A 72,089-nucleotide genomic window follows, 5' to 3' on the forward strand; every position below is an offset into this window, starting at 1 on the left:
GGTTTAGGTGAAGAAGGGACTGAAGGAATCTTCCATGGGGTTGAGGATGATGCTGGTTCAACGGATACCGAGATGGAAGAGTGGGAGGAGCAACAGTTTTTGAGTATGGAAAGTGATGGTTTGGATGAAGTTGAAGATCACTCAAATGCTGTAACTGGGGGTTTATCAGAAGAGACTTGTTTGCTGAATGGAGAACTTGCTGGATCTGATGATGTTGTCAATAAAAAGAGTGGAGACTTTGAAGAACAGTTCTATATTGGGGATTCTGACTTGAATCGCCATCAAGATTGGGAGGTGGAAGAGGCTAGCCAAGTGTCTGAGAGCTTAAGTTTTGATCAACTTTCTTATTTAGAGGATGAATTTGATGAGAAGGATGCTACTCAAGCTGTTTCTGAAAGAGCTGAAATTGAATATCTGGAGATGATTCTGAATTATGAACTGGAAGCTGAGATTGTAGAAACTCCCTTCGTAACAAAAGAAGCTTCAAATAAAGAGCAGGAAAGCCAAGATCTTCAAGTTGATGGAGTTTCTGATGAACAGTTTGTTGATTACCAGCTCCCCAACAATGATTATGTCTTGCAAGAGGAATTACTAGATGCCAATATCGATAATCAAATGGAAAGAGAAAAACAACTTGATGATCCAAACCATGGAGATGAGGTTGCTATTGAGGCTGAACATTCTGATGGAAAATGCCAAGATATCTCTGCTACTGGAAACAGTAATTCTGTTGCGGAAGAAGACGAAACTGAATCTTCAACAGTCCTAGAAATGACAGGTAATGAGGAACCTAGTGATTTGAAGATGGAAGAAACTTCTTTGAATGATAATAGCACTGTGCCGGTCAACATTGTGGAAGGAAAAGATAGAGCAGATTCATTACTAAAAGCATCAAAGTTATCCCGTACCACAATTGATTCCAGCGAAGAACTTGATCTCTTGAGCAAGAATTGGGAAGTGAATGCGAAATGCAAGAGGCTTGGTGAAGAATCAGAAGATCCAAGGGACTTCGATCCACGAGAACCGAATTACTTGCCATTGGTGCCAGATCCCGAGGCCGAAAAGGTAGATCTCAAGCATCAACTGATGGATGACAGGAAAAATGCAGAAGAATGGATGCTTGATTATGCACTCCAACGAACTGTCACGAAACTTGCACCAGCTAAAAAGAAGAAGGTGGCACTTCTCGTCGAGGCTTTTGAATCAGTCATGCCGACATCTCGATACGAAATCCATCTTCGGAATAAGGCTTCTGGAGCTTTTGCACCAGCCAAACGCATTCAAGCTTGTTTCTGATGGTAGTAATAGAGGTAAACCTCCATACACCATCTTACCAAGTTCATTAAGTTTTAACTTGTTTGACTAATGAAACTAAATCTTCAAAAGGACCAAAAAAAGAAAAAAAAAATGTCATTCTAGAATAATGTTTGTAGCAGATGATCAACAGCAACAATTTGCTTGTACGTTTAGGATGTTAGAGAAGCAAGATGAACTAATTTTGAGGTTCTAATAGGAGTGTGAAAAATACTAAATTGTGTTAGAAAATTCTCAGTTTCTCGACACCAAAGTATTCGTCGACGATGTTTTTAAGATGAAGAATGAGTGGCAGGGAGATTGTCTATGCTTCCATACATCCTTGTTGGTGAACTGCAAGGTTTGAGAGTTTGTCATCCTGTGTGTTCAATTCAAAGGGCATTAGAGAAAGGAAAAAAGAGTTTGAGTAATGTCTGTAATTACAGTGTAAGCTATATGGTGTCATTTTCCTCTTAGGATTGTAATTTATGTGTGCTTGTGATGAAGGTGTATTAGTAAAACCTTCATAAAAACCTCTGCTAATTTCATGAACTCCTTTTCTTTTCCTTCATTTTCTCGTTTTTCAATTCAATTCTCTTCTGATATAATATATATATATATTGTAATAGTGGTATTGAGAAATTTGAAGGGTTAAAGATATTGAAGTCTCTTATCTTAGGTGCAACAAATGTTCATGTGAATTGAAGAAGGAAAGTAGAAGAAAGGAAAATTTGCACTAAAGATACATATTAGTTCACTCTACTAACGAAAAATTTCTTCTCTATTGGTCTCTCAAACATGAATGAGTCAAATTTATTTATCAAAGTGTTCTTTTTGTTGAACTTTTCACCATGAATTTATGAGGAATATATTTAGGATAGGTTTGGGACTGATTATGAAATGATTAAAATAATTTTAAAATATGTTTTTTCATTCAAAATTCATTTCGATAATGTGAAAATTACATTCAAAAGTGTAAAACTAAATATTAAATGAATTTTGAATGATTAAAGATATGTTTAAGAATGATTTTAGAATATGTTTTTTCATTCAAAATTGATTTGATAATATGAAAGTTACATTCAAAAGTGTAAAACTAAATATTAAATAATTTTGAATGATTGAAGACATATTTAAGAATGATTTTAAACATGAGAAAGTGATTTTAAAATTTTAAAATCACTTCTAAACATGTACAAATGGTAGATTTGAAGTGAATTTTACATGACCAAAATCACTTTTGTCATTATCAAAATTATTTTGAAAATGACTTCTTTTCAAAATTTTCAAAATTGAAATTGATTTTAGAAAAATTGAAAATCACTTGGGAATAATTTTTTTTCTATGCAAAATAAGATTGTTCCTATAATCCAATGGGAGAGTGGGTGTCAAAGTGAGTGTATAGCTTTAACATAATTGATATTTATTTAGATCCTGTTTGGTAATCATTTTGTTTTTAAAAATTAAGCTTGTGAACATTACTTTCACCATCAAATATCTTTCTTGTTATCTACTTTTTCATTTAAAAAACCAATGCAAATTTTGATAACTAAATAAAGTTGTTCTAAAAAAGTAGTTTCTGTTTTTGGAATTTGGCTAAGAATTCAACTATTGATCTTAAAAAAAATGCAAATTATTGTAAGAAATGTGGATGATATAGCCTTAATTTTCAAAATAAAAAATAAAAAACCAAATAGTTATTAGTCGGGTTTCATTTTTTTTTTTTTAGGTTGGAGATTCAAATTTGATGAGAGAGAGATTAAAAGTGTTTTTCACTAATAAATAGAATAATTAGAGTGAACATTGTTGAAGGATTTATTATTCAAGAGAAGCAATGAGCGAAAGTAAGATCTTTCCAAGCCTATTGTGAAAGAATAAAACATTTACAAACATACGATTACTGTTATGCATCTTAGAGTAAATTACAGCATGCCACTAAAGAAAGATACTAAGGATCAAGAGAACTTACCCTTGAAGAACTATTCTTCTCGTTCCCTTGATGCAACAACACGATCGTTCACCAACATGAATGTCACGCCTCAGCAATTTCCTCAATTAAGAACAAACAACACTTGTCCCTCGAACAGTACGTTGACACCACCAGATGACTACTTTGTATTCTTAGAGTGAGAATCCAAGAGGTGTAGGCTCTGTGTGAATTTGGTAGAGGGAAGGAGGATGTATGCGATCGAGTTACACGATCGAGTAAGTGGGAGAAATAGAAAGTTTATCATATAGACAAAGAGTACTCGATCGTTTAGTAAACAAGGCAGTTGTGTAGCTAACTTGCTCGTCGTTCATTCTCTCAAAGGACTATCGTATAGCTCTCTCTTTTCACTCAATCGATTAATATGCAATAATGTGATCTACAAAAAATGAAAACTCTTTTCATTTTATTCTTTAGTTATTAAAACTGAAAATAACCTCCCACTTGCACGGTTAATGGAGAAAAGAAAATAACCAACTAACAATTACCTCATAATTGTTTTTATTATAAATATATATAATAACTAATTTATCATATTATATTTATAACCTATAGTTTTAATATCACATCATATGTAATATTTAAGCCATAGTTCTTTTCTCCTTTATTTAATATAAATCATATTTATATTAATTCCTCCAATTAATATATCTAATATATCAAATCAATTATATCACATATAATTGAACCAATTTAATTATATCATATATAATCAAATTCCCTCTTATTAATTTGAACACTTCAAACTAACCCAAAAACCGATTCTCAACTTGAATTCATTGAGCTACCAAGGGGACCTTATGGACCTATAGCTTGAAGCTCCAACGGTACGTGAATAATTGACTAAACTCTTTAATCACGATATCCACCATCCGTTAACTGCCGGGTGCTCCACTAAAGACCGACAACTGCACTCTTCTCACTACAGATATATTTATATGTCCATTGGATATAACCAATCAACAGTACAATAACCCTTCACAAATGCTCGTAAGTACAATTGGGCCAATTTACCGTTTTGCCCCCGTAATTATATCTAACTCCTTAAGTACCACTGATTTCTCTAATGAACAATACATCATAGTTCTACTATGAGTGAACACTTCTCGGGCCATGAGAAAGTGTGTGGCGCCACATTGTTCAAGCCTCAAAATCAGCCCTTAAGGGAGCAATCGATCTACTTACCCCTGCTTCGGGGAAGGAGTGAATTTCGTCTTGTGTAGTTGAGTTCCCAGCTCCCCAATCAAACGAATCCCCAAAGTGGTAGGTTTGAGTTGGTAATCTGGCTACTCAGACCCATGCAAATCAAAGGACCGCCCTCATAGGCAGAAGTTCCCAACTCACTCAGGATTAGGATCCTGTTACCTATGGTCATCCTAGTGAAATAAAAGTCTCTGTCATAAACGATGTTATATAACGAGACTAAACATTTCGTGGTCTGGTCTTATATAAACTCCTTTGTATAGGATACCCTCGCTCGCATGTCTCCACAAGAATGATCAGGATCAGACCATCTATAGTACTTTACAACACTTGTAACAACTACAAGGCAGGCCGTATCCGTAGTGTTACGGATAGTGTTACTAGGATAAGGTTTTTCTCATTTATCCATATACTACAGACCATTTAGGTTACCACTTAAGGCAATTGTAAGTCTCCACATACATGCTTAAGTTACAACGATAACCAGGGATCTTAGTTTATTGGTTTGTAGTTAATGCAACTAAAATATCTCATATTTCATAGACAATAGTGAAGAAAATATCTCATATTATTACATCACAAATATTTGTTCATACATATGTTTACAAACTACAAGACCCTACGAGATTTATGAAATCAACCCCAACAATTCTAGCAACAATTTCAAATAACTTCTCTATTTGTTGAGTATTTGAATACTAAAGTAAAATATTGTCATAACTTTATATTCCCTTTTAAATGAATTTCTAAATTTATGGATGAGATAACTAGTTAGTCTTGCAAATTCTTAATTTGATAAACATAATCTACAATTAGTTTTATAATGGTTAGATGTACGAGAGAGAGAAAAAAAGGTTAAAAATAACCATATATAACAATGAAGTAGCTTAATAAAGAAATATTTTAGAATTTTTTTCCGTAAATGACTGATTAGATCACAAACCAAGTAAAAGATGGTTTTATGATTTTAATTCTCCTAGTTAAAAAAGTTTCAATTACATTTTGAACTTTTAAATTTGTTTCTAATCTTCGAGTTAATATCACAATTTAAATATTAATGTAATGTGCAGTGAATTTTTACATTGCGTAACACATGTAACTAATAAGTTAGTTGGTAAAAACTAACATGAACATAGTTAAAAAATAATAACTATATACATATTTTTTTTTGAGATCGAAGATTCAAATTGCTATTCTTTTACCTTTATCGTAAGCAGTTAAATCAATTTCAAATGACCTAAATTTGTAACTTAACCCAAACAAATAATGAAAACATGTTTTGGTGAGTGAAGAAGTTTTAGATTTTATTACTTTCTAACAAAAAAATTTGTTTAGTCACCACTTATACACACACAATCAAGTAAATACAAAGTTCAAGTACCTGATAAAATTATTATTTGAAAAAGAATAATTTTCTTTCTTAAAGTAAATGAATTAAATAAATATAATTTTGAAAATTTTAAACCATAGTTATAATTTAGAAGTTTTAACTAACAAAAAACCCTTTTTGTAACTATTTGTAATGTTATTTATTTATTTAATTAATTTTATTTTTGATAATTGACCTTGTTTTTCTAGGGTTTCTTACACTATTTTTCATATCTATGTTAGCATAGTAAATTTATACTATTAATCTCGTAGTTATACTTCCAATCACAATACCCACATGTTGTAACAAAAAAAAAACATTTTTCATATTTTCTAACAAAAGATTTGATTGAATACTAGCTAAATTTCAAATAAAAAACGAGTTCTTAAAAACTATGTATATATATATTTCTAGTTTTCAAAATTTAACATAGATTTTGAAAACATTGCTAAAATAATAGATACCAAAATAAATAAATCGAGAAATAGAACACTGCTTATAAACTTTAAAAAACAAAAAACAAAAACCAAATAGTTAGACACCATTTGATAACCATTTGGTTTTTTGTTTTTGTTTTTTAAAATTAAGCTTATAGACACTATTTACACCTCTAAATTTCTTCATTTATTATCTACTTTTTACCAATTGTTTAAGAAACCAAGCAAAATTTTGAAAAAAAAAAGTAGCTTTTAAAAACTTGTAAATCATTATGAAAAATTGTAAAAAATGACCCAAAAAGTAAAAACTTTTCTATGACTTACCTCTTTCTAAACTTTTGTTTGCTATTAACATTTTTGACATGTGAAATATCACTTTTACCCTCAATATTAAATACTTCACTTTCTCCCCTATTTCCTACATCTCTTTTGTTCTTCCCTTTCAACAACCAAAAAACGAAAATTCAATGTAATTTAAAAGTAAAGATACTTCAACATTTTGGTCAATTTATAAGCATAGTTGGAAAGAATATACGAGTAGTCATTTATCTAAAATGAAATTGTATCGATGAAGATATGACAAAAACAAAATTGTCGTACGTGTAGAAAATGTGCGTGATTGTTGACATCATGGTGCACGATTACTAACATCATGGTATGCAACCGTTGATGTCATTGTGTGCGACCGCTTACATAATGGTGTCCGTTCGCTAACATTATGATACACGATCCCTTTGCAATTTCGTTTTGCCATATCTCCGTCGATACAATTTCAATTTAGCTAAATAACTCCATTGATACAACTTCAATTTAGCTAAATAACTCCATCGATACAACTTCGATTTAGCTAAATAACACCATTGATATAACTTCAATTTAGCTAAATAACTCCATCAATAAAACTTCAATTTAGCTAAATGACCACTCGCTTTCGTACGTTTTTTCATGCTGTTTCCAATAATAGAGGAGAAATGGAAAGGAAATAAGCTTAATTTTAAAAAACAAAAAACTAAAAAGGAAAAGGCCCATTTGGTAACAATTTGGTCTTTTATTTTTGTTTTTGAAAATTAAGTCTATAGATACTATTTTCATCTCTAAATTTATTCCTTTGTTGTTTACTTCTTATCAATGGTTTAAAATACCAAGCCAAAATTTGAAAACTAAGGTCTCGTTTGGTAACCATTTTGTTTTTAAAAATTAAGCATATTTCATCCATATTTCTTACAATAATTTGCATCTTTCTTAAATACAATAGTTGAATTCTTAGCCAAATTTTAAAAAACAAATACAACTTTTAGAAAACTATTTTTTCCCTCAAATTTGGCTTGATTTTTTTAAACCATTGGTACAAAGTATATAACAAAGGCAGAAAATTGGAGGTGAAAGTAGTGTCTATAGGCTTAATTTAAAAAAATAAAAAATAAAAAACAAAATGATTGTCAAACGGACTATAAAAAGTAGCTTTTAAAAACTTGTTTTTATTTTTGGAATTTGACTAAAAATTCAATTCATAAAACTTAATAAATATACGAATTATTATAAAAAAAATGGAGGAAATATACGTGATTTTTAAAAACAAAAACACAAAATTATTACCAAATAAAACCAAAACAACTAGCAAACGGGTCCTTAGTTTTTTCTTCAATTAGAACAAGGGTGGGTGAAATTCTAAACAAATTTGATTGATGAAAATAAAAGAAATTGATAAAGATCGGGGGTTTGAATTTTTGTTGTTTTTGGCTTAAAGTAAGAGGGCAAAATTTAAAATTTGCCAAATATAAGGAAAGGAAAAACAGTCTCACAAAGCTTGAATGCTACACAATGCTAACAAATGTAGTTAGAAACAAAAACCCATTAATTGTTAGTTCAATTTTGTTGCCTCATTCAAACCCCAACCTCTGCAAATTTTTCTTTCTTCTCCATTTCTCATTCTTCTCATATTTTTATCTTCTTCTTTATAAATCCACAGATTTCTTTATCCACAGCCATAGCTTTCAGCTTCCCACATACAAAAAATGGCTTTCAATATCACCATTTACAACGATGTTTTTGGTGCGGATAATGGGGATTTCCTCACCCTCTGTTTGAGTACTCCTCCAAAGATTAATTCCAATGGCATTTGGGATTTTGTTTTTGGGTCTTCTTCTAAACTCAGAACTTCTCCTCTTCCATTGTTGGAGCTTCAAATGCTGGTTATTTTCTCTGTCATTATCCTCCTCCATTTCTTCCTCCAGCTTTTTGGCCTCCCTGTTTTTGTCTCTCAAATGATTGTAAGTCTCTTCTTCTTTGAATCATTAATATGTGTATTGCTTTTGGGATTTGAGAAATATACTTTATTATAAGTACTAATTGATCTCTTATACAAAAATCCTAGCTAATTGGAATGATTGAGTTAGATACGGATTGTCTTAAGATCAAAACTTTCGAGACAAAGAACGAATTTCACTACACCAAGTGGCTAAACTCGAAAGAAAAAGCTGATTGGCCAAAATTCAATATTCAATTCATCATTCTTTGTCAAACAACCTAATGCAAGACTATTTAATAGGCTCTCAATGAAAATCCTAATGTTACATCTTATTTTATAGTAAAATGACAAAAATATCCCTACTTAATGTATCATAAAAAAGGTTAAAATTGGAAAATACTAAGATTTCATCAAAATTATTGACTCTAAGATAAATAATAACTTGATGCTTTGGAAGGTTCATATCACTACCTGTCTTGTATAGTGAAGCTATGTAAATAAGATTAATATTTGAGTCTACCTGTGAAACATGAATAGATAGGAAGAGATCTTTGAATGTATTGTGAGGTAATAGTTTAAGCTAAGGTTTTGAATGTGATGATGGTGATGATTTAGCTTTTCTTTTCTTTGCTTCTTTTGTTGGTGCTTTGTTACAGGCTGGGTTGATACTTGGATCATCATGGAGGGGAAGTTTTAGGTCATTTGATAAATTCAAAGATAGTATATTTTCCATTGCATCTCAAGATATAGTGGGTTTGCTGGCAGGGTTTGGTTACACACTTTTTGTGTTTCTCATTGGAGTTAGGATGGATTTAAGTGTGGTTAAGAGATCAGGAAGACAACCTTTGATAGGTGGTGTTTTATCAATAGTTATTCCTGTAATACTTGGGTCATTGGCAGCATTTGGTTTCTCAAGAATTGGGAAAAAACATGAAATAGCTAACATGGAGTTTGTGGCAGCAAACCAATCATACACTTCATTTGCTGTTGTGGTTTGCCTGCTTGACCATCTCAAAATTCTGAATTCTGATGTTGGTCGTTTGGTACTTTCCACTACAATAGTAGCTGATTTGGTTGGTCTGAGTTTCTCCTTCATAGTTACTGTTGTTGAAAATTTTCAAAGCCAGGCTGCTTTGAATGCTTTGATGACTCTTGCTTTGGCAATTGCGTCGATGGTTATTGTCGTGTTCATCTTTCGCCCTGCGATGCTCTGGATCGTTAGGTCCACGCCAAATGGAAGGCCTGTTCCAGATGGATACATATGCATCATCATTCTATTGGTACTTGTATCTAGTGTGACTTCAAACATTATGGGACGAACCGTTTACACCGGGCCATTTATCTTGGGTTTGGCTGTGCCTGAAGGACCACCATTAGGAACCAGTCTAGTGAATAAACTTGACGGCATTATTACTTCACTTTTTGTTCCACTCTTTGTCACTATTTCTATGATGAAGGTTGATCTTTCATTCCTTCCCTACGATGGAGCATTTTTGACTCATTCTACTATTGTGATCTTAATAACCTCTATTGGAAAAATGGCCGTCTCTATTGGTACTTCTCTATATTTCAAGATGTCTTCTCATGATGCCTTGGCGTTTGGCCTCATAATGTGCAGCAAAGGCATTGTAGAGCTTGCTGCTTGCTCTTACTTTTATGACAGCAATGTAAGGCTTTATATAATATTAGACTTCTTTTTTTTCTTATGTACTTGACAGTAAAATAAAAAGTAACTTTTGGTCTGTTTGGTGTGAAATTTGCAGTTCCTAAGTGAGCAGACTTTTGCAGTGTTGACTGTTGATATTTTGATTTTCTCGATACTGATGCCGATGCTCGTGAAATGTTATTATGATCCTTCAAGAAAATATACTAACTATCAGAAAAAGAACATTCTCAATTTGAAGCCTGATGCTGAGTTGAGCATATTAGGATGCATTCATACACAGGATGATGTTCCTGTCTTGCTTAACCTTCTCAATGTGTCATGTCCGACCGAGGAGTCTCCTGTCTCTCTATATGCTCTTCACCTCGTAGAATTGGTTGGTCGAGCCACCCCGGTTTTCATTACACATGAGCTTCATGACCAAAAAAGTTCATCCGAAGTGATGGTCTCTGATAGTATAGTTCAAATGCTTCGCAAGTACGAAAGGAGCAACGAAGGTGTTGTATCGGTTGAGGTATTCACCGCAATCGCTCCAATGAAACTAATGCATGACGACATATGCACCGTAGCGGTTAACAAACTCACTTCCCTTATAATCCTTCCATTTCATCGAAGATGGACAAGGGAAGGATTCGTGGAATCAGAGGATAACACGATAAGGGCGTTAAATTGCCAAGTCCTTGAGCGAGCACCGTGCTCGGTGGGAATCCTCATTGACCGTGGCCATCTTTCAAGCTATCGTCTGTTTGGTGGTTCATGTACATCGTTATTACAGGTTGCAATGATTTTCCTTGGTGGTAAAGACGATAGGGAAGCATTTTCATTAGCTAGACGCATGGTTAAAGAGCTGAGCACTTCTCAACTCACAGTGATACGCCTACTCGCAGAAGATGAGAGCATTAGCCATTGGGAGACAGTTCTTGACACGGAGCTGCTGAACGACGTGAAGCATAGTTTTGTGGGGGGCGAACCGTTTAGGTACGTGGAAAAGAGAGCGGATGAGGGGTCAGAGACAGCAGCAATAGTAAGATCCATTGGTGATGAATATGATCTCATAGTAGTTGGAAGAAGAGATGGAGTTGATTCTCCACAGACTTCAGGTTTGATGGAATGGAATGAGTTTCCTGAACTTGGAATCATTGGGGACATGCTTGCTTCTGCTGATTCACATTTTAAAGCCTCCACCTTGGTGGTTCAACAACAGCAACAATGGTCATTTTACAGGCAATGATCAATCTTTTTATCCATTTTTAGTTTTCTTTGGTATGTTTTATAACCGATTCTGGGCTGCACCCACCTTTTTGCAGCACACTCCAATCACAAAGTAGGAAAATTTAAAAGTATTTTAGAAAAAAAGAAAGAAAGAATTTGTCACGTGACAAACTGTAGTTGGACAACTGGAGTTGTAAAAAGATGGGTGTAGTCAAGAATGTACTCAAGATTTTTTTTTTTTTTTTTTTTTTTTTTTTTTTCATATTTTAATGTATCATAGTTTTAGGCCATATTGTTGATTGGAATACACCTTTTTGAAGTTGTTATTTTCAAGACGGGTCTTCAATATTGTGCTCGCTATTGGTTACTATTTGCCTCTAGCTATTTCTTGAAAAGGGTGAAACAAGTATATGTATGTGGATATAAATTCATTTTCATTTTTTTGACCCATGTAATCAATATTTTCATAGACGAGTTATTTTTTTTATAGAACCTTTTGTGTTAATATATTTCTATGAAAAGATTTAACATGTTTGCTAATTAATTTTTAATATCTTACTGATCTTCAAAGATTTTTTTCATGCATTATGTTATATCGAGAAAAAATCTATTCCAATTTTAAATGATATGCCCCAAAAAACATTACTTTGTCAATCTATGGCTTCATGACAAAATCAAGATTTATTTTTTTTCTTAAATTATAAGGAAAGAAATTGAAGGGATTTTAAGTGTGAATAGAAAAAATAAAAGAACAAAAAAAAAAAAACTCATAAAGGACCCTGAATTATCTCATCTCATTAAGCCTCCAATGGAAGATTTTGAAGCTTTCATGGTGAAAATGCTCATCTTTACAATAGTTATTTACTATATAAATCCATACTCTTATATTATGTATTAAATATATATGTCTTTTCTTGAATCAATAGGAAAAATTTGTTAAGAAGGCCCCTCAAGAATTCTAAATTTGAAATTTAGTCCAAAATTTTGTTCATTAACTAATCCATATGATAATATGGATCTCTCCTCTCAAGGAATCCAAGTGTCCCCAGAGTTCCTTCCTCTTTTTCCTTTTGTTTTTGTTTTTTTGTTTTGCTAATGTTTTTGTTGACAATGTGATCCGTTGGAGTTCCTGTTTCTCTCAGCTAGTTTATTTTTCATTTCTTCAATTTTGTTGCATGCACAATAGGTAGTTTATTTACTTTGAAATAATTTGTCATGATGCTAACATTTGTCTTAGGTGCAAGGAAGAAACAAGATTAGCATCAGGGTGGTAAGGACCATGTCCACTTTGATGCTTATTTAATGTCGAAATTTTAAGAACTACAAGGTCGGTCTTAACCTTCTCTATTTAAAATTTAACTAGACATTAATTCAAAAAAATTTAGTATAATTAAAAATTAAGGACTCCGTGAGTATCCAGTCGACCTTTTCTTTGATCAATTCATCCCTTTCAATATTGTAAAGTAATACTCCCTTGAAGTTTTTTTTTTGCTCTCCTTCAATTATTCCTATTTTTGTGGGGGTTGGAAACTTCACAACTTGATAGTAAGTTGATGCTATCGCTTCTAGTTTGTGTTAAGTAGACCTTCCTAGTATGACGTTGTAAGTGGTTGAACAATTTACTATTAGGAAGCTTATTACTTTATTAACAATATTTTCTCCCTCTTCAAATGTGAATAGGAGATCCACGAGTCCTTCAAGGATTACCTTTTCTCCTCTAAACCCAATCAGTGGTGTTGAAATACTCCTTAGTTGCTCCCTTTCCAATCCCATTTAGTCGAATGTTGCTAGAGTTAAGACATCGGTCGAGCTTCCTGTTGGGGTTGATGTCCTAAAGTCTCATGTCCTGTAGTTTGTAAAGTTTGTACGAATGCTTGTGATGTATAATATATGATATTTACTTCACTTCTTGATTTTGCTCATCTGAATGTTTTATTTGCTTTACCACAAACCAATAAACTAAAATCCCTGGTTGTCTTTATGTAACTTAAGCATGTATGTGGTGACATACAAGTGGATCATGTCTTAAGTGATAACCGAAATGGTCTATAGTATATGGATATAAGAGGGAAACCTTATCCTGGTAACGCTACGGATGCAACCCACTTTGTGGAATAGATACAAGTGTTGTGACTTGTCATAAATAGTCTGATCCTGATCATTCGCGTAGGGGACATGTGAGTGGGGGTGTCCTATACAAAGAGTTTGTATAAGACCTGACCACAAAGTGTTAATGTCTCGTTATATAACACCGTTCATGACAGAGATTTCACTTCACTAGAATGACCATAGGTAACATGACCTCAATCCTGAGTGGGTTAGGAACTCCTGCCATTGAGGGCGGTCCTTTGATTTGCATGGGTGCAAGTGGCCAGGTCGTCGACTCAAACCTACCACTTTGGGGATTCGTCTGATTTAGGAGTTGGGAACTCAGCTATACAAGATGGAATTCACTTCTTTCTCGAAGTAGGGGCAAGTAGATAAATAGCTCCCTTAAGGGCTGATTCTAGGGCTTGAACAATATGACACCACACACCTTCTCATGGCCCGAGAGGTGTTCACACATAGTTGGACTATGTTGTATTGTTCATTAGAGGGATCAGTGGTACTTAAGAAGTGAGATGTAACTACAGGGGCAAAACGGTAAATTGGCCTAGCTGTACTTACGAGCATCTGTGAAGGGTTATCGTACTAATGATTGGTTATATCCGATGGACACAGAAATATATCTGTGGTAAGAAGAGTTCAGCTGTCGATCTTTAGTGGAATGCCTGGCAGTTAACGGATGATGGATCTCATGGCTAAAGAGTTTAGTCAGCTATTCACGTACTGTTGGAGCTTCGAGCTATAGGTTCATAAGGTCCCCTTGGTAGCTTGGATAAAGGTTGAGAACCAGTTTTTGGGTCAGTTTGAAATGTTCAAATTGACAAGAGGGAGTTCGATTATATATGATATAATAGAACTAGTTAATTATATATGATATGATTGACTAAATATATGAGATACATTATTTTGGAGAAAATTAGATACAAAAATGATTTATATCAAGTAGAGGAGAAAACACTATAGTTGATATATGTGATGGAACACGAGACATACGCAGCGAAATTAGGACCTAATTACACTCTAATTGCTTTTAATTTAAAGGAAAAGATGCATGCAATTGAAGGAAAAACAGTAATTAAACTTACCTTTGTAGCTCCCGAAAACCGCTCTTCCTCGCTGAATCTCGACCCGAACATGAACAAACCACCACTAGAGTTGACCTACTATCCTCTGGACTCAGAATCGGATTGTGGAACCCGGTGGATGAAGAAAACCGAGAGAGAGAAAGAGATGGGAAAAAGAAGATGAAATTTTGGTTTTGGGTTTTCCTTTTTACAGCCCAATTTTGAAAAACTAAATTTGACAAAATTGACAAAAGTCTTTAAACCAAATTGAAAAGCCATTTTATAGAAAAACCATGCAACATTTGCTTGAAACAAATCCATAAAAATCCAACATCTATAATCTACTATCTTAGTGGGCTTAATGTCTCCACTATAAACCAACACCTAGTCCACTATTTTGTTAGTAAAATTATCCAACAAAAGTTTGGATTTTCCCACTAACTTTAGTCAAAGGGCAAAATAGTCATTTGGTCAAAGTCAAACTTTGACTAGAAAGTCAACATTTTGACTTTTTATGATTTTTTTCGTGTTGACTAATTTTGACCTCTCGAGCATGAATCCGCATTCATTTTCTCAAAATTCAATCACATTTGAATATAAGGTCGGTCAAAGTTTGACTTTTCAAAGTCAAAAGTCAACTATTTGACTTTTTACATCTTTGACCATTTCTATTATTTCCGAGCTTCCGAATATGAACGTATTCATATTATTGATATTTAAATGACATTTAAATATTAAAGTTATATCTCTAAACTGAAAAATCCGACCATTATATCACATATACTTGTCGGTTTCTCTCTCTTCACCTAATTCGAACAATTCAAATTATTCTATCATACTGTTATAAGTTTATTCCATATGAGCTAGTAGAGGAACCTAATGGACCTATAGATCATGGGCTCCAACAATACGAGATTAGCTAGCTGAACTCTTTAGATGGAGCTAATCAACATTCGTTAACTAATGGGTCATTCCACTATAGTCCCATAGTTGCACTCCCTTCACTATAGATATATTTGTGTCCATTTGATATAACCATGATTAGTATGCTAATCCTTCACAGGTTGTTCGTAATCTCGGCTGGGTCATAAATACCGTTTTACTCCCAAGACTACATCTTGTTTCTTAAGTTCCATTGATCCTCTAATGAACAATTGGTTTAAGGTCCAACCTATAAACCGAACCCCTCTAGGGCCAAGGAGAGGGTGGGGCCCCTTGTTCAAGACCTGGATTCAGTACTAAAGGGAACAACCTATCTACTATCCCTATAATGGATAGGAATGAATTCCATCTTGCACCCTATATTCTCAGCTATCCACCTGATCTTATCCCTGAAATTGGAGGCTTATTGGGCCAGCGATGATGAGCTGCCCTCATATATGCAGATCTAAGGATAATTCCGAGTGAACAGGAGTTTATAGTTAGCTCAGGATTAAGATTAAGTTACCTAGGTCATCAATTAACGAAATAGTCAGTTTTATACAATAAACGACATTTAGAAACGTAAAAAGTGACTATTTCATGGTTCAGTCTTATGAAAACTCATTGCATAGGATGCCCCCACTCACATATCTCTATATGAATGATTTAGGATCACATCGTTTGTACTAACTACAAAGTGGGCCGTATCCATAGTGTCCCCAGAATAAGGCGCCCAACCTTATTCATATACTATAGACCATTTTGGCTATATATTTGAACTTGATCCACATTTATGTCACTACATAAAGTTTAAACTACATTAAATAGCCTCAGGACCTTAGTTTATTGGATTCAAGATTACAATTTCAATAACAACTTTATCGAAAAACAAAACATAATATATTTATTAATTTACAAACTACGAGTTTTAGGACATAAAATCCAACAATATGATATTAAACTATAAGTTAAGAATATAATATGATTATATTCATTATTTTATTAATTGGGCGGTTGTGAGATAATTAGCAGAAGTTTTCTCCAAATTCGTGCAAAAGTGGGAAGTTGAATTCAGTTTTAGTGACTTAAGAATAAAATGAAAATAGTTTTCATTTTTGCAAGAGACACGAAAAAGACACGCTAGATCGCTCACGATGTGAAAGCCTTGTATCGCTTAGTTGTTGAGAGCTTATACAATAGCCCCATCTACTAAACGATTGAACACCCGCGCTTTCTAAACGATCACTCGTGATTTCTTAAACGATCGCTTACCTTTGCTAGACGATCACTTAGCGCCTGAGTGTATCTAAATAATTGCTTACCTTTTGATAGACGATCACTTAGCAATTACTACACGATCGTGTACCCCGACCTAAATGATTAAGCACCCGACTATACGATTATCTTCCCCTTTCTCCCATTTTCTTGATCGTAGTACACAATTTCTTTTCCTCCTCCCCTTTACCAATTCCATCAAAGTCCACCCTTTGGATTCTCACTCCGAGAATACCGAGGGCTTCGAGTGGTGGTGTCGTCCACGTTGCCTTTTGTTCGTGCGCTGCTGTTCGTGTAGACAACCGTGGTGGTGCTAGGCGATTGCTTGCTGGATGAGAAAGAGCGAGAGGAGTTTGTTCACGGTTGGATCGAGTTCTTGTGAAGAAAGTCTTCAACTGGTATGTTCTCTCGGTCTTTTGTATTTATCTTTTAAAGCATGCCAGCAATTAGTGTTTTCAATGCATATCTGTATGTTAGAATGTATGTGTGAAAATTCGGTCACAATGAAATTGGAAAGATCCACTTCTGCTCATAGGTACTATTGTATAAGAATTCCTTCACTTCCACCATCCACTGAGTGAACTTTTAAATTTGTGATTTTTAACACTATCACCAAGGCATCATTATGTGGTTGGTGAAGATTCTTTGCCTCGACCTCGGCGAAAGTGATTTATGGGTTCGAGACCAATACGTGCATGGAAAACATCTCGTATCTTTTTGGCTCTTGCCTAGCTTCTCAACCCCTCCCCCTCCCCTGTTTATCGTTCTTATTTCTCGTGTCGGTACTGTTGGGAATGAGACCAAAGTCTCATATTGGTTAGATAAGGGGAGGATCATGGGTATATAAGTGAGGATAATTATCTCCATTGTTATGAGGCCTTTTAGGGTGAAACCAAAAGCAAAACTATGATGATTTATGCTCAAAGTGGACAATATCATACCACTGTGGAGATAGTTGGAGGGTCATTGTCCCTATCAGGTACCATATCTCGTCTCCCTTTTGGTAGATCTTCTCTACCCTGCCTTGGCTCCTCCTCGTTCTTTCTTCTCCTTTGGCCTTTTCCGATGTATTCCTTTAAGAATCCATTCCTGATCAAATGCCTCTATTTCATCTTTTAACTAAATGCAATCTCGAGTTGAATGTTTGTAGTCACCATAGAATAAATAATATTTCTCATTGTCTCTTCAGTGCGGGCTAGTTCTCATCTTTTCTGGCTCCCTCATTAGATTCATGTTCTTGATTTCTAAGAGGATTTCTACTGATGGCATTGTTGTCAGAGTATATTGTTCAAATTTGTTTGTAGGTTTAGCCCTGTACGTCTCTTGAAATTTTGACCTTGATCTCTTAGAACATTGAGGTGATCTTTCTGAAGGAATCGAATTTCCGATGCGGAAGTGATTAATCGCCTTTGTGTCATGAATTTATTTTTGGAATGAATTAAATCAGAGAAACCACAGAATACAGAGAGGGTAAACATGAATCTAAGCATGCTTTATAATTAACATAGAGGAAAGGGAAGATTAACAAATACCATTGAAGAAAAACTTTTCACGTAATCCTCTTTCGGTGATCATGAACAAAGAACTTTTGCTCCCCACGAACAGTTCTCCCACGAACACAACAAGAACACAGAAACTCTTGGACACCACCACAAGTGACTTCCTCACTATTCTCAAGGTGAGAATCAAGAAGGAGTTGTGGGCTATTCTTGTTAATTTTGATGAGGGAGGAGAAATTTTGAGAGAATTTTCACAGAGAGGAAGAAGACCTTACAGAGAGAATTCCAAATCCTTTGAATTTCACGTATTGAATCAATCTACCTACTCCTCTATGATGTTCTTGTATATGAAAGATATGAGGGGATTTATTTTCATAGCTCTATCACATAAATGGAGTTATTTTACATTTAATTATATTAAGTAATATAATTAAATAAAACTTTATATTATATCCCATATAATATAACCTAACTTTATATTTTCTCATATAATTTATAGTTTTAATATAAATCATATTCATATTAATTTTAACCTATAGTTTTATATGAATCTCATTCATATAATTAATTAATAATTGAATCATATTCAAATATTTATCTCTCTCATTAAACTTTATATTATAATGTATCCATATACATTATATTAATTGCATCTCATACAATTAATTTCTTTTAACTAATTTGAATAATTAAAATTAATCCAAAATCAATTGATTCTCATTAAACCCTTATGGAGCTAGTAATGAGACCTTATAGACCTACATATTAGATTAATTAATTAAACTCTTTAATTAAATTAATCAACATTCATTAACTATTAGACACTTCATTAAAGACCGACAACTCCATTCTTTGTATTATAGATATATTTTAGTGTCCATTGGATATAACTAATCAATAATAAGTTGACCCTTCACAAATTATTTGTAACTACAGTTGGGTCAAAATTTTGGTTTATCCCTGTAGTTCTATCTAACTTCTTAAATATCACCGATTCCTCAAATGAACAATTAGTCATAGTTCAATTATAACTAGACCCATCTCTAACTAGTGAAAGGGTGAGATGCCTCATTGTTCAAGACCTGGAATCAGCCCTTTAGGGAATAATTCATCTACTTACCCTAACAACGGGAAGGAGTGAATTCTATCTTGTGTAGATGTGTTCCCAACTCCTCACTTAGACGAATCCCCAAAATGGTAGACATATTGAGTCGACAAATTTAGCCACTTTGACCCATAAAGATCAAAGGACTGCCCTTATAGGTAGGAGTTCTTAACTTATTCAGGATTATGGTCAAGTCATCTATGGTCATCCTAGTGAAATATAGGTCTCTTCAAGTAACGGTGTTATAAAGAAAAACTAATAATTTCATGGTTTGATCTTATACAAACTCTTTGTACAGGATATCCCCACTTACATTTCTCCACATGAACGACCAGGATCAGATCATTTGTAACACTTTACAACAATTGTAACAATTACAAAATGAATCGTATTCGTAGTGTTACCAGGTTAAGATACCCAACCTTATTCATATACTACAGACCATTCAGGTTATTACTTGAACATGATTCACTTGTATGTCTACCACATACTGTTCAAGTTACATAAAATAATCTTGGATCTTAGTTTATTGAATTGAATTAATGCACAAAATAAAATAACTTTTTATTTTATTAATAACAATTTGTTTATACAAGTTTACGAACTATGAGTATAAAGAGATTTAAGACACCAATCCCAACACTTTTAACCTCTTTTTCTCTCGGCCGGAACCTTGGCGATTTTCTTCATGGTTCGTCGCTTACTCCCTGTGATGTAAGGAGTTCTTCACTCATATATTTTTGTGCTCTAATGATGAGTTCCACATATGGTATTGCTTATCTTTTCCCTAAAGATCTTAAGAATTTCACATCTATGAGTCTGTTCAAGATTGCCATTAGGGTTATTCCATTTGTATAGCCTTCCACTTGCAATGCTTCATTGTTAAATTGAGCGATGTACTCTTGGAACGTCTCCCCAACTTTTTTTTTAATTGTCAATAGATGAGTTGTAGGTTTTCATTGATCTCTTCCTCCCAAAAATTGTGTATAATGTCTGTGCCAATTCTTTGAAAGAATCGATTGGCTTTCTATTGAGTTTTTTGAACCATTCCTTTGTAGACCCTATTAGCGTGAAAGAAAAGGCTTGACTTCTTATGTCATCCTACAACTTATGGAGCTTCATCTAGGATCAGTAGGTGTTAAGATGTTCTACATGGTATTTCTTCCTATTATATAATTTAATTGTCGTAGTTTGAATTTGGCGAGTAATTCAACACTCATGACTACATCAGTAAATGGTGGATCTATCTGTTCGATCAAAGCATCTAATCCAAGCTGTCATTATGCCTTCTGTGCATGTTGCCTCGGATAGTCCCAACTCATTCTGGATTCTAAGCAAATCTGCTACTCAAAGTGCTTGTTTAGCCTCGACACTATGACTTTTTTTCATCACTCTTTTTTTGATTTCCCTTCGTAACTCAGTTTCCTGTTGAGTTCTTATCTTCATTATCCCTTGGGCATTGCTTCAACCTTTGCCTTGGCCTCGACTCGATAAGATTTTCAGAACTATCGATCTTATCCTTCTATTTTAGCTTTCGCTTGTATCCTTGTTGCTTGAGAATTCTGCTTCATTATCTTCTTTTTGTTTTGCTTCCTTTTGTAGCTTAGTATTTAGTGGATCTCCAAGCCCTTTAACTTGACCTGTCTCCAAATTTAGTATTCCATTTGATTTTGAAGTAAGGGGATTTGATTTTCTCGTCTATTCAACCATTGGGGCTTTTCCTTTTGCAGGGGATCGAAGATCTTTCGCTTGTTTCTTCTACTCTCCGATTGTAAGTTGATCCTTTGGTTTTAAGAATTTCAGTAATCACAACACGTTATGGTCTATCCCTTTCATCCTTTGCTCCAATGCATCAACCTTTTCCTGGGTCTGAGGCCGAGGGGATTGCATTTCCCTTGTCCTCTTTGGATGGTGGTCCTAATTAGAATTTTCCTTGCTGCAACTTCTTTGTGGCCTTTGACTCATTCTTCTAACTTTCGTAGGGTTTCTTTCACAAGTTTTTTTCGCTCCATACAGACGACATCAACTGTTGATGTCAAAATTTGTCCTAGGCAAGGACAATAAATTTATTTGTTTTAAGGAAAGCGAAAGACTTGTAAGGAAGAAACAATATCAACACCAGGATGGCAAGGGCCACGTCCCCTCCGATGCTTAAGTCAGAAACGAATAAAAAGAAGAAGTATGTAACCCAATTACTCAGAACTTATTTGCTCTAGGTTCTTCTGGCCTATTTATAGTTTAGTTTGATCTAATCCTTTTATGATTATGTTTCTGAGTCTATCTAAGGTTGTTTTTAAGGCTTGTTGGACCGATGGGCATGAAAGGAATCTCCCTTAGCCGAATTGCTAGGGCTCCGAGGCCATGCTTGGAATGAGTTTCGGCCCATTCTAACTCTTTTATTTGGTTCTCCCATTGGGTCTTTTACCATGCACTGAGCTTTATTTCCTTTCTTTGGTCATTTTGCTATCAACCTTGCTTTTTTTGGATGATTTTGTCCTTTGGTCCAAAATTACCTATAATAATTTGCAACTTGTAGAGATGTATATGGGGTGGGACGGGGGCGGGGATAACTTCCCAGTCCTTATGCCTGCTCCAACTACATTTTTCATCTCCACAAAATTCTTTATTTTATTTTGCCCAAATCAAATTGAAGAATTCGAGGGAATTGAGTTTCTCATGGAAAAAATTCTATTTTATTTTTTAAACAAATCAATTAATTTAAATAACTATTATTGAAAAATTTTAGTTAAATAGTTAAGTTTCTCACTATTTCTTTTATAAGATTAATTCTACATGGACAATTTAAATATAAAGACAAATTACTTAAATTTTCTAATAGAAGAAAATAATTACCTATCAAATTATTCATATATATAATCTAAATTTAAATGTTCAATTCAAACATATTTATTATCTTGACCATTAATCAATAAAACATGAAATTTAACTATAATATTTATATGATAATAACAATAATAATAATAATTGTAATAAATTTAAAAAGAGGCAAATGAGGCAGGCAAGGAACATTTCCCATCCCCTTTTAGCTTGTGAGAATTTCTTCCCACTCTCTCTCCCATTTAATTTCTTCCTAAATGGAAAATTCCCATCCTAATAGGGGCGAGTCTCGTGAGAGAAATAAACATTTCTAATAAATTCTTAAATTGTACCAAGTTTGGTAGTGTTACATAGTTTATATAGAAAACATAATTTTTCGTGAGTATTATTATCTAATCATGAGATAATACACACAATGTGATGTATGTATTAAATGAATAGAGTCGATGATATTTACTATTAAACATAAAATTGAAAATTTAAGAGTTCATTAAAAAAGTTTTTTAAGTATGGAAACTACATGCGATACAATTCAGAAAATTTAGGTTTGATAAGATAATTATTCAGTTTCTTAGTTTTTGAAAAGTAAGCTTATAAACACTATTTTTATCTATAAATTTTTGCATAGTTATCATATAAGCTATAAAAATATTTTCAAATTTCAAATCAAAATTTAAAAATTATATATTTATTTTTTAAAAACATGCTATTGTTTTTTGAAATTAAATTTGATTAAGAACTCAAATATTTCTTCTAAATTAGGATATTTCCAGAAACGTGAAAGACATAATAAGTAAATTAAATTGTGAGTAAAGAAGTATAAATTTTAAAAAAGAAAAAAAAAATTATCAAATACATATTTCGTTATTTCATTTTCTAATTTTCTGTTGACTAAAATTTCTCGAGGAAAAAAGAAGACGTAGCACTAACATGGTAATCCATGTGCCAAACATGTGCAAATCTCTGACCAACAACTATGCATACCTTTTTATTTTTATTTTTTATTTTTTCATTTATTATTTTAGCTTCTTTTTATTATTTTTATTTTTTAAATAGAAACAAAAGAAAGCAAGAAAAAAAAAAGTGTAAAAGAAACAAACTATTGAGTGAAGTTATTCATTATTTAGGTAAATTTCCACCCTAATATACCTATAACTATAGTTCAAACTCCAGATAAAACAAAAAGAAAGAGGAAACTTTTCCATTCTAGCTTTTGAATAATTTGTTTCAATCATATATATATATATAGTTGTTATATTATTTATCGAGTTATAGGTAGGTTAAAGATCCACAAATATATTTTGATGATGATTTTTTAAAATGACCATAAAAGAAGCTCCATGATCCTTATTAGGTTTTATGGGCTTGGACACGGATCCATCAAAGTTGTTGACTCTCGCATCCTGTCCACTTTCGCTGTCATTATGAGCCCCTCATCGGCATGACCTTCATCTTGCTTCACATGGTATGGTCTTGCTTTTCGAGTTGACTTGCGTAAGAGATCCTCGAATCGGTGTGTTGTCGAGCTTACTATACTTCAATATCTAAGTTAGTACAACGAGTGTATAGTTCAATTAAGCACATAAGAAGTAAGCTCAAGACTCTCCTTGGAAGTCTTTGAGTGGGGCTGTTTATAGGACCTTCCTCCGATACTTACCTATGGTTATATGTAATGTCAGCAATGTCAGAGTTATTTCTAGTCTCGAGGTTGCATGTACTAGATTGAACTCAGCTCAGTTATTTTCTGATTGATATAATTTACTGACTCAATTGGTTAGGTCAACCCAAATCTCAAGGCACTAACTTTTTTTCTTTTGGGTCATATGTTATTCTATGCCTCCCTTCGATACGTTATAGGCTTGGCCTGTTAGTAGATTTTGGATCTGTTTTGAAAAATCTTCACCAACAAATTAGAGGATTTAAAAACAAATAAGAAAACTAAAACTTTTTGAAAAAATTGCAAAGTGGTTGGAACTAAAATATTTTTTTCAAACAACTGTTCACTTATGCTTTTCAAATTTGATTTCGAGAGCTACTTTGAATCACTTGTGAATGATAAAGTTATCATGAAATTAAAGTTGCTTTCAATTGACTTTGCACCAAAGAAAAAGAACAAGAAAAGAAAAACCATCAATTCTTACGGCTGAGAATATCAATATGGTATTGTGGGGATAATGGTAAATGGTAGAAGAAGTTTTTCACCAATCACAAATAATATGCTTTCTTGTTTAAAAGAAAATAATAAAATAATATATTTTTTGGCCCGTTATTTTAATAAATTGTCTTGGTGCCATCTTGATTAGGACTGATACCGAGATCAAAATAAAACTTATAACTTCTTTTTGTGACATATTTTACCATCTATGTTTGCTCCGTGATAATCTTGTATTTTTTACATTACAAAACATTACATAAGTTGGAGAAAAAAAATGAAAATATGTGGTTTCTAAAATACCAAAAATTAGAAAATTATTTTAAAGAACAAAATTGTTAAGAATGTTTTTAAATAATAGTAAAATGTTATTGTCTATCTATATCTATCATGATATAGATAGATTAGTCTATTGCAGTCTATATATAGATGTAAAATTTTACTATTTTGATTCTATCACAAATCTGTCATTTAATTACTTTCCATAAGAGAAAAAAGAATAATATGCATCATTTAATTAATTTCATCAACCCATCGCCTAGCGAATTGATTAAAACTTTTTAATTTTTTTTTATACTTTTATTAGGTTCATAATTATTACCGAAATAGTAAAAAGAAGTGTCTACACAGTCTATATCTTCAAGATAATTTCAATTTAATCAATGATCCTTTAAAATTTAAAATTTTATTGTTATTATTTTAAAATTTTACAATTCAGTCCGTTTAAAAATTATATTAAATTTTATTAAGGAAATGATCATGCTAAAATGAGTTGGATCTCAATATTTTGTTGATTAGTATGTCGAGTTTATTTCTCTGTACAATTAAGTTTTAAAATATCGATGTGATAGAAATGTCAAAATCTCAATTTTACCAAAATATCGATAAAAATATTAACATGATGTTGATGTCGATGAATATTTTTAAAAAAATTATAAAACCTAAAATAAAAAATATTTTAATTAGTAAATAAATATTTTATTTTATTTTTAACAAATTTAACATGTTTATTATTTATATTAACGATTTTGTAGTTTTTTTAATCTTTTATTCACGGTTTACGATATAATTAAAGTATCGATTCATCCCTCATGATGGTGAAATGTTGACAAAAATTTAATAGCATGAATACAAAATTCGGCAACATATCCATAATCCAAATATACTAATAAATAATAATTTGATGTCAGCATGAACATTTTGTTAAAAAAATCACCAAATTAAAAAGTATAAACGTAAGAATAGTGAAAGAATAAGGACCAAAATAAAAATTATCTAGAAGAACTAGAATTAAATGGAGTATGAGAGATTTTGAACTAGGATTTTTTTTATAGAATAAATGATATTATTATACAACAACAAGGAGGATCCCACAGCCAGGGCTCAAGGCATCAACGCAACAAAGCACAAGCAAAGAAAGAGCAACAAAAAGCAAACAAAGCCAAGAAGATAAAACCTTAACATAACCAAACATAAACGTAACATGCTAAAAAAAAAAAACCCCAAACACCAAAGAGAAAGCCAGAGAAGAGAGACCAAACCTCACAACTAGGGACAACAGCAAAAGGGAGAGCAACAATAAGTTCAAAAAGAAGAAAAACAACGGTAACATGCTAAATAAGACCAAGAAGATCAACCCGCCAGGAAGCAGCACGAGCACGAACCATAGAGACCATAAGGTAAAACAAAGCAAACATCGACCTCGGACCACCTCCATACGGTTGTCGATTACGTTCCTGCCAAATGTAGTAGATGGAAGCACACTAGAATACACGGAACAACTTACTACGCATCCCTTTATCCGACCCCACTCTAGCCACCCGATACGACGAACCCAACTGTCGCAACACATCAAACCACACATCTCTCCCATACCCACACTCCAAAAAAAGTTGATCCCGAGATTCTATACCTCCCACACACAGAAGACACCCCCCTCTGACAACACGCCCCATCTTCTTAACCAATCTCCCGTACCTAACCTATCTCTCACGGCTAACCAAGCACAGAAGAAGTGACGCGGACCCCATGCTCACAAAATACTAGCCTAAGACACCCTAGGACGATGAGGACACAAATTCTCCCAAGCATTACTGATAGAGAACTGACCACTAGTACTCGACTCCCAAACCCAATAATCCTCTCCTCTCACCCTAGGCCTTACTGCCTGAATAAAACCCCAGATCTCAAGCAAATCTCATGACATTATAGGTCACCTCCAACCTCCCTCATTATCTAAGAACTCCGATAACCGGGCCTCCAAATTACTCCCTGCATCATAAACCATCGTAGACCCATATAAATCCAAAATTGCACCCCCTGGCAACCAAGGATCCCACCAAATAAAACAAGACCGTCCATCACCGACCATCAAACGAACCAGATGCTTGAATCTATCTCTACAGTGCAAGATAGCCCTCAAGCACCAAGACCTCCCAACCTCACTCCGAACAGCCCACAAAGACCGCCCCCGCAAAACATATGCCTCTACCCACACCACCCGTAATGAATCCGATTTAATTAAGAGAAGCTAGAGCAACTTCATAATAGCAGCCTGATTCCATGAAGCCACATGTTTCACACCCAAACCCTCCTCTCCCAACGACAAGCACACATCATCTCACGCCACTCGTGCACCACCACGACTCACCACACTTCCCCTCCATAAATAACTATGTAATAGACGATCAACCTCATGAGTTACACACGCAGGCAACACGAAGATGCTACACCAAAACACCTGTAAAACAGACATAACCAGCTGCAACCTCCCAGCAAAAAAGAGAGACCGCGCCGCCCAGCTTCTAATACGCTAATTAAGATTTTTTTTTTTTTGAAATAGGATTTCATGGAGATAAGTATACACTAATTAAGTTTTTTTTTAGGCAAGATTTTGGTAGTTAAAAAACACATTTGGTCCCTAACTTTTATGAAAATAATTATTTAGTCACAAAATATTAATTTGTAACAATTTAGTCAATATATCACATTAAACTAATTTAACTAGCATAAAGTTTGTGTCATCAATCTCATAATCAGATATTTGACTTTCCACCTCATATTAAACTCAAAAAAGAAAAAAAAATATTAATATATGGGTTACCGTTTAATATTTCTTAAATAGGTAGATCGGATTAAATTGTTAAGTGATTAAAGTTGAGGAACTAAAAATATTATTTTAATGAAATTTCCTTTTTTTTTTTTTTTTTTTAAAAAAAAAACAAACTTACCAAACCAAAAAAAGCCAGAGCATGACCAAGTAAGTCAGTTTACATGAAGAAATGGGGGAAAAAAAATAAAGAAAGAAAAAAAGAAAGAAATAGATTTTTCCTTTTTTTAAAAAAGGAATGGTATTAATGTCTTAAGAGTAAATGGAAAGAAAAAACAAAATCTAAAATGGGTATTCCAATTCTTCCATTAGTAAGAGTATGTTGAATGTCCCCTGTTTTCATCTTCTTCCTCACAAGAACTCCCCTGTTTTCCAGTTCCTCTGTTTTCTTCTGTTTGTTGTTTGAACTTTGAAATGGGGAAGAGAAGAATAATGGAGATTTTGATAATCGGGTTTATGATGGGATTTGGAAATGGGGAAAGAGATTGCGATTTGTATAATGGGAAATGGGAATTGGATTATTCATATCCACTGTATAATTCATCGGAATGTCCATTCATAAGGAAGGAATATGATTGTATCAAATATGGCCGTCCAGATCGCCTTTATCTTCACTTCCGATGGCAGCCTTTTCACTGTGATGTCCCCAGGTTCTCTCTCTCTCTCTCTCTAGAATTTCAAATTTTGTTGGGCGTATTTTTGTCATTAAAAGTGTTGTTTTTAGTTTTCAAAAAACAATTAATATTTTAGTTTATGATTTTTATTTTTTAGTGATTTAAACCTTGCTTGTAGCTTGGACTTCATCTAATTTTATACTCCTATTTTTCTTATACACTAAAAATAAAAATAATTCAATTTATTTAAAAAAATTGACACATGACACATTATTATTGGGTGCAGTTTTAAAGTGCGGTTGGAACTACAATATGTAAAATTTTGTATATTCATTTTAAAATTTGAAAATTTTATTTTCTTTCGTGAAATTATGATTAATAGATAAACTAATGTGATGAGATTTTTCATAGTATTGATTAATTTTTTTATAAATTTGATAGGTTTAAATAATTCTTGTTTATATAAAAGAGTTGAGAAAAGTTGGAGAATCTTAAAACTTTATTTTGATTATTACTTGCAAGTCTTAACTAAATATATATTTGGAATTATTATATTCACATGTCATAACATGATTTTCATAAAAGAAAAGAGAGAATAGGTTTAAATAATTCTTGCTCATAAAATAAAGGTTTAAATAATTCTTTTAATAAAAAGGAAGTCATCCAATAATAGTAAACGATATTTTTAAAAAAAGTAATTGAGTTGTATATTATAATCAAATTCAATTTTTTTTTTCTTTTAAGAAATAATCAATTAATAATATTACATTGACTATTATTAAATGGCCCTCTTTTTTCATATGTGGATCATAAAAGTTATATCGGTGCGGTGTCGTTTAAGGTTTTTGAAATAATTTGTCCATTTTTGTAGCTCACGAGATTTTTCTTTAATTCCTAATTTTTTCCCCCTTTTCTTTTGGGTAAATGACAACACCACAATTTAAGTATCATTTGATAATAATCCTTTCTTTATTATTACTTTTTTAAAAAAATTTAATTACTATTTTCTTTCGATTTTTTTAAGAAATATTTTTTTTAAAAAAAAAGGATTATATATGATTGGGTAGCATTTAGCAATTTTCTTCCACATCTTTAAAAACATCGATAAAACCATTTAAGTATATAATACGTTATAAATATTGAAAATTAATATAAAATGATATTTTGGAAATATTTTCATAAGAACTCACTTGTCTTTTTCTAAAAAATTATACATGAATGGGTGTGCATTTCAGTAATTTTTTTTTATTTATAAAATTATTTGAATGATTTAACTGTATTTATAAACACTTTCAATAACAGTTACCCTAATAAGAATTTAATCTTTCAGTTTTTTTAGTATCCTTAATCACAACACGTAATTAAATTAATTTCTAATACATCAGGATTGGTCCAACACTAAAATTAGAATTTTGAAACCTATTAAATACAAATTTAAAAGTTGAATATATATTTATTGAACATTTTTTTTTAAAAAAAGAAACTATTATATACATAAAAGTGGTGTTTGATAATTTTGTTTTAGTTTTCTCTCAATTCTTTAATATGGTTTTCACCCTTTTGAAAAGTATTTGAATTTTTAATCAAATTTTAAGGGAAAAAAACTAGTGTTTTTAGTTTTAAAAATTTAAAAATTTAACCTTAATTTCAAAAACACATTTTTATAAGAAGTAAAAAAAAAAACCTCTAAAAGTAGTATTTATGAATAAAATTTTAAGAAAACCACTTATTAGATATCTTTGAAAGATCAATCCATGAGACTTATGAAAACTACCGTTTTGAAAGTTCAAGACCTAAAAGTTATAGTAACATGAATGTAAACCGAAAAGGAAAAAGATGGGTTTCTTGTTTCTTTCGCTAAAAGAAGAAAAAAAAGGATGAATTATATATATATAGTATAATGATGTTAATGAGTAGTTTTGGAATGGTAAATAACACAGATTTAACGGAGAAGATTTGGTAGAGAGATTTAGGAAGAAGAAGATAATGTTTATTGGAGACTCAATAAGCATAAACCAATGGGAATCACTTATATGTTTGCTTCATGCTGCACTTCCTAATTCCACCATTGTTCAACAAGCCAATGACACCATTCGCACTATCAAATTCCAGGTTAGTGCTTTCAAATTTTAACAAAAACACATCTCTCTCTCTCTCTATATATATATATCTGTGTAATCATGGCTACAAACACAAAAGAGAACTAATAAGTAAAGTGCTTCTATATTCTTTTGACTTTGTGTGCATTCTTTTAATCTATTGTTGCTGTCATGATAGTTCTCCCATTTTAACTAGGGTTTGCTTTTTTATTATATATATATATATTGGAATTTTAGAGAGTATTGAGAGAAATTAAAGAGATGGAGAATGTTGGAGATTTTCTAAAATAAGCTTACAATATTATAACACAAAATATTAAATGCTCTAATGGTATGTATGTTTGTATATATATTACAGTAAAAATAAACAAGGAAAAAAAAAAAAAAAAGAAACATGGAAAATGAAAAATGAATGTGTGTGTATATAATATATACTTTTATGACTTGTTTGTAGAAAGTTGTAAATCTAAAATGTAAAAAATTTACATGAATTATACGCTTTTAAAATTAAATAACAAACTATGCTTATGCAAATTAAATAACAAAACAAAACATTTGTTTATGTTAAAGCTTGAAGGGTTATTTGTTTCGGTTATATTTCATCTCTACCAACAATATATTTCAAGCTAAGTGTTTGTGGTGATATAATTTTAGAGGGGCTATTTAACCCATCAGCATTTTAAGTCTGTGTTAAATAACTAAATTTCAATAGACTCAATTTCTATGGTAAACATTATTGAAGTTTACACATTTATTGAATAATTTGATTTTTTTATCTATTCCTATTTTTCACATTTATTAAGAAACTTCCTTTTACAACTCTGTATCCTAAACACAAACTTACTAACTCCAACCTATTAAGTATTATTCTTGTATAACAAGATTTAATTATTTAAGTAGTATGGTTGAAAATATGAATCTATCTTTTCTTAAAATAAAAAGAATTGAGAGTTATTGTCGATGGTGGCAAATAGGTCATTTCTCGACATCTTTAGCTTTGTGTATCATTGGGATATGGGGTTTTCCCAACACCTTGACACATAACGTCATGAGTGAGCATCAAGCTAGAGTCTCTTCAAATTGAAGAGAACGACCAATAATGATCGTCAGGAATTGGTTGAAGTCCCAATGCCGACGATTATATGTTGGTAGTGCTAATACTCCTGATAGTGTATAATTAGTGTCAGAAGTACTTGTATTTCTCGACACCCTTGTATTTACATGTGGGGATCGGAGACGATGGGTCTCTCCCGACAATTGTCCGGACAACATTTTAAACATTGGGAAAAGAATTTCCAACTTGTTTTGAGGTATCAACTGACAGTTTAGCGTGTCGGAAGATTTCCTTATAGTGAATAATAATATCGATATAAAATTTCAATTTATAGATATATCAACATTTAGAGATGTCCACGGGGTGGGGCAGGGCTGGAGATGACTTCCTTGTTCCCCATTTCATTCCTTGTCTCCATCAAATTCCCCATGGGTATTCATGGGGATTGAGTTTCTCGTGAGAAATTTTTTCCCATTTGATTTTTTTTAAAAAAAAAATTGATTAACATAAATCACTATTATGGAAAAGTTTTGATAAGTAATATTAAAGAGAAATTACTTAAAATTTTCAAGTTGAAGGAAATAATTATCTATCAAATTATTCATATACATAATCTAGATTTATTAGAATTCCAACATATCTTTTTTCTTTTATACTAATTCAAATATATTCATTATTTTGACTACAATAATCTTGGAGGTTAAATATAAATTTATATAATAATGGTACATAAATAACATTAAATCTTTATAATAAATATAAGAAAAAACCTAATGGAGTAGGGCAGGGGGACAGGGACAGAAAATGCATTCCCATCCCCATTTAGTTTTGAGAAAATTTTTTCCCCACTCCTTCCCTCATTTTCCACTTAAATGGAGAATCCTCGTCCCGTGTAGAGAAAATAGACATCTCTATCGACATCAATACTACCAGAGTGACCGATCCAAATTAAATGTACTAAGGAGTTAACGATAGTAAACCACATACTTCAAGGAGTGGTTAATCAAGTTAAAAGTTTAGGATGTAATTTGTAACAAAACCCATAAGGGGCAGTTCATGCAATTTCCCTTTAATTTTAGATATTAATTAGTATCTTATCTTATCTCCAAGACCAACAACCTATCTATATATGATGAGAAAGATTTTATTTAATTTTTCAGGAATATGGAACTTCATTGATGCTATTTCTAAGTCATTACTTGGTGGATATTGAAGAAGAAGAAGACATGGGAAGAGTTTTGAAGCTTGATTCAATGAAAAATGGAGATATATGGAAGGAAATGGATGTTTTGATCTTCAATACTTGGCTTTGGTGGTACCGCAAAGGACCTACTCAACCGTAAACCTCTCACTCTTTCCTTTAGGGTTTGCAAGCCAAAACCGAGTTAAAGTCGGTTCGGCATAGATAAATTTTCTCGGTTTCGATCAGTTCGGTTTAGTTTTTATTCGTCTCAACTCAATCTCTTTAACCTAATTATGACTTCTTTAAAAATATGTGTAGATGGGATTACATTCAAATTGGCAATGAAAGAGTGAAGGACATGGATAGAATGGAAGCTTTTAGGCATGGATTAAGAACATGGGCAAATTGGGTTGATTCAGAAGTTGATACAAACAAAACTAGAGTCTTCTTTCAAGGAATTTCTCCATCTCATTACAAGTACATATTTTCTTCTTGATCTTAACTTGTTTTTATGCTCTGCCTCTTCTTGCATCTAATGATTTTTTCCCCCCCATTCTCTTTTGTTTATTTGGTTAGTTTTCAAATAACATCCTCATTGATTAAAATTTACCATGTAGAAGTTAGGAATTTTTGGTTGCTAGGGTAAGCCAAAGAAATTGTTAACAAATTGTGACATGCATTTTTTGGATAAATGTATTCAGGAAGTTACCTTTTTCCCCTTAAGTTGACAATTATTTTTTTTTTTGAAATCACTTAAGTTAGTAGGAGGGTATTTTAGTCATTTTCATATACTATGACAATTTTTAATAGGGATTCATAATTAAACACTTGCAAAACATTACAAATGTTATTAAAACAAATACATTATTTTAAAATTTTTGAAAATGATTCTTATTATTATTTTTGGCTGACAGTGGCAATGAGTGGAATGAACCAGGAGTAAGAAATTGCTCAAAAGAAACAATCCCAATAAATGGGTCAACATACCCAGGTGGTTTGCCAGCAGCATCACTAACACTCCAACAAGTATTGAGTGAAATTTCAAAGCCAGTTCATTTACTTAACATAACAACTCTTTCTCAACTTAGAAAAGATGCACATCCAAGCTCTTACAATGGCTTCAAGGGAATGGATTGCACACATTGGTGCATTGCTGGCCTTCCTGATACTTGGAATCAACTTCTCTATGCAGCTCTCATTTCCAACACACACATATATACAAATTAAAAATTGTGTGTGATACTATTATTGATTTCTCAAAAAATAAAATCGTTATACAGGACGTTATTAGTCATTGGTTCTTTATCGATTCAAAACTTTTTAATGGAATAAGGTTATTATACATTATAGTTTTTCTTTCTTGGTAATCTTAAATGTGATTTCGGTTTTGGACCCTAATCTTGGTGTTTAATGTTGTCCATTAAGTTTTGGACCCTAACCTAGGGATTTCATGACATCGGAAACACAATTCAAAATCGTTAGAGATTTGGAGTTGACAATATTTTTTAAGGTTTGCTCTATGAAATGTTATTCATCTATCCTTTGAATTGTCATTCAAAATGTCCCTCAAATTTCTGATTCTGTTATAATATTTTCCTTATCTTGAAAATTCTGTGTGTTTATTTGTGAAAGATTCTTTCTTACTCAGTATTATTTTCTGCAAAAATTGGCCCATTCTCCTTTTCTACTATGCATATTTAAGAGGTTTTCATATGCTCTTTTTAGGGTTGGTATTTTTATAAGAAACATCAAGCCATTGTGATCTTGTGTTGGTGTCGAAAATATAAGTATGTCAATCCATGTGATCGTGAAACTTTTGTTATTGTAGATCATGAGTGATTCTCTAGATCTTATTGATTCATTCTACTATATTTTGAGAAGAGATTATTATACTTAGGGAGAGCCTGAGTTTTCCAAGTTAAGTGGTCTTCATTTGAATGTGGAAAGATAAAAGCTCTTGGTGAGAGGGAGTCTCACACTTAGGGGGAGCCTATGTTTCATTAAGAGGGATTCTTACACTCAGCATAGTCTAAGTGATGATTCTCGAAATTAAGTTATTCGTGTGTCACTGTAATTCCCGTTTATTTATAAATAAGTACAACATTGTAATCACTTTACTTTATATTAGTGAAATTATTTTTCCTAGGCACAAAACCCTCGAAACTGGATTACCAAACCCAGTGTTTTGTTCGTGCTTTATTTTTCTGTGTTTATCTCTGATGTTATGGAAATTAATGTAACATCGTGTGTAACAAGTTTTGTTGTGTGTTAGACAACTTTTATTTTAATTAGTATCAAAGAAGGTCACCATTACTTCTAGTGTTTTGGTTCGTATTTCTTCAAATAGAAGAAATCAAAGAAGGTAGATCTACCACACGTTCCCCAGTATTCGATGGAACAAATTATGCCTAATGGGAAACTCGTATGACTGCTTTCCTCGAATCCATTGATAGAAAAACTTGGAAAGCAGTGGTTACTGGTTAGTTTCATCCAGTTGTCACTAACCAAAATGGTATTAAGGTACCTAAGCCAAAAAACGATTGGACTAATGAAGAGGAGGGAGTTTCTGTGGAAAATTCTTGTGCCTTAAATGCAATCTTTAATTAGGTAGATAATAACATCTTTTGTCTCATCGATACCTGTATTTTGGCTAAAGAGGCTTGGGATATACAAGAAGTTGCTCAAGAAGAAACTTTAAAAGTGAATATGTCAAGAGTGCAACTTTTTAAGTTCGAAAGTTTGAAAATGTTTGAAGATGAAATGATTGTTAAATTTAAGGTTTGTTTATTTGATATAGTGAATGAATCCTTTGCTTTAGATGAGAATATATTAGAAGAGAAATTCATCAGAAAAATTATTAGATCTTTGCCAAAATGGTTTGGCCTGAAGATGACAAATATTGAAAAAGCACATGATATTACAACAATAAAGATTGGTGAATTCTTTGGGTCCTTTCTAACTTGTAAGATGACTTTTGATGGAAAACTTGACAAAACAAGCAAAGACATTATACTACTAGATATTACACTACTATTAGACTACTATCGTTTGTAAATGATCATTTTGAAGGTAAAATTGTAGAGTCGAAAGAATCTCTTACAGACTTAATATCTTTTCTATCTAAATAGTTTAACAAGTATTTGAAGTGCTTTGAATATAAATATGGGAATTATGTGCCTCGACATGTGGAAAAAAAATGAAAGTACATCTTCAAATTCATACATATCCCACAATTAGAAGAAGACGTTGATAAATCAGGCAATATTAGTCAAAATAAAGGAGAATCCTCTTGTTGTAGGAAATGTGAATGATATGATCCTTATCCATCTAAATGTCCAAATTACCTACAAAATAAGAGCTATGTGTTAACTTTATTTGATGAAGTTCTAGAGATAGTAGTGAATTTGAAGATGTCAAAGCCCTTGTCAGCCATATTACCGAGGGCAATCATTTATGCAAAAGTCATAAAAATGGATGTAGTGACATGTCACACCTTGCCCCAAGTTACCCTACTAAACTTCGGAGTGACGTGCCGACAATAGATCCCAAATAAACTAAAGATTCTATTATCAATCTTGTAAAAACTAAATATATTTTAGAAAACATGCGGTTAACAAAAACTTTCTTTGTACAAATTATTATAAATCTCGGCAGAGTTTGCTTTCAAATCAAATAAAACACACTTGAAAAGAAACTCTATAAACACTCCTAAATAATATATTTAAAAATCCAACACAATTACCAAGAGTACCTCATAGTACTCTTTTCAAAAATTAGATCAGAAATCAACAATCACAGCACAACTAGAACTAACAAAAAAAAAAAAAAAAAGTATAAACTTTCAATTTTCCAAACGACATAACATTGTCAAAATCATGTTAGTCACTTTCTTCATTATAAAATGAATGTTAATACTACATTTTCATATAATTGTCATGTAATTTATATACAATTGGTGGCATATCTCGACCTTGATAGACTTGTTGGAAACTCAAGCGTTGCCTTTGAAAAAGTTTAAAAGAGAAGTGAATTAATAGGCCTAGTGATTGGTGAGAGTTTATAGAAAATGATTTTTGAAGTAATATTAGCATAAACTACCATAAAGGTTTATTAGTAAACATTATTGAAACCCTTGCATGTAAAACCTTCGTGGTACTCGTACCAGATGGGCTTTAATTTTTCCAAAACTCATGAGTTAACAAAAATTTCCATTAGTTTAAACTTGAGTCAACAAAGTAATTTGGAACCATGCTTCTAAAATTTTTCCAATACTCTGTGTGCTTCTCCCTAAAAAAGTTAATACTTCTAATTCCCAACCCTACTTATTTAAAATCTTTTACTTGAACCGACGTCAAACTTAGTATACATAAAGACCCATAAATCTCTTAACCACTCAGAAGAAGAAATGCACAAGAATTTTGAACAAAAAAAGAAAGAAACCCATAAATTATGTTGAAGTTCTCCATTTTCCAAGCTCTTCTCAAAAGAAAAATGAGTTACCGTGTATGGGTATTCCGTTTTGATGTCTTTTGAGGTATGGTGTCATTGTCGCAAGTCATTCCTTTGCCCTAAAATTGTTAGCAACCTCCACTTACCACGGAACTCATTAAAAAGAGTCGGCTGTGGGCGTGAAGTGTTGCTAATGCGAAAAACTTTATCCGGTGGCTGTTGCTCATCGTCGGAACGGGGAGGTCTCACCTCTCGCTATTGACAGGAGGGTAAGAGAGAAGAGGAAAATGGAGGAGAATGGGAGAAAGAGAGAGAATCAGATAGATGAAGAGGGGAAGAGAAAACAAAATGGTAAGAAATAACCTCCTCAACTTTTTCACATTTCAAAACTTTCTTTTTTAAAACTTATTACAATAATTTTTCTCGGTCCATCTCCCTATCAAAATTGTTAGAATTAATGGTATGTGACCTTTCATGTAAAGTTGCATTGTTTAATGAATCAATGTCTTTTCATAATTAACCTCGACATAAGTATTTGAATGACCACAAATATTCTATTGATATGTCTTCACACAAGACTTTTGGCAAAACCTGATTAGTGTAAAAAACCAGCGGTTCGATCACTAGTAATTAAGTGATGAATTCTCTGGGCTATCTGAATGTAAAATTGCTGACATTTAATTTCTCTATAAATCTATTTATAAGACTCTTTGATGGGCTTCATGGGCTTGCGCTGGCTAGCCCATGGGTTTAGTTGGCCCATGAGTTTGAGCTTAGTTGAACCACGGGTTTAGTGGACCCATGGATTTGGGCCTAACCCTTGGGTCAAATTATTTGGATCTAGGTCTACTTTGGTATTTAGGCTTCATTAAGCCCAATTTTGGGCTCAATTAAACTTTTATCCAAATAATTATATTAGATTGGGCTAAATTAATCCTACTCGATTCAATGATCATGATGACGCCATGTGACATCACTAAAATTTGTCTTCAAATTCAATTTGGACATATGTCAACTCCTAATCGGTTTAAATTTACTGTTTTGGAATTTCATTATTAATTTAGTACACGACGTGACAGTTTGTGATTGATCCAAAATTTCTCATTCAATAAATGCCCATTTTCGAGATTTATGCATATATATATGGGTAGATGAATCTCGAAAAAAATATATAAAGTTGGAATCGAAATCCAAATATATATGTTCTTGAATTTGACCTCAATTGACGTGTTAGTCAAGCTATGAGTTTAGAACATAAGTTTAACTTGACTTTGGGATAAAATTCGGAATATTGCCAAATTTGCGAGAAATTTTGAGTTTTGTCCCAATTTAATTTGATTTTAGGGATAAAACTTAGAAATTTTGAGTTTAAAATAAAAGTTCAAGTTTCACCCCAATTTAATTTAATTTGGTGATAAAAACTTAAGATTTTGGTTTTAAGAAAGAAATTTGGAATATGGTCAAATTTCCAAAAAATTTTGAACTTCTGTCCCAGTTTAATTTGATTTTAGGGATGAAGCTCAGAAATTTTGAATTTAAAATAAAGGAATAAGTTTCATCCCCATTTTAATTTAATTTGGGGTTAAAATTCGATAAATAAAAAGGTTTGGTGCATGGTCAAAAGTTTTAGAAAATGAGTGACGAAAAAATAATCACAGATAAGATTTTGGGCTTAAAAAGAATTTTTTTAACCAAATAAAATCTAGATTTAACAAAATCTAAGATATGCAATTTCATCTCAGTCAATCAAAGGTAGAGAAAAAAAAACTTTCCCCTTCCTTTTTTTTCCCTTTTTTTTTCGATTCACCGAGTCGCCTCCAAGAGCCGACCAACCTGCCCTGCTGAGCTAAGTTGCGCGTGATAGCTTGAGTCGAGCCGAATCGCACGCGACAGCACCTGCATGATCGGGTGCTTTCGTCGTCCGCCCTGCTGAAGCACACAACCAATCTACTGAAGTCGCGCCTGCCATCCACTCGTCGAAGTCCATGCCTGCTCGTCCATTTGGCTGCCGCAAACGTTAAACACCATCGAAGCTATTTGGACCTTTCGACTGTCGCAAACGCTGGTCGCCGCACCCGTTCGTCGTTCGAGGCTCGTTGGGGATCGTCATTGTCGCTCGCCGGGCTTGCGCACATCGACGACTGAAGAAAAAAGAGGGGGCGCTGAAACCCTAGGGCGCGTGACCGACTCTCATAAGCTTTGTTTCGTAACTAAGAAAAATGAGGGGACTTGACATCAATCTTAGACGGTAGGTTTCCTTCTCTCATAAGCTTTTTTTCGTAACAATTTTTTTCTCTTTTTTTTGTGGAAACGTCCGATCGCATGACCGACTCTTTGTACACATAAGGAGGACCCCGACATGGTCTATTTATTGTATCCCTGTTCATGTTCGTGCTTCCTGATTATCATGGGGGGAGGGGGTGTAAAGGCTTACAATCCCCTCATTCGATTACCCTAGGGACTGTCTCTTATACACATCTAGATGTGTATAAGAGACAGGAGCTAAGTTGCGCGTGATAGCTTGAGTCGAGCCGAATCGCACGCGACAGCACCTGCATGATCGGGTGCTTTCGTCGTCCGCCCTGCTGAAGCACACGACCAATGTGCTGAAGTCGTGCCTGCCATCCGCTCGTTGAAGTTCATGCCTGCTCGTCCATTGGCTGCCGCAAACGTCGATCACCATCGAATCCATTTCGACCTTTCGGCTGTCGCAAACACTGGTCGCCGCACCCGTTCGTTGTTCGAGGCTCGTTGGGGATCGTTCCGCTCGCCGGGCTTGCGCACCTCGGTGACTGAAGAAAAAAGAGGGGGCGCTGAAACCCTAGGGCGCGTGACCGACTCTCATAAGCTTTGTTTCGTAACTAAGAAAAATGAGGAGACCCGACATCAATCTTAGAAGGTAGGTTTCCTTCTCTCATAAGCTTTGTTTCGTAACAATTTTTTTCTCTTTTTTTTGTGGAAACGTCCGATCGCATGACCGACTCTTTGTACACATAAGGAGGACCCCGACATGGTCTATATATTGTATCCCTGTTCATGTTCGTGCTTCCTGATTATCATGGGGGGAGGGGGTGTAAAGGCTTACAATCCCCTCATTCGATTACCCTGGTGCTTCCGTCGTCTGCCCTGCTGAAGCACACGACCAATGTGCTGAAGTCGTGCCTGCCATCCGCTCGTCGAAGTTCATGCCTGCTCGTCCATTTGGCTACCGCAAACGTCGATCACCATCGAAGCCATTTCGACCTTTCGGCTGTTGCAAACACTAGTCGCCGCATCCGTTCGTTGTTCGAGGCTCGTTGGGGATCGTCACCGCCGCTCGCCGGGCTTGCGCACCTCGGTGACTGAAGAAAAAAGAGGGGGCGCTAAAACCCTAGGGCGCGTGACCGACTCTCATAAGCTTTGTTTCGTAACTAAGAAAAATGAGGGGACTTGACATCAATCTTAGACGGTAGGTTTCCTTCTCTCATAAGCTTTTTTTCGTAACAATTGTTTTCTCTTTTTTTTGTAGAAACGTCCGATCGCATGACCGACTCTTTGTACACATAAGGAGGACCCCTACATGGTCTATTTATTGTATCCCTGTTCATGTTCGTGCTTCCTCATTATCATGGGGAGAGCGGGTGTAAAGGCTTACAATCCCCTCATTCGATTACCCTGAGGAAATCCAAAAAAGGTCTACCTTTGTAGCGTCGTTCGTGTATCACTATATCATCATGTGGGGGGGGGGGGGGCCAAAGGCTTACAACTTCTCTATTCGACAGCCGACAAGCACCTGCATGATCGGGTGCTTCCGTCGTCTGCCCTGCTGAAGCACATGACCAATCTGCTGAAGTCGTGCCTGCCATCGCTCGTCGAAGTCATGCCTGCTCGTCCATTTGGTTGCCCGCAAACGTCGATCACCATCGAAGCCATTTCGACCTTTCGGCTGTTGCAAACACTGGTCGCCGCACCCGTTCGTTGTTCGAGGCTCTTTGCGGATCGTCACTGCCGCTCGCCGGGCTTGCGCACCTCGTGACTGAAGAAAAAGAGGGGCGCTGAAACCTCAGGGCGCGTGACCGACTCTCATAAGCTTTGTTTCGTAACTAAGAAAAATGAGGGGACCCGACATCAATCTTAGAGGGTAGTTTCCTTCTCCTCATAAGCTTTGTTTCGTAACAAATTTTTTTCTTTTTTTTTTTGTAGGAAACGTCCGATCGCTAATGATCCGACTCTATTGTACACATAGGAGGACCCCGACATGGTTCTATTTATTGTATCCCTGTTCATGCTTCGGTGCTTCCTGTATTATCCATGGGGGAGGGGGTGCAAAGGCTTACAATTCCCTTCATTCGATTACCCTAGGGCAATCCCAAAAAGGTCTACCTCTGAAGCGCCGTTCGTTGTATTCCTAATCGTCATGGGAGGGGGGGGGGGGGGGGGCGCAAAGGCTTACAACTCTCTCTATTTGACAGCCAAAAGCACCTGCATGATCGGGTGCTTCGTCGTCCGCCCTGCTGAAGCACACGACCAATCTGCTGAAAGTTGCGCCTGCCATCCGCTCGTCGAACTCCACTGCCGTGCTCCTTCCATTTGGGCTGTCGCAAACGGTCGATCTACCATCGAAGCCATTTCGACCTTTCGGCTGTCGCAAACACGGTCGCTCGCACCCGTTCGTGTTCGATACGTATGGGGATCGGTCATGCCGTCGCGCGGCTTGCGCACCTCGGTGACTGAGAAAAAGAGGGGACTGAAACACCCAGGGCGTGACCGACTCTCATAAGCTTTGTTTCGTAACTAAGAAAAATGAGGGGACCCGACATCAATCTTAGAGGGTAGGTTTCCTTCTCTCATAAGCTTTGTTTCGTAACAATTTTTTTCTCTTTTTTTTGTAGAAACGTCCGATCGCATGACCGACTCTTTGTACACATAAGAAGGACCCCGACATGGTCTATTTATTGTATCCCTGTTCATTTTCGTGCTTCCTGATTATCATGGGGGGAGGGGTGCAAAGGCTTACAATCCCCTCATTCGATTACTCTAGGGCAATCCCAAAAAGGTCTACCTTGTAGCGTCGTTCGTGCATCTTGATCGTCATGGGAGGGGCCTCACAAAAGCTTACAACTTTCCCATTCGATCACCCTGAGGACGATCTCGGAAATGTCTACCGTTCGTGTATCCTAATCATCATGGGAGGGGCCCCGCAAAGGCTTACAACTCTCCCATTCGATCACCCTAAGAACGAACCCAGAAAGGTCTATCTTATAGTGCCGTTCGTGCATCCTGAACGTCATAGGAGGCCCTGCAAAGGCTTACAACTCTCCCATTCGATCACCCTAGGGATGATCTCAGAAAGGTCTACCTTGTAGCGTCGTTTGTGCATCTTGATCGTCATGGGAGGGGCACCGCAAAGGCTTGCAACTCTCCCATTCGATCACCCTAGGGACGATCTTGGAGGGGTCTACTACTGTTCCCCCATTCCCTTTTTTAGCAAATTATCAAAGAGAATAAGGTTTTTTTTATATCTCTAAACCCTATGGATGAGGCTCATCCCCTTATGGAATTTTTTTTGCAGAACGATGGTTCACTTCATCGAGCACATTTCATCTGATGAGAGGCAACTCGTGATCCTTAAAGACCGAAGTCAGCCCATAAAGGAAAGACTTAGCTTTCCTGTGGCAAAATCATTAACCGGTCCTTTCGCTAATCGCTGGCCAAGTCTAGATGACAACATGGTCCTTTCCAAATTATCGATGGAAGTGCCCTTGACCTAGGGAGAGCATACATGGATCCTGCGATCTTCTATTCATGAGGAGACCCCTAATCTAGATCGAGTGCTAACTCTCGAATGTCATATAATTGAGGGCCAGGTCCGCTGGACCGTCATGACAAAAGTCCCTGGAGAATTCGGCTTCGTTGACTATTATTGGAAGTGGCTCGAAGTTGTAGTAGGTCGAAACGAGCGAGTCCTTCAAACATTAGTTTGTTTGGCACAGTGAAGGCTTCCCTGTACACATATGATCGCAATGGTGACATAGTTTGAGCTTTCTGTGAAGCCTGGTGCCCTTCAACCAACACTCTTTATATCGTGACGAGCGAAGCATCAATATCTTTATGAGATCTCTGGCTGCTCGGAGGCCTTCTGGTCAAAGGAAGCTTTTACGAGGAAATGGTTCCTTCTCTCAAAGAGGTAACTGATTACCGCGACAAAGAGAAGTACTTGCCGAAAACACGTGAACACCTTTTTCAGGCGTATTTTACGATAGTGTGCTTGCAGAGAGAAAATTGCACGACTCTCTCGAAGCATGAATCCTCAGTGTCTATTAGCTCCTGGATCTCTTTTTCGTTCCCGAGGGCTCGCAAATATGACAAGCCCATTACACAAAAGCAAAAGAAAGCCTCTCATTCCTAGTCCATGCAAAATCCTAACAGTACGCAGATCGCGTTTCGAGATTGGTCGAGTAAGGAAAACATGTTATTTGTAGAGCTACAGGTAGGAGACGAGTTGAAAGACAAAACCTATCTGGCCGCCTTTCTATCCTGCTGGATATGTCTTTTTGTATTTCCCTAGAAGGGAGGTTATCTTCGCCCTGGATCTTTAGAATGGCTAGCTTGATGGCTCACAGGATTGTTTATAGTCTCGCTGTGCTGGTCTTGGCCAACATCTATCATGGACTAGGGCTAATAACAGAGGCTTCGAAGCCAATCGGATGTATGGACTTCCATTTCCCCATGCATAATGTCCATGGCTGGCTGGCCCATTACTTCAACACACATTACCTTGTTCTTGCAACTATTTGGGGTCCCAAGATGGCCAAGTTTTCTGGCAAAGGTGGCTCGATTTACTTCGACGTGTACGAGGCACGAGAGCTGATCTATAGCGGCATGAGTATTCAGTGGCACGCGACCATTCAGAACAGGAGCAGGCATGACCACCTAACTGATGGTGGAGACTTATCTTTTTTGAAGTCCAGTTACTTCTCCAGCATGCGCTCAGGCTATTTATCCTCTCAGTGTGGGAATGTCCAACTATAGAGTCGTACAGTCACTTTTGCTTCGGTCGATAGTTTGGCTTCCATCAGAACATTCTGAATGATATAGAAGGAATACAGCCTGCCCTTACGCCAAAGAACGTTTTACATTACTGGAGAGTATGCACGAGATGCAAGCCCTTATCTCAGGTATTCCTGTCGGCTCGTACATTGGATCTGCACACCCATGTTACTCCACAGTTCAAAGATTGGTGGTTAACAAAGCATGGGAACTACTTCGAAAGGTAGAGGGATCAACCATGTGGGTAAGCAGCTTCGTCTAACTGAGGAGGCGAAAGCGATCGCACAAAAAAACGCTTCTAAACCGATTGACGAGGATAGTCATAGTAGTATCGGCGACCGTTATTGAAAGAGACCATCTAAAAAGCACATAGCCTCGGATATCGATTGTCTTGAGAGGGTTTAGAATGATCCGGTGGCTCCTACTCTTAGCCTATTGGTACGTCGTTTTTTCTTTTCTTTTTTTTTTTTTTTAAAGTCCTCTCATCTCATCTTTTTGACTATATGGTTTACATTTAGTCTCCTTTTTTCTGTAATCACCCTTGAACCTCTCTCTTCAAGGACTTGAGGCATCATGAAGCGAAGAATTTTTGGTAGGCCCTTTTGTCATTGACTCATCCATTGAGGGAGTTGGTACTTCCGAAACGTTGCCAGTGGATCCCGTGCCAAGGTCCTATCAAGTGCGTGCTATCCCTGGTGGCATCCCTCATGTTAAGGAGGCGGTGGTCGTTAGGAACATCAAGGCTTTAGATCCCGTAGCCAAGGAAACTAGTTGCCCTTTGGTGCCTGCAGCGGGAAGGGTTCTCCAGCCTGGAGAAGCATCGAGGGTCTTGGCAAGTCCAAGTGATCGTGAGCTTCCGAGGTGAGTAAATAGGGTAGCACCCCTGGCTATTCCCGAGGTTTCTGAGTTCTGTGCTGTCAGTGTGGTTTCCAACGTTCGACGCCATGTGGCCTTAGCCATGTGGGAGACTATGCACAAGAAGATCACGTGTACTCCTTTCGAGGAGGTCCTCTGTCTGGAGAAAGAAACCCATGAGATATTTTGAGCCATTTCTGAAATTTGTGGTGTCAACCTCCCTCTTTTCAAAAAACTTGTAGATGAGTACTTTCGAATATAATCAGTTTCAGATATCTTTTTCCTCTCAGTTAAGTCAGACAAATAAGAAGCAAAGTCTGAAGGAGGCTAAGTTTGATATGGAGAAAATATTGTATGATGAGAGTAGAGCTTTTGCTAAATGAAAGACGCTACTTGAACGTGACTCTCGAGCCTTACAAGAAGAAGAGGAACTGTTAGCCAGGTTGAAGGCCATCAAGGCTGAACGGGCCGAAATATCGCGACTGATTTCTGAGAGCGAAGGCCTTTTGACTCGGCATAAGCTTAAGGCCTCGAAGATGTGAGGGGTGGTAAATGAGATCGAGACCACCCCAATTCTTTCTGACAAAGATGTCAAAGCTTTTAATGTCCTACGTCAAGTGTTAGAAGCCATCCAGTAGGAGCTGGGAAACTACCACGGGGTACCTTGACTTGACAGCGCTTGTCTTATTGGATTTGGCGTACCTCAGTAGGCGGTGGCCTAGGATTTTTTTTTCTTGTATCTTTCTTTTAGTTACTAGATTCGACTATTGTGGTGCTGAAATTTCTTATATGGAAGTTGTTTTCTTTGTTATTTCCTTAGTGATGTTCTCCAGTGCTTTATAGCCTTCTTTAAATTTCTGCTTCTTTTATTTGTTTATTTATTTATTTTTACACTGGACTTATGTACATACACATATATTTTCTTTTGATCACGTGATTGAACTTAAATCTCTTTAAGCTGCCTACGTAACATTTATAATGATGGAGATCAAGTCATAATGTAGTTCATACAAATATTTTTTTCCTTTTTTTTTCTTTACATTTGTTAAGCATAAAACTTCTTGTGAAACTTGCCGTTGATCGGGCCGATTCTTTGCCCGTCTTGATTAACTATCTTGTATGCTCCGTTTGTGTATACTTCTTTGACCACGTAGGGCCCATCCCATTTAGGTGTAAATTATTCCCCGTATGTCTTGTCATGATAATTGGTCTTCTAACGGCAAGCACTAGATCAAAAACTTGAGAAGATCGAGGCTTTACATGTTTATCAAAGGCTGTAGACATTCGCACTTGGTAACATTCCAACGCTTGTTGAGCTTCTAATCATTTTTCATCCAGTGCTTCCAACTTTTGAAGCCGTAGTTTAGCGTTATCCTCTACAAGCAGCCCTTCTTGCACCGTCATTTTTAGTGATGGAATTTCTCTTTCCAAAGTAAGGACAGCTTCTACCCCATAAACAAGAGAGTACGGGGTGACTCCTGTAGGGATACGATGAGTGGTGCGATAAGCCCACAACGCTTCATCGATCTTCTCCTGCCAATCTCTCTTCGACTTAGAAACAATTTTCTTCAGCGGTGGCATTATACATGGACGACTTGCACTGCTAGAATTTGAATTTTCACACAACTTGTCCATCAAGCTGTTAGAGAATTGTCTCTCGTTATCCATCACAATTCGATGGGGAATACCGTACTAATAAATGATATGAGTATGGATAAAATCTACCACATTTTCTTTCTTAGCTTCCCTTAAAGCGACAACCTCAACCTATCTTGAAAAGTAGTCAGTGGCTGTAAGGATATAGAAGTACCCATCTAATGACTTAGGTGTTATAGGGCTAACCAGATCAAACCCCCATGCTTCGAAAGGCCACAAGGCTATAGTTGGATGCAGAGGCTCGGGCGGTTTATGAATGAAATTCGCATGATATTGACAGGCTTCGCACTTCTTTATGTATTCCATCGAGTCCTGGATCATCCCCGGCCAATAGTAACCCATTCTTTTTAGCTGAAATTGTAGCTCGGTCCAGCTTGACGCGCGCCGCATACGCCTGAGTGAGCTTCCTCTAAAGCCTTTGCTGACTTCTTTTTATTGAGGCATTGAAGGAAAAGTCCTTCAAGGGATCGACGGTATAAGACCCCTTTGTAGTAAATGAAATGCGCACCCTTCTTCGAACCTCGGTTTTAAGATGGGGGTCGTTCGGGAGCCTTCCATGCTCAAGATAATCTATGATAGGCTGCCACCAGTCTTCCTTATCGATTAGGTAGACTGATATCGCATTCATTTCCTCACATGCAGTCCCGACCGGAGGTACAACCCATCTCTGACAAATCGATATATTAAAGGGCACATTATCCAAAACTGTTAAGGCAGTAGCTCGGTTTGCCAAGGCATCCGCTTTCTTATTCTCCGTCCTCGGGACATGCTCCAACGTCACGCTTTCGAACTTTTCCATCAATTGGCAAGCGTAAGTGAAGTAAGGTTTCAAGTCATCATGCTTGACATTATTGGCATAAGAGTTGATCGATTATCAACTTTGGGTCACAAAAAATTTCTATACATGCTACCCCAATCTCCAAGGCCATTTAGATACCAATTATCAAGGCTTAGTATTCAGCGACATTGTTTGAGCATAACTCAGCAAGTGTGATGCTATAAGGAAGCATGTGCTTTTCTAGCCAAATGAGGACGATACCTGCCCTTACACCACTTCTTTATGCCGCACCATCAAAGAAAATGACCCACAACCCTGAGGTTTAAGTGAAGAGAATTTCATCGTCGGGCGAGTCTTCACTTAACTTCCAATCTGATGGAATTGGGTGATCTGTCAAGAAGTTGGCCAATGCCTGCCTTTTAACTGCCCTTTGCGGTATATAAACGATGTCATACTGTTGATGCATTATTGCCCACTTAGCTAAACGCCCCAAGATGATTGGCCTGGGCAGAACATACTTGATGGGATCAGCTTTCACAATTAAATGGACTGTGAAGGCTTGCATGTAGTGCCTTAACTTTTCTATGGCGAAGAAGAGCGCAAGGCACATCTTAGAGCGCAAGATACTTCTTTTCAATAGGAGAATAATTGATCTTGGCTTCGTTTAGGGTCTTACTTAACCTCTTGTGCTAACAGTGCCCCCAACGATCTCTCTTGTGCTGCGATGTATAGTATCAATGACTTGCCCACTACTGGGGCTCCTAAGATAGAAGGGTTGATCAGGTACCTCTTTATGCTATCGAAATCATTCTAGTAGATCTCATCCCATTCGAATTTCTTTCCCTTTTTCATCAGTCTCTTAAAAGGTTGACACCACCCTGCCAAGATAGAAATAAACCTCCAGATGTAGGCCAGACGTCCTTGCAAACTTCTCAACTCATGTAGATTCCTTGGTCTTGGAACCTTTTAGATGGTATCGATCTTGGATTAATCTATCTCTATCCCTCGATGTCTCATAACGAAGCCCATAAACTTTCCTAAAGTTACGCCAAACGCACATTTGAGAGGGTTCATCTTTAACTAGTACTTTCGCAGGCGATCAAACACGGTTTGGTCTCAACCACAAGGTCATCCACATAGCATTCCACGTGTTTGTGCAACATATCATCAAACACCTTTTGCATGGCATGTTGATAAGTAGCGCCAGCGTTCTTCAACCCGAAGGGCATCACCTCATAACAATATATCCCTTTTGGGGTTCGAAATGTCGTCATTTCTTTGTCTGCATGGGCCATTTGTATCTAGTTATACTAGGATGATCTGTCCATGAAGAATAAGGCCTCATGTTCTGTTGTCGCATCGACCATGATCTCTTTGGTGGGCAATGGAAAATCGTTTTTCAGGCATGCGCTGTGTAGGTCGCGAAAGTCTACGCAGACACAAAGATGTCCATTCTTTTTTCTAACTGAGACAATGTTGGCTATCCACGTGGGGTATTTGACTTCGCGAATGAACCTGTCTTAAATCAGCTTATTGATTTCAACCTCAATCTGGGGGATAAGTTCTAGCCGAAAGCGTTGCTGAGCCTGCTTAACGGGTCGACACCCCTGTTTGATCGCGAGATGGTGGACTGCTACCTTCGGATCTAGTCCCGGTATCTCTTTGTATGACCAAGTGAAAACATCCCTATACTCGGTGAGCAAGCTCATGTATTTGTCCTCTTCCCTTTTCGAGAGGGACGTACTGATGAAAGTCGGACGTGGCTTCTCTATTGTGACCAGATTCACCTCTTTTAACTCATCCACTGTGGATTGACCAACGTCTTTTAGATCTTGCAGAGCGTCCTCCACTTCCTCCTTGATCAGGCATTCTTCGGATTCTTCGGTGATGGTGAGGTGGTGGCACGAAGTTTCACCTGCCTCATGCTCTAAATTTCCATTATAAGGATTGGTGAAAGCGACGTCACGCCTCTTTATTTTGAGCGAGCCCTCACTTGTGTTTAAAGTAACAAAGGTCTTTCTCTTCATGTGTGAGGGGACGGTATCACGAATTTCTCCATTACTTCTCGCCTCTCTTGATGGCCCTTCAGTGTTTTTAAGGTCAAGGCGTCACCAAATTGACGCTCGGGGTATCGACCCCCTCTTTTTTATTGTCATTTAGGGGTGTCAGTGCAGACTTTTCCCTTCTTCTTTGTCTTACTAGGGACATAATCGTCGAGGGGATCTCCAACCCTCTCGTGCTTCAAGCAATAAAAAATGTGAGTGCGGAGGTTTCCTTCGTTTTCCTTTGGAACTGCACCTAGTCTTTCGAAGGCTGACGGTCGCACCACCACTAGTGGTTGACAGTTGATTTCCTCCTTTCCCTTATTCGGTAGCGTCAACCTTTAAAAGGTTGAGCATTGAGTAGCTCTGAGAATCCTATGCGCTGCTTCTGTCATGCTTAATCTCTCGAAGATCAAGGCACTGCGGCAGACGATCTAATACGGTCGAAGGCTGAGGCTCTTTTATCTTTGCCCTCCTTTTCCTCTATATCATTGACTTCTTCTGCAATGATATGATTGTTGTTGCCACTTTTCCATTCGTCTTTCTGATTATGTGGACTGGCTTTGACAATTCATATTTGAGTCCCGCCTTCAACGTAGGTATAGCGTGTCCCTCTTACAAAAGCTTTTCTTTGGGTTGACGAGAGTCGGGGTTGCTCATAAATCTTCAAACTCTTGAACTCAGTGTGAGTTGTGAAGTCATAACCCGCCTTCGCCAATAGCTTGTAAGCCTTAGGATCGAATCCGTCTGTACTCCACCTCTCGGGCAGCTTTAACTCTGTCACTTCCACCTCCGGCTCTGTCTCTTATACACATCTAGATGTGTATAAGAGACAGACTCAGTGTGAGTTGTGAAGTCATAACCCGCCTTCGCCAATAGCTTGTAAGCCTTAGGATCGAATCCGTCTGTACTCCACCTCTCGGGCAGCTTTAACTCTGTCAGTTCCACCTCCGGCTTATGGACTTCCTGCTTTGTTATCGTCATGAGGGGTGTGATGAAACTCTCCGTTAGAATTTCTATGTCACCAACCGACAAACCTTTTGAGCATTCTATAAAAGGTGACTTGCCATTTTTTCGTCTCGAAAAAGGGACAGCGTAGAATCGGAGGTTTTGAGGCTTCTTCATCCCTCACCATGGGTATCTTTCCGACACTGGGGGCTGTCAAACTCTTTTTTGGGTTGGAGGCTTGTACCTTGCTACCTGTCCCTTTCTTCATGTCTATTGGCGACCTTGACTGGGATCCACCTTCTTTCTTTGTTCGCGAGGTCTCTACTGTCATTGTTTCACTAGAATTCTCGCTCTTTAGGTAAAACTTTGCATATGCAAAGTGAAATTCAGCCTCAGAAAACGGATTAGAGTCTGCTTCAACCTTCTTAATCCCATCCTAGTAGAACTTGAAACACTGATGCAGTGTCGATGTAATCACACCATTCCCATGAATCCAAGGGTGCCCCAATAGCAGCCTGTAAGTGATCTTTAAGTCTATCACATGAAACAGCGCGCCAGCCTTTAGATCGCCAATGAGGAGCTCTAAGCGTATCATGCCTATCGACCTTTGGTTGCCTTGATTGAAACCCTGAATCACTAATTTTCTTTTTGATAGCTCTTCCATGAGTATGCCCACCTGTTTCATAGTCGTGTTATGCATTTTTTTGACGACAAATTCGTTGTCGATGAGGATTCAACCCACTCTCTGTTCTTGAATGTATCCAGAGACGTCCAAAGGCCTATTATGCAATTTGAATCCCAACAGCAGATCTTCGTCTGAGAAGCCTATGGATGTACAACATGAGGCATACACACGTGCTGTAGAGGTGGGTGCACTAGATGCGTTGGACTTCAACAATGCCTCAATGAGGGTCGTCTTGGTTTCTTGCTGGAGTGAGAGCTGGTCGTCTATGCTGAATGGCGACGAACCCTTTAGCTCTTCTGTTGATATTAATGGGCTTAGGATGGTATCTTCTTCTTCCGCGGTTCTAGCTCTTTTGCTTCTTCTAGGTTTTGGGTCAGTTTCCTCTCTAGTGTTAGGATTTCTAACTAGAGTTATACCACTTGAACTTGAGCCCCCACTATTTCTTGATTTAAAAGGAAACCTATCTTCAAAGAAGTCGGCATCATTTGACTCAATGATCACTTGGTTCACTAGATCATAGAATCTATAGGCTTTACTATTTAAGGCATAACCTATAAAGACACATTCGTAAGCTCTACTAGCCAACTTTCTCCTTTTTGGGTCAGGAATTCTTACAAAGGCTAGACAACCCCATGTTCTAAAGTAGGACAAGTTTGGTTTCTTATTCTCGAGAATTTCGTAAAGTGAAGTTTTATTTTTAGATTTTGAGATTCTATTTAGGACTAACACACGGTAAGGATGATTTCACCCCACCAATAAGACGCGGCTTCTGAACTAAGTAAAATAGCAACTACTAGCTCAGCTAAAGTTCTATTTTTTTCTTTCGGCTTTTCCGTTCATTTCAGGAGAATAAGGTGCGGTCTTTTCGTGTATTATTCCATGTGAGTTAAAGAATTCACTAAAACTGTCCGAGTCATACTTGGTTCCCCTATCACTACGAAGTCTTTTAACTTTTCTATTAAACTGATTCTCTATTTCATAAACAAAAAGTTTGAAGGCATCAAAAGCATCACTTTTGTTTTTCAGTAGGTATACAAAAGTAAAATCACAGTAGTTGTCAATAAAAGTAATGAAATATCTTTTACTGTTCCTAGTCAATATGCCATCAAATTCACAGACATCAGAATGAATCAAATCTAGAGGCTCAGAATTCCTAAGTATAGATTTATGCGGAGTTTTAGTAATTTTAGCCTGACTACAATACTCGTATTTATCAAAATCATTCTTGGATAAGTTAGGTATCATTTCAAGCCTAATCATATTACTAATTAAATTCTTATTCACATGACAGAGTCTAGCATGCCAAATATTCATAGAACATAGCATATACACAGAAGATTTTATTTTATTAAGGTCTAGATTTAATTTGAACATTCTCTCAGTTACATACCCTTTCCTTACAAATACATTATTTTTGGTTAGGGTATATAGGTCTACCCCTATACTTTGAGTAAACCCGTCTTAATTGAGGAGATAGCCCGAAACCAAATTCTTTCGTATCTCTGGAGTGTGCAGAATGTCCTTCAACGTGAGGGTTTTCCCAGAGGTAAACTTCAGTTCCACCTCGCCGGTTCCAGCAAATTTCGTTGAGTGTTGATCTCCCAACAGAATATTCTTATCCTTAGTTTCAACATAAATTTTAAATAGAGTAAGGTCGTGATAGACATGGTGCGTCGCGCCAGTGTCTATCTACCACCCTTCACAACCACCGATCACATTTACTTCTATGACCATGGCGAGTAATGGTTCTTCTGTTAGATTCGTCTGACCAGCAGGACGACACCTGCTCCTATAGTTCCTAGCCATGTGCCTAGGTTTATTACAATTAAAGCAGAGGAACTGTACTGTTTCTTCTGAAGAGGGCTTCGGTTTTTACTATTGGTTTTTGTTGTTGGAGCCACGATTTTGACCTTTCCTCTTTGTCCTCTTAGGTTTTTGGTCAGATTTTACCACGGCAAAGGTGGGTTTCCTAGGTACTGTGTTCACTTCCTCCCTCTGGTCCTGCTTCCAAGCTTCCTCCTTGATCCTTAGCTAGGTTATAAGACTCTCCAAGGATAACTCTTTGGTCTTATGCCTCAAAGTGTTCTTAAAGTCCTTCCACAAAGGGGGTAGTTTATCAATAATAACAACAACTTGGAATTGTTCGTCTAGAGGCATACCTTCAGTAATTATCTTGTGGGCTATCTTCTAAAGTTCATGGGATTAGGCCTCCACGAAATTTTCATCCGACATCTAGAACTTGAGATAACGGCTAACCACATATTTCTTCGAACCGGCCTCCTCAGTGTCATACTTCTTTTACAGGGCATCCCTGACCTCCTTTACTATCTTCATTGTACTGTAGTAGTCATACAGATCATCAGTCAAACAATTTAAAATGAAATTCTTAAATAGAAAGTCTTTCTCCTCTTAGTCAGCAGCTTCTTTGATCTATTGTTCAGTTTGTTCTTCTAAAGGGACGATCGGCTTAGCGTTGGTACAAGCTTCGGAAACTTTCTTGACTGTGAGGAAGAACATCTTTTCTTCCACCGCTTGAAGTTTGCTCCTTCGAACCAGAATGGATGGTTGAGATCAGATATCTCATTGTTGCTACTGAGGGCCGTTGATGATGACGATACGTCTAAAAATTTTTAGAAATGACAGGGCCCTCAGAACGACGAACTGTAAACCGTCAAGGCACGACGGTCAAGCGAAGAGCAAAACCTACAAAACAGAAACTCGTTATAGACTGAGTCGCGGAGCTCGCTCTCTTTAAGACATTTCGCGGCTCTGCCCAAGTGTGTAAGCAGGTCTAAAAATTGCCACGTCGTCCTCAGGATAAAACAACCAAATGAAAACCGATCGTAAATGCACCGTTATCGATCGGAACGTACACCCTTTCAAAAGCTAAGATGGAGGAGAAGAGGAAATTAAGGTGAGAATTTAGAAAATGAATTATGTGTATAACGAACTGCTGAAGGCCTCGCCTTTTATAGGCCTTCAGCGTTGAAAAGAATCGTTTTAAAAGTAATCAACTGGCCGTTTTAAAAATAATCAACGAACCGTTTTAAATATAATCAACGGACCGTTTTAAAATTAATCAACGGACTGTTTTAAAATTAATCAATGGACCATTTTAAAAATAATCAATGGATCGTTTTAAATATAATCAATAGACTATTTAAATATAATTTTGCACTCAACAGGGGAAAATGAAAGGAGGGGGAGGCGTAAGTAGGAAAAATATGAGATTATGGCAAGATGGAAGGGAAATTTCCCCTATTTTCGAAAATTACTTTTAGAGACGTCATACCTGTTAGGATTTATGTCCTAAATCTCGTAGTTTGTTTAAATTTGTAAACAAACCATTAATAAATATATAAAGTGTTCATTTAATGAATAAAGTATTATATTACATCGAGTACTTGATCAACATTTTGTTAATATACGATGCCTGAGATAGTACTAGTATTTTGTTCTTTCGATCCTGAAAGATCTGAATCCCAAGAACAAACTGAGGCTCTCCCAAATATTTCATTTGGAATTGGGTCACTAGCTAGTTCTTAACTGAAGTCAGTAAACCTACACCATTTCCAATGAGTAGGATATCGTCTACATACAACACTAGGAAAACTACTAAACTATTGATGATTTTCTTGTAGACATAAGGTTCATCAATGTTTTGGTCAAACCTATAAGATTTGATCGCAGTATTAAACCTTATGTTCCAAGATCTAAATGGCTGTTTTAGTCCATAAATGGACCGATTCAGCTTGCAAACCTTTTTCTCTTAACCTTGGGTTATGAATTTCTCGAGCTGCACCATATAAATGGTCTCCTCAAGATTGCCATTCAGAAAAGTAGTCTTGACATCCATTTTCCATATTTCATAGTCATAATATGAGGCAATGGATAGACATTAGCATAGAAACAGGCGAGAAAGTCTTCTCATAATCAACTCCCTCTACCTGGGTATAACCCTTTGCCACAAGTCTAGCTTTAAAGGTTTGTACCTTTCCATCAGCACCTCGTTTCCTCTTGTAGATCCATTTACAATCTATAGGTGTAACCTCATTAGGCTAATCTACAAGATCCCAAACTGAGTTGAAGTACATAGACTCCATCTCGAGATCTATGGCTTTCACCCATTCATCTTTGTCAACATCATCCATTGCCTTCTTGTAAGACAACGGATCCTCAACCTCGCCATCAGCTACCATAGCTAGGATTTCGGTTAAACCCATATAACGTAGGTGGGTTCGCAACCTTCCCACTACGTCGAGGTTCCCTCAACTCTTGAGGTGGATTGGACTTACTAGATGAACTTCCATCAGCAACTCTTGTTGAGGTAGCAGGCTCTTCAACAACTTTTGTTGAAGTTTCAGTAGTTTCTTTGAAAAGCTCATTCAACACGATTTTACTTCTAGGACTACTCCCTGATATGATTCTCCTTAAAAAAGTAGTGTTTTTCAATACAAACACTTTATTTTCCTTAGGATCATAAAAATGACTCCCACATGTCCCTTTGGGGTAGTCTACAAATAGACACAACCTCGAACATGATTCCAATTTCTTAGAATTAGCCTTAAGCACGTGTGCTGGGCAAACCCAGATGCGAAAGTGACGTAAACTAGCTTTACTCCCGTTCCACAACTTCAAAGGTGTTCTGCCAACACTCTTGGAGGGAACACAGTTCAGGATGTATGTTGCAGTCTCTACTACAAAACCCTAAAACGAGTATGGTAAGGAAGCGTAACTCATCATCGACCAAACCATGTCCAATAGGGTTCTATTTCTCCTCTCTAATACACCATTCATCTGAGATGTACCAGATTCGGAGAGTTGGGAAACGATTCCATGTTCTATCAAATAGTTCTGGAAAGAAAAATCCAAAAACTCTCCACCTCGATCAGATCAAAGCATTTTAATCGTTTTACTAAATGCATTTTCAACTTCAGCCTTGAACTCTTTAAACTTTTCAAAGAACCCAGACTTATGTTGCATTAATAAATGTACCTATACCTTGAATAATCATCAATAAAAGTGATAAAGTATTCATAACCTCCCTGGCTCGCACATTCATCGGACCACAAATGTCTGAATGCATGAACTCTAGAGGCTATTTGGCCCTATAATCTTTTCCAGTAAAAGGTCTTTTAGTCATTTTTCCTTCAAGGCATGACTTGCACACAGGTAAAGAATTTTCTTCTAATTCGTTTAGAAGTCCATTCTTCACCAACCTTTCAATCCTATTGAGATTATTGTGCCCCAAACCCCAAAGCTAGGCATTTTCTTTGGGAGAAACTTTAAGTCGTTTGTTTTGAGTTACGACAGTTTTAAACATCTCTATGTTATGGAGGGAATTTTTGCTAATGGCCTTAGCACATACAAATTGTTTTCCAGTTAAGATGAACATATATCAACACCATCTTTCAAAATAAACACTTTATTTACTAGAAAATTTAATGTGTATTTACATTCAAGCAATGACTTTACAGAAACTTTACAGAAATTAAGTTCATCTTTAACTCGAGAACTACATACACATCATTCAGAATGATAAACCTATTATGTAAAGTCAATTGGAGACCTCCCATTGCCACAGCTGAGACGACGTGCCCGGTTCAACCTCGCATCGTCATCTCACCAGCCTCAAGTTGCCACGAAAAACTAATTCCCTAAAATGAAGAACAAACATGGTTAGTGGCCCTAGAGTATATAGTCCAGGCAGAATCATCATTTTCCACTAAACAAGTCTCCAAAACCAGTAAATCATATTTATCTTGTTTGGCTTTCTTCTTCTCAACCAAATAATGTTGACAATTCCGCGTCCAGTGCCCATCCAGGTTGCAGTGGAAACACTTTCCTTTGTCAACCAACATTGGTCGCCTACCCCACGAAGCAACAAGTTGTGGGTTAGTAGGTGCCTTCCCCTTCCCTTTACTACCGTTCTTCTTCTTCCACTTGCTAGTGCCAGAAGAAGAAGGTGCAGACTTAGTTCCTGAGGTCGAACCTTTATGGAACTTTCTGGATGATGAAGCAACATTTGCCTTACCAACCTTCTTCTCCTTACTTTTCAGCAAGGATTGGAAAGTCTGCAACTCGTTGAGTAGAGTTGTAAGGTTGTATTCAACCCCATTCAAAACAGCGTTGCTTACAAAGTGAAGGAAACTTTCTGGTAACGACTCCAAAATAATGTTAACCTGGCTGGCCTCATCAATTCTCAACCTATTAATCTCCACCACATTAAAGTGGACCATCATGTTCAGAACATGTTCACGAACAGATGTACCCTCCTTCATATTGAAGTTGAAGATGAACTTAAGAGTGTCGTGCTTGAGTTACGCGGATGGTTGTCCGAACATTCCCTTCAGGGACTCCATGATCTCGCGTGCAATGATCATGAGCTCATGCTTTTTGGCTAAAACATCGTTAAGGTTGGCCAAGATGTACGCTAAGGCCTTCTCGTTCACCCGTGTCCATTTCTCATACGCCTCTCGAACATTTCGAGCGACGTTAGAAGGTGGAATAGGAAGACACTCCTCCATAAGGATGAACCTAAGGTCATTGATGTTAACTATCGTATTTATGGTGTTTATCCAACTAGCTTAGTTTTCACTAGTCAATTTATCGGCGGCTAATAAACCAAGTGTAACAGTAACCATTTTAATAAAGTTGCCAATAAAAGAATAAACTTAATGAGTCTACTTGCATTACCACTTTTGACACCAATTAATTTTTAGCAAAATAGTTCTATTTTATCCTAAGTGACATCTATTTTGCAATGATGCCCCAGTGAGGTAGGACAAAAGTCACCGTTGGGGTGATCAAGTGCCCCTTCACTGAAATGAGACAATTTCAACCATTAGACAGAAAAAACTCCTTGTAACTGAATCCAACAGTCACCATTGTTCGTCCATAATTTGTTAACATCCTTAACAATTCCATGTAAGTGTAACCCCTCATTCTAGGCTTTAAAGTCCTGCCCTAATGCGCCCACCATAGGGAAAAAGAAGATTAGGAAAAGAGACTAAAGCAACCCTATCCATTTCTAGAGATCAGATAAAGATTTGTGCAAATACAACCATCCTTTAGGGGGACACTCCCATGGTACCTCGAGGCAATGCACGAAAACTTTATCCAACCTAATGAGAGAAACCATGGGATATGTTGTCACACATCCCACTCCCACTTACTATGAACATTTTCTCCATTCACCTTGGTATTGACCTACCCAAATGCTATCCTATAGGGGGACACTCCCAGGGTGCCTCGAGGCCGAGGATAGATCTCACAGTGTGAACTTTTAGGGAGAAATGTGTAGAGGTAAAGTGAAGTATCATATACCCCAATTACCTCCCACTGAATGTTCTACCTAGGGATTCATTAATTTAGTCAATCCGGCTACCGATTTTAAATAAGTGGAAGTTTAATTTGCTAAAAGACAACACTTATTTTTTTATGATTAAACAAGTTTGATTCAAATCTTATTAAACATTTTAACAGACTTTCATCAAATTTGCATGCATGTAACAAATCTATCTAATTCACCTTTCCAGGTAGTTTTCTAGGTAGGGGTGCGACGTTTCCATCGACATAAGTACCCCAGCCTAGCCAGAACCAACCTTAGACAAAAGGTCCCTTATAGATAGATCTGGTACATATTTAATCTTTTACTAGTCAACTTAATCCTATTAAACTGAATTGAAAGATTAAACTTAGGTTTCTAATCTCATTAGAATCATGATCTTAGATCTATCTCAATCAAATTTTAAAACTTTTTTAAAACATGATTAAAGCCTAAGTTTGCATGCATGTCTTTCTTATTGATTTTAATTCTAATTTCATTAAATTTAACACTTATAAAGAATGAAACAATCAAAAGAAACCACAATGCTTAGCTAGACATTCACAAAGCATTTATAATGTTTATAAATAAACATAAGTGTCATGCTTCATGCAATGTTCATTCATTACTATATATAGCTGTTACATAACTTGTAATGAACTAAGCATACATGCTAACATACACCCTTATAGTATAACACTTATAATATAAAGATGATGCATGGATATACTTAATGCATGCATATATTATAACTCTTATACTATATGATGCATGAACGTGCTTTAACGTAATTGAATCATGCAAACTACTATATTATAACACTAATAATACAAAGATGATGAATGAATAAATGCATAACCTATAGTGGGTTTTAAAACTATATGACATACATTATGACATATAATTAAACATATATCACATGTACATTCATTAAAAATTGATGGACCGGGATAATAGCCTCAAAACCGAAAAAATAAAGCTATCTATTACCAAATAATTGAGTCAATCGGTTCAAAAAGGTGAACTGGGTCTTGAATCACCTAGGCAAAGCCTTGTCACTTGATCGTGTAGCAACTCCTTCAATTCGTCGAGTAATGCTTAGCGAGTATAAACGATCGTGAAGCGTGGATCGCGTGCCTTTAGACAATGCGATAGCATGATGGCCACGTGATCGTGCAACGCACATCGAGTAAAGCATGCTATGCGATCGAGTAGGCAATGACAATGCGATGAGCATGATCGCCTAAACGATCGAGGAGCAAGCGTCAAGTATCGTATATCGAATGATAGTGTAGCCAGTGACTATGCGATAAGCATGCTGGCCTACTCGATCGTTTAGCGCGCGTACATGTCATGCATCGAGTATCATATACTCAGTGATCATTTACCCCGAGCGTCTACGCGATCAAGTAGTCAACGCAACACGATCGAGTAAACTCTTTACTCGATCTCGTAGCATTAGCTATGCGATCATTTAGCAAATACTACACAATCGAGTAGAACTTTTCTATACGATCACATAACCAAATGTAAATGATCATTTAGCTTGGGCTACACGATACGACCAACGATTAGTCTTCTTCCTCGAAGCGAACAACATTTCCATGCGTCTGAAGCTTCATCACGAATGACTCAACAACAAAAAACTTGAATACAAACTCGATAGCTTGTTAATTATGCCCAAAAATGCAGGGGGCCTTACAAATTAACTCTTGTAAACTTAAAGAAAGCTTTAAACAGAGGCAATTATCCCGAAATTATCGATTAACAACATCCACAATCACATTTAACAATTAAATACATTGTAGAATTCATAAAATCCACTAAGACTGTAAATGAAAGTCATACAACAATAGAATTTGGAATATCAGAACAACCTGGCTCTGATACCAATTGAAGGAACTCTAAAACTAGAAAACCTGTAAACGAAAGCAGATTGTTCCAAACTTCATTGTGAAAGAACATAAACATTTACAATCAAACATAAATGATTATGCATAAAGATAAATTACAATATGCTTCTTAACAAACATACAAGGGATCGAGTAAACAATACCCTTAAAGAACTCTTTCTTCACGTATTTCCCTTGATCGTTCAGCAACTCAACAAACAAACACGAACACAACGAGCAACTGGAAAATCCTCGATCACTAGCGAGTACAACTCAATCCTCGATCCTCATATAGAACTCGACACCACCACAAGGTTACCTTGGTATTCTCGTTGTGAGAATCCAGGAATTGTGGGCTTTGTATAATTTTGGATAGAGGGAAGGAGGAAGTAAATGATCGAGTAGACAACTGAGTATGCAATGAACCTATCGTATAGAAGAAGAAGACTATCGTATAGACTTGATACTCGATCGTGTAGAAAAACAAGTAACTATCGTATAGTAAACTCGATGACTTATTGTTTAGTCTCTCAAAAGTAATATGATTACTTGTTTCGTGGAGCGTGGAATGCGTGTTATGAATTTGAAACTATTTTTTATTTTATCCACAGTTTCCATAAGCCATCTAAAACCACCCACTAAGGTTGGTTATTGGAGAAAAAGAAAATTAATTATCTCATAATTAATAAATTATAAATAAATATAATAACTAACTTATCATATTATATTTATAACCTATAGTTTTAATATTGTATCATATGTAACATATAAACCATCGTTCTTTTTCTCTTTTATGAAATTTAATATAAATCATATTTTTATTAATTCCTCCAATCAAATAATAATGCATCACATACATTATATCAATTATATCACATATAATTTAAATAATTTAATTATATCATATATAATCAAATTTTCTCTTGTGATGGTCTACTGCAGAGATTGAAGAAGAAAATTGTTGTGTATTCAAGCAATTCGGATGAATCATCAAAAGTATTCATTTGAAACCCTAATATACTGAAAACTATGAACGTGCATGTCGATTGACTAAAATTGTTGTAGTTAGAGTGCTTAGATCCTTAATTGCTTCCGCATGTTAAATGTCAACTCCATCACATGGAAGCACACACATGATGGAAATACAAACACACATACATGCTATGTGTGTGTGTGTGTGTATTTATTTTGGAACATTAATAGAGTAGACGACAATTTTGAAGAGTAAATGGCAAAAAAATTTAAAAATTAGAAAAAAGAAAGTCGGCAAGTGACTTGATGAATTATTTTCTAGAAGAAATTTCATGTTGGTAGTGAGGAAAATAAAAATAAAAAAGTATTTTTTTTCTTTTGGGTTTTGGGAATTTCTCTTATTGTTAATCTCATGAATCGGGTTGTAGTACTGGAAATCAAATAGTTCATATTGGGCTATTTGAGAGAGATTTGTAGCATAAATTTGAGGGCTATTTGCAATTTCCATCATATTAGAACTTACAGTATAGAAGATTGGACGTAGTTCTGAGTTTAGAGCGAACTAGTATATTTTTTGGCGTTGTTCTCTTTTTCTTCTCTTTATTAGTTGTTATTTTATGATGTTAACCTTTTTTTGGCTCTAACCTGTGAAGTGAGAATTTTAGATATAATTTAATCTCCACATTTATTTATATCTAATATAAATTCTCAACAGGAGACCTTATGGACCTAAAGATTATAAGCTCCAGTGATGCAAAATTAATTGACCAAACTTTTTAATTAATCAATCTTCATTAATTAACTATAGGCAAGTTTCGTCCATGGATATAATCATTATAAGCAAGTCAATCATTCACAAGTTGTTTGTAATTATAATTGAGTCAAATGACCATTTTACCCCTATAATGACCTCTTTCTAAGTACCATTGATCCTCTAATGAACAATTTGTTTATGGTCCATCCAACCATAAACCAAGTCTCTTTCAAGCTAATGAGAGAGTGTGTCCCTATTGTTCAAGTCTCAAAGTCAACACACTTAAAGAAACTACTCGTCTATTTTTCTTACTTGGGGAGGAGTGAATTCTATCTTGCGAAATTACACTCATACCTCCCTATTTAGTTAAGCCCCCAAAATGGTAGGTATATTGAATCGACTACTCAAGCGACTCTCACCTATGCAAATCAAGGGACGAGTCTTCACAGGTTGGCCTATTTGATAACAATGTAAGTTAAAGAAACTATTAAAGGATCATGACAGTCATACATCCTTGCATTGACATACTCCTTTCCATGTATCATAGAAATAATTCTTCATCTAACATGATCTATAATAAAGATAATCAATAATGGTCCAACAATAAGTGTCTTTATCAAAGACAATGTCCTATTTGATTTACATAATTCACTTATGTATATACCGATCATAAGAAACAAGATCGTAAGAGAAAATCAGAAACAATGAATAAATAAGCTCAGAGTATCAAACAACATAATCATAATATCAATAGTGGTATCCACTAATGTTTATATGTTTGACATATTCATTGAATTCTTTCATGGCAATCCTTTTGTTAATTGATATGGAATCATAAAGTTAGTGCTAACTGTTCAATTGACACCTTTTGTTTATCACCTTTTGAATACTGGTCATTTTTTAAAAGAAGATTTTTGCAAAACTATCACAATAAATTTTCAATGGCTTGGCAACTTGACAATTCCAAGTCCTAGAATAAAAGTTATCAGCCATAAACCATTAACTATAACCTCAAAGCATGCTACAAATTCAACTTTCATAGTAGATGTAGCGATGATAAACTGTTTTGCACTCTTCCATGAAATTGTCCTCCACATAATAAGAACAAATAGCCAAAATGTGGATTTTCATGTATCCACATATCTGGCAAAATTTGAATGTGAATATCCAATCACCTCAAGATGATAAGATCTTTGGTAAGTATGCATATATTCCTTCATTTCTTGCAAATACCTTAACACTTTCTTTGCAACTTTACAAAGCTCCATTCTTGGATTATTTTGATACCTGACTGGCATAGACAGCAAAAATGATGTCTAATCTGGTACAAGTTTGTGCATACATTAAGCTTCTGATAATAGAAACATAAAGAATGGTTTCCATTTGCTAAACTTATCTCCCTTCTAAATTGGAACTACATTTGAAGAGTATTTATCCATCTTAAATCTCTCTACAGCCTTACTAATATATGCTTTTTGAGAGTCATTAGAATCCATGTGCTTAATCACTATCACTGAATATTTCAATTTCAATCATATAGGATGTCTTTCCCATATCTTTCATTTCGAAGTTTTAAGAGAAATTCTTTGATTGACATAAACTAAAGTCATTAGTAGTCAGAAAGATGTCATCAACATACGGAACAAGAATTATAAAGTTATTCCCATTGATCTTTAGATACATACATCGATCAACGACGTCTTCTTTAAATTCATTAGATGTGATAGCATCATTAAACTTAAGATACCATTGTTGGGAAGCTTCTTTAAGTCCGTATAGTGACCTCTTTAGCTTACACGCTATATGTTCCTTTCTTTTAACCACAAAACTTTCTGGTTGATCCATGAACACTTCTTCTAAATTCTTATTTACAAAAGTAGTTTTCACATCCATTTGATGATGCTCTAATTCATATTGAGCAACTATATCCATCATAATTCTTAATGAATTTTTTTAGAGACTAAAGAAAAAGTCTCCTTATAGTCAATGTCATCTTATGAGTATAACCTTTTGCAATGAATCTAGTTTTATATCGTTCAATATTGTCATTTAAGTCAAGTTTGGTCTTAAAAACCCATTTATATCCAAATCTTCTACTTCCTTTAGGTAATTCCACAAGATTCCAAACATCGTTGTAATCCATTGATTTTAACGCTTCTTTCGTGACAACTAACCATTTGGCAAAATTATCACTTTCAATGACTTGTAAAACAAATCTGGATCATTATTAATACCTAAGTCAAATTATGGCTCATGCAAATGAACCACGTAACCATCAGAAATAGCTGATCTTCGTTGTCTAATAGGTCTTCTTAATTCTATTTCTTGAGGTTCCTCTATTTTAGGTATATTATTTATAATATCATTAAGTTTTGTTCAATAATTTGTTCCTTAACAGAGTCAACAACTATAGGATAAAAAACTTAAGAAGTTATAAATGAAGGAATTTTCACCTCGACTTATTAAATTTCTACTTCACATGATTCCAAACTCCCACTAATTTCGTCATCTTCAATGAACCATGCATTTCCAGATTCAACTATTCTCATACTATAGTTTGGACAATAAAATCTATACCCTTTGATTTTTTTGGATAACCAATGAAGAAACTGCTGGTTGTTCTTGAATTCATTTTATTTTCATGCGGATTATAAATTCTTACTTCCGCTTGGCAAACCCAAACATGTAGTGCCTTAAACTAAACTTTCTTCCTGTCCACAGTTCAAAAGGTATCTTTGCAATTAACTTACTAGAAATCCTGTTTAGTAAGTATTGAGCAGTTCTTAAAGTATACATCCACAAGGATATGAATAAAGATGAATTCATTAACATATTCCTGGCCATGTTCATTAATATACGATTACACCTTTCTGCAACACCATTTTATTGTGGTGTTCCTAACATTGTGTATTGAGCACATATATCATAACTTTAACTTAGCAAATAGACAAGGACAATGTCCATTCTCATCATATTTTCCATGATATTCACCAACTCTTTCAAACCTTGCAATTTTCACCTTTTTATCTAATTGTCTTTCAACTTCATTGATAAATACATTCAAAGCATCTATCGCTTGAGATTTTTCATGCAACAAGTAGATATAACTATAATGTGAAAAATTATCAATAAAGGTAATGAAATACTTTTCTCTACCAAAAGATGGAACATTAAAAGGTCCACAAATAACAGTGTGTAGAATTTCAAAGAGTTGTAAGCTTCTTGTGGCTACTTTGTTAACTGTGTATTTTGTTTGTTTTCCCAAAACACAAACCACACAAGTTTCAAGATCAATAAAATTCAAATATGGAAGGATTTCATTCTTTACTTATCTTTCAATTTTTTCTTTGGATATACTCATACATAATATGAGAACCATCAAACTTAATGGTTGTTAAGATACTCATTAGTGTTCTAGCAAGTGATTTACCATCTGACTCAGACTGAGAACAATTTTCTACTAATTTCATAAATTGATTAGCATTTTCAATTTTGTCCCATAGACATTCGCATAAACATTGAGCTCGATCTATTTGATCTTTCCTGAACTTTATAGAAATATCTATCCTCAAAGCTGCTAACATTTGTAAATGTAGCAGGTTTCTCACTTAAGAGTGTCAAATCAAGATCCAAAAACATAAAGGTGAAATCAAATTTGTTCGCATTAGTTAGAGAAATTGAGTCCATTAAACTTGATTATAGACATAGCTTGCAAATGAAGAGAAACAGAAGCAGATACTTGCAAAGATAAAATAGATATGCTTATGCATTTTTGCTTTGAGAAGTAAATTGAAATATACAATGTAGATTCAAATAACATTAAATAATCATTAAAGCATATATTGAAGTTCTTCTTTAGAAGATACTACAATATACAACATTCATACATAATTGATAATTTGATTTCACATAATTGATAATTAAAATGCTCAAATTAGATACATTAGTTATATTTGGATATACTAAAAACATCTAACCAAACACCTCAATTAACTCCAATAAGATTTTATAATACAACTAATTTGGGTGATTTAGAATGTTTTGATAATAATGAAAATCAATATACTCATGATAATATATTTAGTATTTCATAATATCATCTTTTTCATTAGCATCACATAAAGTAATTAAATTAACTTGAAATTGATATCTATAAGACTTAATAATTTAGTTACTTTGGTGACTACAAATTATTCATAATAAGATGCCATGATAAAATAATCACAGATAATTTGTCACAAGATAAATAGATACTTTAATCATACTTTATATCATTCTCATGGTATAAGCTTAATACATAACTAATACATAATTTACTTTACCAAACTTAGTGGAATGTAAATGTCTAAAACTTTATTATGTAGTAGACTCAATAGAATAACCCATATCGTAAAAGATTAAAAAAAGAAAAACATTAATGGAGCAATTAAAGTACATAATTAAATCTTGCATAACTTTAATACAAGAAATATGAATTCAAAATAATAATGATATTATTATGATTTTCGAAAACTCTAAATAATTGATAGTGTAATTATCTTTGGATTAATTTTATCTTTTTTTAAAAAAAAAAAAAAAAGAAAAAGAAAAAAGATTTTTCGTCAATCTCTAAAATTTCTTTGTTTTCACAAATTAACTTTCATTCTATATGTATATAGAACTTACTAATTTGACTATTTTTGTGATTAACAAATTATTCATGTGAGATATCATAATAACATAATCCTGAATTTACATTACACAATTTGCAAACAATAATTAATATTGCAAATAGTTTTATAGCAAATTTTCATACATTCTAAATTGTGTAATTTAAATTACAAAGATAAACATACTTTAAATAGTTATCGTAATAAAACAAATACATAATTTAGTTTATTAAACTTTGATGAAATTTAAATCATAACACAAATTGACACAATTAAAGCATTGTATAATGATTAAAATATCAAACTTAATATGATAAGAATTCAAAATAAATTATAATATGGTATATATATATATATATATAAAACTCATGACTACTGTGGCTTTTTTTTTTTTTTTTGAACCAGAAGGCATCGAATTACCTTTTAAAAGAAAATATAATAATAAGTAATTGGTTTAAAGTTGGCCGAATAATACGTCAAAATCTTTATTTACCAGATTTCATATAAAGTATAAAATTCGGATGGTATCGATCGTTTTGATTTTCCTTCTTTTTTATTATTCTTTAATACTTAACTTCAAAATTTTCGGTGGTTAGACGTAACTATTAATAGAGGTTAATAGAAGTAGTATCTATCGGTGATAGAAACTTATAGAAGTCTATCATTGATAGACACTGATAGGCAACAGTGTTTTTTTTATTATTATTATTTCTACTTTGAAAATTTTTTTATTTGTGAAAATTTTCCTTTATAAAAACACAATTATTTTGCAGCAAAAACGTAAAGATATATAATAAATCATCAACGAAAAATCATATGTTCTATTTGTCTTGGCTACATGTAGCCTCCTAAAAGTAATGCAAACTTGACAACGTATATTAGAAGCTAATGATGAAACTTAGAACCTAATCTAATTTAATTAATACATAGCATCTTAATTTCCATATTAAAATTCATTTATTTTTGCTTATTAACAAAAGTCATCTACTTTATGATAGTATCAAAACAGACGCAAGCGGGTGTGTTTGAATATGTTTTAAACTTTTAAAATGGTCTAATTATAAAAAACTTTCAATGCGTCTAATAAGTTTCTAATTCTAATGGATCCTGATTCTTTTTTTTTTTAAAAAAAATAGTTAATCTTATAGATAGAAATTCGAATTTTCAACTTGATAGAACACTAAAACTTCATAAAAATGGATTTAATAGTGTAGATTAAATTCATGGTCAGAAATTTAAAATTGGATTGAAACCATCAAATTAAGATGATGTTTCTTGTACAAATTTAATATGTATAAAAGTTAACTTTGTAGTTTCTTCAATTTGGCTGAGTTATGTTTGATTTTGGTCAACTAACAATTAAATTGAGTTAAATTTGACAAATGTTTCAATTTGTATATATTTTATTTTATTTTGTATTTTAGAGAGTTACTAAGTTGCTAGCCAATAAATAGCAACTTGGTTCTTCATTTATTGCATCTCATGCAAAATTGAACAATTCTCTCATGTCTTTCTTTCTTTCTTTCTTTTTAACCTTAAGTTTTAAGAGCAAGTATCCAAGAGTTCTGCTAAATCCTAATAGTTCAAGAATGCAGTTCTACTGGAGTTAGTCGTAATATCCTGTTGAGATGATCGTTGTAGTTTACTTACCGCTTGTGTAGAGTGAATAATTGTCTTTAGGACAGTGCTTATCAAAATCGTGCCTCAACTATGTTTTGAATCTCCAAAGTTTTCAAAGTTTTTTTTTTAGTCTTTTATTATTTCCATATCTAAGCTTATACCATCTGACTTTCGTTTGAGTTTGAATATTATACATTGAGTGTACTGTTTCTAGTTGAGGTATAATTAGTTTGTTATCGGCTCTTATATCTATCAACCTTCCCTTACCATTTTAAAAAATATCATAAGTTTTTCCTCTGCTAAATTAAATTTATTACACATTTTTCATTTTCTAGTAATTATATATTTATAATCAAATGATTTTAAAATGACAAAGTTTCACATAAAGTCGCAAAATGGATTACAAATTTCTTAAAAAAAGAACAAAAAATTTTCAAGTACAAATTATATTGATCTTCTCATATATTAAATAAGTTTGTGATTGTTATAGGTAACTTTGAACCAGCAATTAAATAAAAAATTAAGATCAAACCAAGATAGTTACCTAGCCCAGGAAACGAACCTGAGACTGGCTAAGGAGAGTTCTAATAAATTAAGGGAAGATACGTTGGGCCTAAAAGAGCCAACTTGACCTGCCTTGATCTTGGCAAACCAATGTGGGCCTCAAGAGCCCAAGGTCGGCCTCTGCCTTAGAGGCCGAGGTCGAGGCCATGAAATTCCTTATAGTGAGGTCAATTCGAATCGGTCCTCTTCGTTGGACCATCCTCAGTGACACTGATCCTAGGCTCTGCGTCTCCGGTTTCAAAGTAGGAAAAGGAAATAAATTTCCTTCTCCAATTAGGGTAGGAAGACCTCTAGGACTCAACTATAAATAGAGAATGGCAGCCAATGAAAGATAAGCTCATCTTCTCTTTAAAACTACTTGCCCTGACATTTGTGCAAAGTACTAACTTAAGCATTGGAGTGCCTGATCGGGCGGATTTCGTTGCCTAAATCCGAACCAAATAATTTAACCGAATCCACTCAAAACCAATATAGTAGGGGTAGCATGGGTCGAACTCAGGGAGCCCTTAAATTTCTCACTCAAACAATTTATAGAACGGGGGTAGTTGATGGGGAGGGGGATTGAAATTGTTTTGTTGCAAGGAAATTAAATAGTATAAAATTAAAGTACAATAAAGATTTAAATTCAATGAGAAAACCTAGCTTGGGTTTAGAGATGTCCAATTTTCCCTCGGGGACGAGTGCTTGCCCTGAACGGGGCGGGGAATAAGGGAAGGAGTGCTGGAAAAAATCCCTCTGAGCTAAACGAAGATGGGGATGGGGAATGCATTCCCCCTCCCTGCCCCCACCTCGCCTCCACCGCCGCTCTCGCCCCCATCCCAATTAGCTTCTACATATTTATTTAGTATAGTTTTCTAATGTTAAATTATTATTATTATTATATAAATATTACATTTAAATTTTAAATTTGATTATTTATTGGGAAAGATAATGAATATGTTTAAATTGAATATTTAAATTTAGATTATATATGTGAATAATTTGATTTATATTTATTTCTTTCTACTAAAAAAATTAATCAACTTTTTCAAACCAAAATTTGAGTAATTTATCTTTAAATTTAAATTATCATGTAAAACTAACCACGGTAAACAATTTAGTGATAAAGTTAATTATTTAATTAAAATTTACTCACATTAGTGATTTAAATTAATTGATCTTTTACAAAAAAAAAAGTAACGAAAAAAAATTCCCCGTGGGGAATTCGATCCCTGCGAATTCCTCACGAGGAATCCCCGTCCCAACAAAAGCTAGTGCCGCGAATTCCTCACGATGATTTAACCTAGGCGACTAAAGAGGTATTTATAAAACTAACCAAACACTACAACGCTCCGAGGCAGCATTGTGGCACTAGCTTTTGTTGCCGCAATGTAAGCTTCAGCGTAATGTACAGTGTAAGGGGCAAGGTTGCTACGCTCCATAGGGGCCATTTCGTAATTTTAGCCTCCTCTTTTGCGGTTGATGCAATTAAGCTTCGTTTTGGTCTGTTTTAGCTCTATTCCATCACTAATGCCTCATTCTACCCTTTATATGCTCGATCCTATAAAATAGCCAAATAAACACATAAAATCCTAGAACAATCCTAAATTATGTAGAACAAGATAGTATATTTTCGATGCTATCAAATACCCTCAACTTAATTCTTGATCGTCCTTGAGCTCTTTCTACCTGTAGTCATGCATAACATTACAAGTTCATTTTTTTTTCTCTCTTTTGATTTTTTTTCTTGATATTTGCTTTCCAGTGGAAATATATCGGCTGATTATTTTTTTAAAGTAGGCATATATATCATTTTGACTCCTCAGTATTACATTACAACCAATCATACAAAACACTTTCTAGTCAGTGGGGCCTATCAGAGTGAGAACAAAAATACAAGCTAAGTAATATAATTTCTAAGCATGCAAGACCTAATATAGTCCAACAAAGAACTTAAGTGCGCATGAAAGATAATAATTTTTTTTTTTAAAAAAAAGCTAAAAATCAAGATTACTCATTTCAAACATCGTGTTATACTCGAAAAATCACAAGGAAGTGTTTCATAGACTAGTCATCATAACGAACCAACAAAAAAATGAGCAAACATGCATACAAAGCACAAAAATAGCCCGAGCTCAAATGCTCAAGGGCTCCAACTAGAACACAGACATCCCCATCCCTAATTTAAAATCTAATATTGTCCCCAGTGTGATAAGAAAACAAAAATAAGGGACAAAATAAAGGAAAACAAAAATCTTCCCTAAAATAAAGGCACACTGGATGATGGTGGCTCATAAAAAATGGATTCTCTCCATCTTCTCAAGTTCAACACAAATCTAGAGATCAAGAAAAACGAAAAGAATAAAACTAAAACAAAAATAAAAATAATAGAAAGGAAATCTATACTGGGAAAGCAAATAAAAAGTAAATCATGGCTACCTTCAGGTAGCACAATTTTTTCAGGTCGTTATGCTCAACCCGACTCGGCTTCATCATCCATATTCATCAAAGACCTTCGGGTCACCATCTCCCACCCCAACCTAGGAGGTTGACCATTAACCTGAAAAACATTAGTACTTGAACAAATAGGATTAGTGGTGGTAGGGGTGTCAATCATTAATATATATATATATATATATATATTATTTTACCTTTCTGTTCAATTTGTAGGGACCATTTGTCGACATTAATCACAACCTTAATTATTTTAAGAAAGGGTCTCCCCAATAAAATCGATAAATCAAAGGGAGTAGAGTTGACATTTACAACTGCCCCTAGATCTAACATAGCATGCTCAAATTTTCTAATACTTATCAGACAGGGCACATAAAACGTACCTAGGTCTTCTTGCTTAACAGGTAAATTACCTGAAAGAGCTACCTCTTGCTTGACCTTTTCCTCTTTAGGAACCTCAACCCAAAATTTTTTTGCCCTTTCCAATAGGGCTCTTAGCACTAGAAGACTTGACCGATTTCACCTCCTCCTTGAGTGATCCTCCCTGATCAACAGTCAATCTTCTAGGAAAAGAAGTATGAGGATATTAGCTTTTAAATTTAAAGGTGGATCAAATCTTACCCTATGTCTTCTAGGTGAACTAGTCATCTTCTCTTCAGCATTTTCTACGTTCACCACCTCAATTGGTTTAACAGTGGGCTCAACAACAGACATCCGGGAGCTCTCAATGCAACTCACAATAGAAATGACACTGACATTATGAATCTCAGACACTGTCTGGGAAGGGAGTTTCCCATACTGAGTATCTAGCCTACTGACTATGCTGGCCAGCTAGGAAAAAGTTGATTGGTCATACTATGCATGTGGGAAAGAGTGGTCTCCTGGTTATCCATGAGTTGAGAAGTGGTATCAACTAATCTTTTGACTACGTCCTTAAGAGGAACCTCTGAGCTAGTTTGGTCCTAGTTTCCTGAACTTTCCCAACAGTTGTAATTATATGTTTGA

The 72,089-nt window shown here is 35.2% G+C and overlaps 3 protein-coding genes across 3 annotated transcripts in view; all 3 read left to right on the forward strand.

The window, feature by feature from the left end:
* The window catches only part of LOC120092967 (calmodulin binding protein PICBP), a 3,303-nt gene extending 1,438 nt beyond the window's left edge, over positions 1-1,865 (forward strand). Inside the window, exons 1-2 of the mRNA XM_039051235.1 lie at positions 1-1,310; positions 1,553-1,865. The exon at positions 1-1,310 is cut by the window's left edge and continues 1,438 nt beyond it. Coding sequence (XP_038907163.1) covers positions 1-1,296 — 1,296 coding nt within the window. The 3' untranslated portion in view covers positions 1,297-1,310; positions 1,553-1,865. The remainder of the gene's footprint in view (positions 1,311-1,552) is intronic.
* Positions 1,866-8,304: 6,439 nt separating this feature from the next.
* On the forward strand, positions 8,305-11,431 carry LOC120068552 (cation/H(+) antiporter 4-like). Its single transcript, XM_039020369.1, has 3 exons — positions 8,305-8,559; positions 9,194-10,204; positions 10,301-11,431. Exons 1-3 carry the CDS (start codon positions 8,305-8,307, stop codon positions 11,429-11,431), a joined length of 2,397 nt encoding a protein of 798 aa, XP_038876297.1.
* A 16,347-nt stretch (positions 11,432-27,778) lies between these two features.
* Positions 27,779-33,816, forward strand: LOC120068247 (protein trichome birefringence-like 38). The gene is made up of 5 exons (XM_039019959.1): positions 27,779-28,131; positions 30,036-30,207; positions 32,409-32,587; positions 32,750-32,908; positions 33,346-33,816. The coding sequence occupies exons 1-5, from the start codon at positions 27,896-27,898 to the stop codon at positions 33,656-33,658; spliced, it is 1,059 nt and encodes a 352-aa protein (XP_038875887.1). The 5' UTR covers positions 27,779-27,895; the 3' UTR covers positions 33,659-33,816.
* The last annotated feature ends 38,273 nt before the right edge of the window (positions 33,817-72,089 follow it).

This window comes from Benincasa hispida, chromosome 12, assembly GCF_009727055.1.
Source record: "Benincasa hispida cultivar B227 chromosome 12, ASM972705v1, whole genome shotgun sequence".
NCBI lineage: Eukaryota > Viridiplantae > Streptophyta > Magnoliopsida > Cucurbitales > Cucurbitaceae > Benincasa > Benincasa hispida.

Bases quoted from the DNA above. Each gene is read 5' to 3' on its own strand.
- LOC120068552 (XM_039020369.1), top strand. From the start codon at position 8,305: ATGGCTTTCAATATCACCATTTACAACGATGTTTTTGGTGCGGATAAT. The intron at 8,560-9,193 runs GTAAGTCTCTTC...GCTTTGTTACAG, and splicing joins TTTTTGTCTCTCAAATGATT to GCTGGGTTGATACTTGGATC. The intron at 10,205-10,300 runs GTAAGGCTTTAT...TGAAATTTGCAG, and splicing joins CTTACTTTTATGACAGCAAT to TTCCTAAGTGAGCAGACTTT.
- LOC120068247 (XM_039019959.1), top strand. From the start codon at position 27,896: ATGGGGAAGAGAAGAATAATGGAGATTTTGATAATCGGGTTTATGATG. The intron at 32,588-32,749 runs GTAAACCTCTCA...AAATATGTGTAG, and splicing joins CGCAAAGGACCTACTCAACC to ATGGGATTACATTCAAATTG. The intron at 32,909-33,345 runs GTACATATTTTC...TTTGGCTGACAG, and splicing joins ATTTCTCCATCTCATTACAA to TGGCAATGAGTGGAATGAAC.